Source organism: Haliotis rufescens, unplaced genomic scaffold (genome assembly GCF_023055435.1).
Source record: "Haliotis rufescens isolate VD_foot unplaced genomic scaffold, xgHalRufe1.0.p SCAF_10, whole genome shotgun sequence".
Classification (NCBI taxonomy): Eukaryota; Metazoa; Mollusca; class Gastropoda; order Lepetellida; family Haliotidae; genus Haliotis; species Haliotis rufescens.
The window spans coordinates 27,471,517-27,543,605 of record NW_025963780.1 but is presented as its reverse complement, the minus strand read 5'-3'; the positions used below and the strand labels follow the sequence as shown (position 1 = coordinate 27,543,605).

The window sequence follows — 72,089 nt, the reverse complement described above, 5'->3', positions numbered from 1 at the left end:
AACTATGGAGAATCTAAGGAAGCGTGTTGATGTTAAATTAGTCAGATCTAATGAGGAAGAAAGACTCAGGAAACTTATAGCCAGTCCGGCTTTTAACAGAAGCAAGATATTTGATAACGACTTAGCCGCGTTGCATATGCAGAAGAGTAATATAAAATTCAACAGACCGGTGTACGTCGGTATGAGTATTCTCGACTTGTCAAAACACTTAATGTATGACTTTTATTACAACGAACTTAAGAAGCAATACGGCGATAGATGCGAGGTGTTATATACCGACACAGATTCTTTGTTGATGGAAATACAAACCGAGGATGTGTATAAAGATATGGCAGAAAAAATAGATATGTACGACACGAGCGATTACCCTAAAGATAATCCACTGCACAGCGTAGTAAATAAAAAGGTGTTAGGTAAGATGAAGGATGAATGTGCTGGGACCCCTATAGCGGAGTATGTGGGATTAAGACCTAAGATGTATTCTATAAAGAAGTCCGATAATGGAGAGATAAGAAAAGCCAAGGGCGTTAAGAAGTATGTTGTAAAAAAGCATATCAAACACGAACAGTATAAAGAATCATTATTCAACGGTAGAACGTTCAAACACGAGATGAACTCTTTAAGAAGTTACGATCATAGGATATATGGATTAAGAATGAACAAGACATCATTATCCCCCTTAGATACAAAGAGATGGATTGATAATGATGGTGTAAATACCTATGCTTATGGTTATGGTGGTAATACCGTACCATCGGGAACTATGAACAACTCTTCTCGTACAAATGCCCTACCCGGTCCATTTTGAAGATAATAAAGAATGGGCTCTCCTGCTTTCGTAACCAATCGACTAATGTTATACGTCTTAAGGGACCATATGGGATCGGTTGCGCGACGTAGGCCTCCTTCGAGTTCACCGGCCTGGTATAAATATCTTACCCTTACTCTATCCGGAAGTTTTCGTTCTTTGCCTCTCCTCGGTGCTGAAGATTCGGAAGTCACTGATTTCATTTTAATAGCATCGGATGGTTTCTTCCCTATTAATCTTGTTACTTCATTATTCAGCGCTGATACAACGGCTGATAATCGTGTCACCCATTCGGTTGATCTCAATCGCTCCGATTTCATTTCGATCCCATACTGATAGCCAAACAAACGTTCCGCTAATGTCCTGTTAAATCTTTCGACGATAGCTTGACTGCGGTGGGCCTCTCTTTCACCACGGACGATTTCGACATCGTGCTTTGTTAACAGTTTAGTTACCGATCCCATAAACTCGCGACCGGGATCTACTTGAAATAGCTTAGGCCATTTTAGCGGTCCGCGTTTGTATATGCGACTCAGTGCATTAGCTACCTCTGTTGATTCTTTCGATGTTAATGGCTCAGCCTCTTTGTATCAACTAGCCACATCCACTACCGTTAAAGCGTATTTATACGTTTTGCGTTTTACCTTATCGTGGGGAAGAAACAAGAGGTCAGCCTGATGAGTGAGTGAGTGAGTGAGTGAGTATGGTTTTACGCCGCTTTTAGCAATATTCCAGCAATATCACGGCGGGGGACACCAGAAATGGGCTTCACACATTGTACCCATGTCGGGAATCGAACCCGGGTCTTCAGCGTGACGAGCGAACGCTTTAACCACTAGGCTACCCGACCGCCCTTCAGCCTGATGAACTTCATTGTTGTAAAAATATCAAACTTCTTCCTCGGTATATAACGCGGTGCCGGTAAATATATCTGCCACATCGCTTGTTTCTTTAACCAATCCTTGGCTATTGTACGCTGGGCCTATGGTGTTCAGTTCAGACATAAACAAAGCGTATAATTTTTGGTTTGAGGTCTTTGATAGGCATTTAGAAGTTTGAAGAACATCAAGACATGGCCCTTTTTAGGTATAGCAACTTCTTTTGTTCTTTGTCACGACGTTTCAGAGCTACTTCTTGCTCCTTCATCAGGTTATTGATGACAAAGAATAAAAGAAGTTGCTATCTATAAAAAGTGTCATGTATTCCGATTTTTGGTTTGTCGGAACCAGGCCCTTTTTTCTGGTAAACGTCTAGGGCCTGCATCATTTCTGGCTTTCCTCACACATCAATCTGACAAGCTGTGATACAACTTTAATACCGTTTCCAGCAGTCTTAAACCTAACTCACTCACCTTGTAGTAGTTATGAGTGAGTGAGTGAGTATGATTTTGCGCCGCTTATTCCAGCAATATCACGGCGGCGGACACCAGAAATGGGCTTCACACATTGACCCAATGTCGGGAATCGAACCCGGGTCTTCGGCGTGAAGAGCGAACGCTTTAACCACGGGGCTACCCGACCGCCCCCTTGTAGTAGTTAAATGGCCGCAGCGCAGACCTGTTCACAACACGTCAATCTATATAATTGTACGAAAGGACAGTGCCTTTCTGGCACTCAGTGAGATAGACACATGTAGGCACTTGTACGCATGTCAATTACCATGCTTCTTAAACGCACCGAACGGCAATCAAATTATTAAGTATCGCTGAAAACGCCACCTACGTCAATATATATCCATTGTCGCCAACACTCAATAGCTCTTGATGTGTTCATTGATCCCCAGGAACATCTGCTGTTTGATCTTCATCCCAAAGGCGACCGCATCTGCGTTTCAGTGGCAGAGGAAATCCTACACCGTGTTTTAAAGTTGGAGTGGCCATCTTACTAAAAAATTCAGAACATACATCTTAGTGTCCTTTAAGACATGGACTATTTCTTTCCCATTGCAATATTTCTTTACCCGATCATGAGATGAAATAAAAATCATTTGTCATTCAGGGCACAGGAAAACGTATTTTTTTATCTGGTTATTATTCATCATTCTTTTTGTATTTAGATACATATACTGTATTTATCAGAAAAATAAAATTCAATTTCACTGCGCCACTCATGAAAATATGGTTTTGGTCGATTATTAGATGAAAAAGCGTGTTATTTAACAGGGAAAGACAAATAACTTTTATTATTCTTTTCTATATGGGATAGAGTGGAGACCGAGAATAACAGTTATCTATCTATCTATCTATCTATCTATCTATCTATCTATCTATCTATCTATCTATCTTGGCTGTGGAACGATTCTAAATATCCCCAGTTTGTATGTATATAATAGTAGCATAATTGCAGCCGATCGATTGCAGGGAGCAGGTGTAAATGTCACGTACATACATACATACAGTCATGCACATACTTACCAGTTACTTACTGTGGCGTCTTTCTTGTGATAGGACTAAACCTTATAGCCTGGTGAGTACAATTATGGTTTATTGTTATACGTAACAGTATTTATAACTTAGTATATGTATGTAATAGCCTCACTGCTTCTTTCATACGTAAAGCCCTACTAGCAAACATCCGTATTAATATACATTTCCATTAAGTGATATACTCACCCTGCCCCCCCCCCCCCCCCCCCCCCCCCCCCATCCCTCAAGTCACATGCGGATCTTCGGATATCTTTGGAGGACAACCCTATGGACTGCATTCCGATTGTATGTCATCTTTGCGTCTCTGATGTCCTTCTTCCGGCTAAATTCACAGGGAACGAATAAACATTACAGGACATTTAAATGAACAGATATTTTGTTTGTTTGTTGTGTAACGCCACACTCAGCAATATTCAAGCTATATGACGGCGGTCTGTAAATAATCGAGTCTGTAACATCCGGGGTAGAATAGATTTTCAGCCACCAATGCTTGCCGTAAAAGTCGACTATGCTTGTCGTAAGAGGCGACTAACGTGATCGGGTGGTCAGGCTCGCTGACTTGGTTGATACATGTCATCGTATCCCAATTGAATGGACCCGTGAAGATTCTGGGGTAGAATAGGTCTTCAGCAACCCATGATTGCCGTAAAAGGCGACTATGCCTGTCGTTAAAGGCGACTAACGGGATCGGGTGGTCAGGCTCGCTGACTTGGTTGAAACATGTCATCGTATCCCAATTGCATGGACCCGTGAAGATTCCGGGGTAGAATAGGTCTTCAGCAACCCATGCTTGCCGTAAAAGGCGACTATGCTTGTCGTAAAAGGCGACTTACGGGATCGGGTGGTCAGGCTCGCTGACTTGGTTGATGCATGTCATCGATCCCAATTGCGTGGATCGAGGCTCATGATATTAATCAATCACTGGATTGTCTTGTCCAGACTCGATTATTTACAGACCGCCGTCATATAGCTGGAATATTGCTGAGTGCGGCGTTAAACAACAAACCAACCAACCAACCCAATTGCATGGGTCGATGTTTATGATGTCGATCACTGGATTGTCTGGTCCAGACTAAGTTATTTACAGACCGCCGTCATATAGCTCAGTGCGGCGTTAAACAACAAACAAACAAACAAACAAAAGATGCGATTGGGGACAGACTTTATGCTGGGGGATAATTCATATTGTGGCACCGGCGTGTATGCCACCGATTCGAGAAAACATGTGCCTTTATGTTTTCAGATTGCAGCTGTCATGTCTGTCAAACTGGTATTACTGCTGCTGTGTCTTGGACTGGTTGTGAGTGGCGTCGGCGGGGCCGCAGGTAAGTAATTGTACCGACCGGTGTGGAAAAAAACCCCAAAACAATTAATGCGGCTTCAAATAAATGTCACATTCATACTTAAAACGCGGAGGGTTGTGGATGTTTTGTACATTTGATTTATGTAAACAAAGCAATGAAGACATTTATGTAATATGACGGAAGTTTTCAAATACGTTCGATCAACTTTTTTCGGCAATTCCGTAGCCACATCTAAATAATATATAATTGTATGAACCTACAAGTCATATCAATTATTTATTAAAGCTATTACTTTTCATAATCTCTGAAAAAAAGTATTTCATTTCAACTTACCATATTTTATCAATAGTTTTTAAGTTATTTACAATTTCCCTCAATGTTATGAAGAAACATTCTGGGACACATGCTTTGACAACGGATACTTATCGAGCATGTCAAAGAACAAAATAAAGACGTTTCAAGAAAATATGTTAAATAAATTAAATGATATAAATACAATAATAAATTATATAATAAACTAAATAAATAAATATATTAAATTATGAATTATAAATAAAATCAAAACAAATATAAAATATAAAAGTTGTCAAACTAACTTACTATTTCCATCGTTTCGTGCGATCGTGTTATGTAAGTCAAATGACATCTCGGCTTTTATCGCCTCGATTTTTAGACTCGGACACGATGTTTTGTGCCAAAATATGCATGAAAAATCTTTGTCACAGGTCGTAATCTAGCACAATACGTCTGTTCATAAGCCACGCCCACCACGCCCACCACGCCCACCACATGAATATTGTAGACTTAAGACCACAACATCCGTCGAATAAGTTCCATGTTGTAAATAAAGTCTCGATTCTCTGCTTATAACGTTCAGAATAACACGATCTAATCAAAACCTTTCGTCTGAATCTGACATTTATCATACACGAGGACGGTATCCATCGCCGTGATTTGATTGGCTGCCTTATTTGACCAACCACGATCCTTAAAGCAGATTACTGACAAAAAAAGTCTTTAGAAACCAATTTCTATAATCCAATAAAATCGCGTTATTCATACAAAGCTTCGAAAACGGAGGGAGTTCCCAGTATTTTGTCACGTTACTGAGCGGACATCTTCCCACTGCCGAAAATCACCACAAATTTCACTTCCTTTTATGTTTATCAAATGACATCTCGGCTTTTATCGCCTCGATTTTTAGACTCGGACACGATGTTTTGTGCCAAAATATGCATGAAAAATCTTTGTCACAGGTCGTAATCTAGCACAATACGTCTGTTCATAAGCCACGCCCACCACGCTCACCACGCCCACCACATGAATATTGTAGACTTAAGACCACAACATCCGTCCAATAAGTTCCATGTTGTAAATAAAGTCTCGATTCTCTGCTTATAACGTTCAGAATAACACGATCTAATCAAAACCTTTCGTCTAAATCTGACATTTATCATACACGAGGACGGTATCCATCGCCGTGATTTGATTGGCTGCCTTATTTGACCAACCACGATCCTTAAAGCAGATTACGACCAAAAAAAGTCATTAGAAACCAATTTCTATCCAATAAGATCGTGTTATTTATACAAAGCTTCGAAAACGGAGGTTTTCCCAGTAATCACAGTCATCACCATCATCACAGTCATCATCATCATCATCATCATCATAGTCATCATAATCACCATCCTCCTCCTCCTCCTCCTTCTCCTCATCATAATCAATCTGATCGTCATCATCATCATAGTCATCATAATCACCATCCTCCTCCTCCTTCTCATCATCATCAATCTTATCGTCATCATCATCATCATCGTCGTCGTCATCGTCGTCGTCGTCATGGGACAATGAGGTCAACGATCATTATCTTCATCATTGTTAATAGAAGAATAACCAGTACACGTGGAAAATAAGATGGAAGGATGGAAGGATCGCACATGTCATTGAATGTGACCATCACTAATTTATCGTCTTTGATTTTTTTATCACAGTGAAGTGCGAGAAAAAATGCAAACTTCTTCATAGGTGCGAGATTGTGGAAGACAAGGAGACGTGTGGTAAATATGGGTTTTAATGCATATTTAATATATTTTAATACATATTCAACATTGGTGGTTTGAAACTTAGCGCACCTTTGAATGCTTAATAATGCTTTAATGTCCCTGGACATTTGTTGAATAACGTTAAAGATAAATGATAATACTTGGACGACGGACAGAAGTGACTGAGTGAGTGAGTTGGGTTTAACACCGCTTTGAACAGTGTTTCAGTTATAACACGGCGTGCCAGCTTAATGTGGTGAGGAAAGCCAATAGTGATGCAGCTATTAGATGTCTACCAGTTCGGTGAAACAAACGAACACGGAATGGTACTGTCAAATCCAGAATCGATCCCACGATCATCACATTCTGGAAGCTCTAAGGGACGCAACTCTATATATCGAAATGCAAGTTAATCCAGGAAAGTCACCTTGTTCCAGACCAAAACATTATTGATATTAACCTGGGAATTAACTTTGTAAAACATCACTCCCTAAAACGCTACAAGCACTTTGATTTGGACCCGTGATAATCCGGGGTAGAATAGGTCTTCAGCAACCCATGCTTGCCTTAAAAGGCGACTATGCTTGTCGTAAGAGGCGACTAACGGGATCGGGTGGTCAGGCTCGCTGACTTGGTTGATGCATGTCATCGATCCCAATTGTGTGGATCGATGCTTATGATGTCAATCACTGGATTGTCTGGTCCAGACTCGATTATTTACAGACCGCCGTCATATAGCTGAAATATTGTTAAGTGCGGCGTAAAACAACAAACAAACAAACAAACACTTTAAGTTGGGTGGTGACAAGAAGATGGAGGACCAGATGACCGTGTTCTAGATTTATACATCCTTTGTGTACATCAGGAAAAATAAGGGAAAGTATAACGATGTAAAAAATATACAAATATTTGTATAAGGTGGTCAAAAGCAGAAACTTTTTTTCTGTATAAAAAAGCGAAAAAAATATTTCCATATCCATTGTACGCTTCTGACTACATCATATGTTTATGAATCTCTGTCAAATAGTGATTATACCAGGTGTTCGCGAACAGGCGAGTGTATCCTTCCCAACCGTTGGCACCCACCACAAACACATGCAAAGGCACGTCAACTGTTCACCTGTAAACAACCCGGGAACATGTAGTACTTGTCAAAATAGGAATTGCATCGGACCATTTTTTTCACTGATGAGTAGGGGGCATGGGTGGTCCAGTAGTCTAAGGCGCCGCGATTCGCTGTGCAGAGTTGCGTCCCTTGGGCACGCCAGAAACCTATGATTGTGGGTTTGAATCCCGGTTCGACCCGATTATGTTTCTAGGTTTGTCATCACCATACCCGTGCTCGGGTGTTTCACCGAAGTGGTAAACGTCTGAGACCTGCATCATTTCAGGCTTTCCTCCCACATTAAGCTGACACGCCGGGATATAAGTGGAATACTGTTAAAAGCGGCGTTAAACCCAAATCATTCACTCTCTCTCTCACTCACTCACTCACTCACTCACTCACTCACTCACTCACTCACTCACTGATGAGTAAAATTATATGTCCCCCACATATCTACCTAAAACGTTTCGATTAAATAATCGGTTATTACATGTAATGATGTGCAATATCAGACCTTAACAACCCATAGCTTTTACAATTTGCTCCCCAAATATATGTTTGGTCGGCAATAGATAACTATGTTTCTTCTTTCATGTTTATCAGTGTTCAAACCCGGACCAGTACGTAACGCCATGGGAAATTGTGGAGGCTTTTGTTTATGATCCCTACCTTGCATCAGGATGTTAGCCGTCACACAACACTCATGGTGAATAATAAATAAATATTGTGAAACAACAGTTATTGTAGTATTATTTCCGTCTTTACTAATACTGACATACGAAATGTGTTATTTTTCATGAGACATTTCATGCCTTTGGGGAATTCGGAAAGGTTTCATCACTGCCCGACATGAAATAAATGTATGTTAATTGGAAATGCTATATTTTTTAATCCGTTAAGAAGTATCATTTAATTGAGACAAGTATCAATTCTTGGAAAATTGGAATGAACGTGACAATATTAGTATATTTAGTTCCACCAAATCGAAACAATATTGTTTATTGCACAGAAAATTGATGAAAGTACATTCAGTGTGTTGGTTAATGTGGGAGGGAAGTCGGAGTGAATAATGTCTTAGAGTGAGTCAGTGAGTTTGATTTAACACCGCTTTTAACAATATTCCAGTTATATCGCGGCGTGTCAGCTTAATGTGGGAGGAAAGCCCGAAGTGATGCAGGTCTCAGACGTTTACCACTTCGGTGAAACCCACGAGCACGGGTATGGTGCTGACAAACCTAGAAACATAATCGGGGGGAACCGGGATTCGAACCCACAATCATAGGTTCCTGGCGTGCCCAAGGGACGCAACTCTGCACAGCGAATCGCAGAATGTCTTAGACCTTTGCTACTTCACATGGTATGGTGTTAAGAAACCTAGCTCCACGATCAGGGCGAATTTGAGATTCAAACTCGCAATCATCGGATCCTGGTTTTGCAAAGGTGCGTAACGATGTACTTAAGGTGATTTGGACACCCGTACCTCCCGTACAGTTTGATCATTGCCACATTACCAGAAAATGACCACACAAGATCAATGAATAATTAGCAAATGATATTGAAACACACAGTTGTGGGTTACTATCACAAAAGACAATACAACTGAGTCCAATAGGTGGCAGTAGCTACGTAACATGCCCTTCAATATATGTCAGCTGGCAAGTCAGGTCGTAAAAGGCATCGAATCACCCTCGTGTGGCTTTTAAAAAGGTACACGGTTCGCTCCGATTATGTTTCTAGGTTCGTCAGCACCATACCCGTGCTCGTGGGTTACACCGAAGTGGTAAACGTCTGAGACCTGCATCAATTCGGGCTTTCCTCCCACATTAAGCTGACTCGCCGCGATATAAGTGGAATACTGTTAAAAGCGGCGTTTAACCCCAACTCACTCACTCACTTACTATAAAGGTACAGCCAGCATTCTAGGAACTGTCACATCACGAATCACCTTACGATCACGCTTGCTGTTTGTCAACAACCAAGGGATGTAACCCTCATCAGCTTCCTGTTAAACTTTGTCCTCAACATCACTTGACATTTTACGAGCGCTTCAGTCTTTTGCTGCCACTGATCACTACAAATACACTGACAACAATCACAACTACCTTATATCGTTCTGCATGTATACCAGGAATGCCTACGTGCACATCATCTATCATTTTTAAGAAAGGCGAACGCAAGCCCTTACATTTATTTCTGGCAAATACGAACACTTAGAACTCTAACTAAGAAACTATTAGAACCTGCAAGAACATTTCGTTGTAATATCAAAAAGTCCATTGCATGTATAGAGGCTGTATATATTATGAAGAAGCATGCGCACATTATACCCAGTCGAATAACAGTTCACACACTACACAACAATTGATTGTTTGAAAATAAAACAGATTGCTGACAGATGTCATACAGGCTTCATGCTAAAGCAGCAGTATCACATAGGAGTCTGACGTGAACAGTCACATCTACAGCTCCAATAACACACTGGTGGAACTTACGCTGCTTCATTCACAGGTAAGACAGGTAAGATATGTTTGACTGTTGTCTAACGCCGCACTGCTGTTTTTTGATGACGGTTTGTAAAAAATAGAGGACAAGGCAATCAAGAATCGATCAACACAATTGACATTACTTTAATAATCCAAATATTGTGATATTCCGACTTTTGTTAAATAGTCTGGATGTATTAACAACACAAAACATGACCATAATTACACATATATATATACTTTGTAAATAAGAGCTAAAGGGGTAGGCGACACATCTGTGATATGTACTATAGGCCTGCGGTCTCTTAATAATGCTTGAATAAACATTGATTGATTGAGAGTTTGACTACCTGCTCCATCTGCTGGGGTTTAAGCATATGCTGTTGGGCATGTATGTTCTGCCCGGAATGCTCTTGATGGAGTGCGTATGGTTCAACGCCGCTTTGAAAAGTTCCGTTTAATCACGGCGTGGCGTATTAACGTGGTTTTTCACTCACACTTTCCCTCCCTCACTCACTTACTCACTCACTCCCTCGGTCAATGGCTCAAGCCTCATGGGGAAACAATGGATTAGGGAAATTACACAAGACACAAGAAACTGAACATAGTCGTTCGATGAGCAAGATCCTGAGCTTTAAGGTGTTTCAGTTAAATTGCTGACCTCTATGTAAACATCCATAACGCCATATCCCCCTTTCATGGGATATTAAACTGAAGAAGTAAAAGCGAAATTTAAAAAAAGAATGATTTGTTATTTCTTGTAAAAATTGTACGAAGCAAACAGACCATGCCATGCTATCGTCAGCTGTTCCTCCAACTGTAGACACAGTAGATGTCTCACAAGCGTGTCTCTACCACAGAGGAGGAATCTATACTAGACGATACAAACCATGCATGATTTTCGTAAGCTGTTCCTCCAACTGTAGACACAGTAGATGTCTCACAAGCATGTCTCTACCACAGAGGAGGAATCTATACTAGACGATACAAACCATGCATGATTTTCGTAAGCTGTACCTCCAACTGTAGACACAGTAGATGTCTCACAAGCATGTCTCTACCACAGAGGAGGAATTTATACTAGACGATACAAACCATGCATGCTATCGTAAGCTGTTCCTCCAACTGTAGACACAGTAGATGTCTCACAAGCATGTCTCTACCACAGAGGAGGAATCTATACTAGACGATACAAACCATGCATGCTATCGTAAGCTGTTCCTCCAACTGTAGACACAGTAGATGTCTCACAAGCATGTCTCTACCACAGAGGAGGAATTTATACTAGACGATACAAACCATGCATGCTGTCGTCAGCTGTTTCCTCCAACTGTAGACACAGTTGATCAACATGTCTCATAATCGTGTCTCTACCACAGAGGAGGAGGAATCTATACTAGACGATACACACCATGCATGCTATCGTCAGCTGCTTTCTCCAACTGTAGAAACAGTTGACCAACATGTCTCATAATCGTGTCTCTACCACAGAGGAGAATCTATACAAGACGATACAAACCATGCATGCTGTCGTCAGCTATTTTCTCCAACTGTAGACACAGTTGACTAACATGTCTCACAAGCATGTCTCTACCACAGAGGAGGAATCTATACTAGACGATACAGACCATGCATGCTATCGTCAGCTGCTTTCTCCAACTGTAGACACAGTTGACCAACATGTCTCATAATCGTGTCTCTACCACAGAGGAGGAATCTATACTAGACGATACAAACCATGCATGCTATCGTAAGCTGTTCCTCCAACTGTAGACACAGTAGATGTCTCACAAGCATGTCTCTACCACAGAGTAGGAATTTATACTAGACGATACAAACCATGCATGTTGTCGTCAGCTGTTTCCTCCAACTGTAGACACAGTTGACCAACATGTCTCATAATCGTGTCTCTACCACAGAGGAGGAGGAATTTATACTAGACGATACAAACCATGCATGCTATCATCAGCTGCTTTCTCCAACTGTAGACACAGTTGACCAACATGTCTCATAATCGTGTCTCTACCACAGAGGAGGAGGAATCTATACTAGACGATACACACCATGCATGCTATCGTCAGCTGCTTTCTCCAACTGTAGACACAGTTGACCAACATGTCTCATAATCGTGTCTCTACCACAGAGGAGGAATCTATACTAGACGATACAAACCATGCATGCTGTCGTCAGCTGTTTTCTCCAACTGTAGACACAGTTGACTAACATGTCTCACAAGCATGTCTCTACCACAGAGGAGGAATCTACACTAGACGATACAGACCATGCATGCTATCGCCAGCTGCTTTCTCCAACTGTAGACACAGTTGACCAACATGTCTCATAATCGTGTCTCTACCACAGAGGAGGAATCTATACAAGACGATACAAACCATGCATGCTATCGTAAGCTGTTCCTCCAACTGTAGACACAGTAGATGTCTCACAAGCATGTCTCTACCACAGAGGAGGACTTTATACTAGACGATACAAACCATACATGCTATCGTCAGCTGTTTTCTCCAACTGTAGACACAGTTGACCAACATGTCTCACAAGCATGTCTCTACCACAGGGGAGGAATCTATACACAAGACGATGTAAACCATTTTACCATGACATGAATGCCTGATTCTGACCATTCAAAAGAACATTAAAATCAGGTATCTAATTTTAAAAAATAACAAGACTTGTGTGTGAATACGTCGATATTTCGGTAGCCTACATATCAATGCATATACCAATAGTTGCCGATAACTCTCTTGAACTGTTCTCGTTTAGTATCGGAACAGTATCAGATGGTTCACTGGTACACTGCACATTCACACACTTGGCTTATCAAACATGATAACGTCTATGCCAATAAACAATAGCGACAAAACTGTTTTCATTTTCATAAGATTGCTCTGCTCTCCCGATTGTTGTTTGTTTGTTTGTTGTTTAACGCCGCACTCAGCATTATTCCAGCTATATGACGGCGGTCTGTAAATAATCGAGTCTGGATCAGACAATCCAGTGATTAATATCATGAGCATCTATCCACGCAATTGGGATCGATGACATGCATCAACCAAGTCAGCGAGCCTGACCACCCGATCCCGTTAGTCGCCTTTTACGACAAGCATAGTCACCTTTTACGGCAAGCATGGGTTGCTGAAGACCTATTCTACCCCGGATCTTCACGGGTCACTCTCCCGATTGCACGATTCCGACTGTATCACGGACAGGCGTATGTTAATTGCTATCAAATAGTGATGATACCAGGTGTTCACAAACTTGGTTTGTTTGTTTGTTGTTTTACGCCGCACTCAGCAATATTACAGCAATATGACGGCGGTCTGTAAAATAATCGAGTCTGGACCAGACAATCCAGTGATTGGTATCATGAGCATCGATCCACGCAATTAGGATCGATGACATGCAAGAACCAAATCAGCGAGCCTGTCCACCCGATCCCGTTAGTCGCCTTTTACGACAAGCATAGTCGCCTTTTGTGGCAAGCATGGGTTGCTGAAGACCTATTCTAACCCGGATCTTCACGGGTCGTGTTCACAAAGAGGTGAATGTGTGGCACCCATCATAAACACGTACATGCAAAGGCAAGTCAGTTGTTCACCTGTCAAAACACGTGAACACGCTGTCAAACTCATTTTTGTTATAAATTGCTACATCAAGTTAGAAACGTCCTCCACCTGTCTACCATAAAACATGTTTTAAGCTCTACTAAGACTTTGAACTTTGTAACCCTGATCGAAAAACGTTTGTGCAAAAGTCGAAAAGCCCTTGTTGCGCAGTGGAACTGAATATTTGAGCGTGGTTTAACTTAAAATGAAAACTAATCTAAACTTTGTATGACTTACCTTTTTTGAATGAATTCAGGAACTAAACGTGATAACCTATTATAAAACTATGAAGATCTATGAGGAACTAAACGTGATTACCTGTTATTATGTGAAGGAAAGATGAATCAACCTCAAATGAAAGAAACTAAATGCTAATTCAAACAGTTACTCCTAAGGGAGTCTTAACACTGTCTAACGCCATGTCTAACGCCATCTGTCTAACCATCTAACCATCTAACCAACGAACTCTCTAACGAACTCTGGCCAACTTTCTAACCATCTAACTAACCATCTAACGAATGGTCTAACGAACATTCTAGCGAACTATGACCAAGTCTCTCTCTCTCTCTCTCTCTCTCTAACCATCTAACTAACGAATTCTGACCAAGTAACTAACTGATGCGCGCTACCGCCTTATATTTCTAAAGTAAAATAAGATGTTTGTAATCTACAATTAGACTGTCTCAAATTTCAAAGCACGTACGTTTATCGCCTAAGTGATTTACACCACAAGAATCGAATTTGCCAAAGTTTGTTTGTTTGTTGTTTAAAAACGCACGCGGCAATATTCCAGCTATATGACGACGGTCTGAAAAGAATCGAGTCTGGACCAGACTAGCCAGTGATTGACTTCATGAGGATAGATCTACGCAACTGGGATACGATGACATGCATCAACCAAGTCAGCCTATTACGACAATCATGGGTTTCTAAAGACCTATTCTAACCCGGATCTTCGCGGGTTAAATCTACCAAAGGAGAGTCCATACACCAGACGGATATCTACAAAAGAGGAACATCTGTACAGGTCTCGCATTCACAACAGAGGGGGTATAGACAAGACGCGTACGGCCATCAACAACAGAGGACCAGATACACAAAAGTATATGTTTCTTTTTGTTAGTTACTGCAATAACGTTATAGGATTCATTGTGATAGTCCGCCGTTCTGTTGGAGGATGTACATAACTGCATTTTATTATTATGAAGAGTCAATCTGCATGTACATACATGCAAGCTTGTCCACAATCAGATATAACCAATAGGCTTACACAAAGCAGACTGACAACTGCAAACCATCTTCAATAAGACACAGACACGCGGAAAAGCTTACAAGCAGACATGCGGATAGAAAACGCTACCAGCAGACACACGGACAGACACGGTTACAACAAGCAGAAACACAAAAGACAAATTTACAGCTAGCAAATATACGGACCAATACGCTTACAACAAAGCAAATACACGGACCAACACGCTTACAACAAAGCAAATATACGGACCAACACGCTTATAACAAAGCAAATATACGGACCAACACGCTTACAACAAAGCAACACACAGACCAACACGCTTACAACAAAGTCAACACGGACCAACACGCTTACAACAAAGCAAACACACGGACCAACACGCTTACAACAAAGCAAACACACGACCAACACGCTTACAACAAAGCAAATACACGGACCAACACGCTTACAACAAAGCAACACACAGACCAACACGCTTACAACAAAGTCAACACGGACCAACACGCTTACAACAAAGCAAACACACGGACAGACACGCTTACAACAAAGCAACACACAGACCAACATGCTTACAACAAAGCAAACACACGGACCAACACGCTTACAACAAAGAAAACACACGGACCAACACGCTTACAACAAAGCAAACACACGGACCAACACGCTTACAACAAAGCAAACACACGGACCAACACGCTTACAACAAAGCAAACACACGGCCCAACACGCTTACAACAAAGCAAACACACAGACCAACACACTTAAAACAAAGTCAACACACGGACCAACACGCTTACAACAAAGCAAACACACGGCCCAACACGCTTACAACAAAGCAAATACACGGACCAACACGCTTACAACAAAGCAACACACAGACCAACACGCTTACAACAAAGCAACACACGGACCAACACGCTTACAACAAAGCAAACACGTCAGAATTTGATACCATGTAAGATACGCAGCCCTGGATCATGCATGCACGTCATCACAGGTACCGCCTGTGGATTTAGTTGGATGCGCATCAATAACAGTGATGACTATTGATCACAAAGTAAGATCAAAGCTGCCTAACACACAGGTATGAAATGTAGACACGGTGTGCCCCTGTGGGTCATGGAGGAAGTAGTCACTTCATGTCGGCAATACATCGAGGTGAACAACATCCATATGCAAGGACAATGTTTCAGAAGGACCAGGACGTCACTCTGGCCGAGGAGCTCTTTTCGGTTTAACTCACGGATTGTGATATGCGCACACGTCCATTGATTATCTGAAAACAGGTGGTATACAGTAACACACCTGTAGCGTGTGCAGAGGAGACAAGTGACACTACTTTAACCATCAAGACACTTTCGACATTCCACGGGACAAGGCGACCTTGTGTAAGGTAGGATACAATTGGTGTTTTATTATATAGTTTTCATAATATTTATGATTCTGGGTTTGTTTAATGGCTTAAGTTCCATTTCTTCAGTTCAAGATGTCTAGGGAGCGGTTCGTGTTGCTCGTGCTGTTTGTGGTGGTTGCTGCGACCTTTAATGTAGCTGCCGGTAAGTGTCTGATATATCCCATACGGTGGCCCATAAGGGACATGGAGACTGTTTTACCATATTTTGATATTTCACTTACTTTTATCGTAACCTTTTGCAAATTAACACGATTTGTCTTACAAATATGTGATGAATCATGTTCCTTATGGGCTACCATAATCACGGGAGGAGTATATTGTGAGAAACACGAGACGATTCATGTATGATTGATACGTGGTGTAAGATATGGATATACGTGACCATATTGTTTGAATATCATATGTTCCATATATAAATCCAGCGTGAAGTGTTTGAAGGCAAGGAATTAGAGCAACATGTATTTCAACTTTAAATTGTCAATGTACACGTTGGAGTTTTCAAAATTTGTAAAGCGGAATAGGACAGTTTAAGATGAGAAACAAAACATCACGGTACATTGCGTTGTGAACTACAGTCACGTTACAGGACAGTTACAGGACAGTTACAGGACAATTACAGGGCAGGTGAACGAGGTGACATGCGGTTCAACGTCGCGTTCAATATTATTGCACTCATATAGCGACTCTATGACCAGAATATCGTGAGCAGCAAACTACGAATTGGGATCATAACTTTACTATCATTATGGATGCTGTCGAAGCAATCGCAAAAATGGGCCAAAAGAGAAGAAGAACCCACTGAATGTCTTTCGGAGTGGGTTAAGTCAATGCGCATGATTGCAGAATAAACATACTGAAAAAGAAGAAACAGAATTTGATTAAACCCATTCTATCCCAACAAGCTGAGACCAAAAGTCTTGCTAGATTTTATTAAAAGTTTGTAGTTTTTCCCATAGAAAATGACTCAAAAATCATAACCCCTTATATGTAAGCACCACTACATTAATTGTTTGATCAAAGAACATTTGATGCTAGCCCATGAAAATACCATGCCGCAGTTCAGCATGGACATGGATACCTCATTCAGACACAGTATACTGACTCCGAACCAACCAGTCCTTGACCAGAATTGTTTAACAAGTGAAATGCATAAACAAATAATATATAAGTTAAGATACTCAAGCACACAGACACACAGACACACAGACACACACACACACAGACACACACACACACACACACACACACACACACACACACACACACACACACACACACACACACACACACACACACACACACACACACACATACACACACATACACACACATGGGCATGCACGTCGCTACATGAGTGAAATAATATTTCTGCTAACATTATGCTAGTTACCAAGAACTAGATAGACATAGGCTTTTACATTTTGTCACTATTTGAATAGAGTCTATTACACGTTAATCGGCTTTATACACAGAAAATTATTTTCAATACACTGTATATTAATCGTTACCCACATAACCGACACAGGGGCACTAATATACACAGTATTTGTTTGATCTCAGGTGAGTGTTCTTTGATGTGCCCCAAAGGACAGCTGTGTGTCATACGTCAGAAGCAGGAAATATGTGGTGAGTTTCACTTTGTTGCCCATGTCCTACTATCGCGACGGTCTGCGTGTCAGCGCTCTACCATCAAACTGGACGAGTTCCGGTTCAAATGCCTGCAACAGAATGTCATTTGTATCACGTCGCGCATGTGCTAGTTTGATGTTGACAACATCCAAAGCTGATGTTCCCAAGAACATGACGTTATGTTATAATAGCAGGACATACGAATTTGTTAATTTTGATTGTTGTGTCCGTGTTTGTTTGTTCGTTGTTCGCAGTAGTATTCCAACAAAATGATGTTTACCTGTAAATGCCGTTCGGCCTTGATGACATTCAATCAAGGCCCAAGCGAACCAACCTACTCCGACACCGAGCCACATGGTGTATTCATAGCTTTCGGCCATGGGAACCGTGCCAATTTACACTTGTCAGAGGGGTACACAAAGAACTTGATTAAGACGTCCAGATGTCGGACTTCCATTTTTGTCGGAGCCACGGTGGCTGAGTGTGTTAGATCGCTGTCTTTGTGTGCTGGCGATCAGGTGTTTCACTCTGAGAGTCTGGATTCGAATCCTTATGGGAGTCAACAAAAAACTACTAGAATTTGTACTATACTAAGAAAATGTTATCCCAAATAACATATTGTAAACTTTCGTAAGATTGGGGTGCTAAATGTCATTTTAGGCAATTGGTAATTTGGTCGATGGAACAAAATTAAAAATACAAATAATGGTAAGCACGAGACGATCATTACGTTCCATGAGGCTAGGATGACCTAATTGCTGTGTACAGAGTATGTCCTTTCCACCTCTTAGCAGCTCATAGGGATGGCAGCCTCTGTACCGATCTGATAAGAGGATGATTTCGACTTTCTTGTTGTTAATTTCCCCTTTAGATCGAGCAAGATACCGCCAGCTTATTGTGTTTACAATTCACCATTAATTGGGTATATGTTTTTAAATTTCACGAAAAGGCACATGATGTTTTATATCACTTTTTTACCTCAAAGAACGTAGACCTGGATCTACGTGTGACTTCTGTAGTTTCTGTACAACAAATGTACTCAGATAATATTCTCATTAGTTGAGGAAGGTCTGTTAAGAGCTACCTCATTACCTCGGTCACAACGACAGCTCGTCGTAATACATTTACACCAAGTACAAGACGTCAAAATGGCCAACGATAAACGTGACGGGAGAGATTTTTTTTTCAAAAGTTTTTAATGAACGTGTGGCTATTACAAATGTCCGTCATCACTGATCAATTGGCCGATCACTGAAAGGTGATTGTAAAGATATGTCAAATAGATACGAAGGTACTTTCATGTATTGCTGTTGACTGTCACTGTAGTCGACTATACCGTAGTTTGGATGTGCTTTTCTTCGTTAAGTTCCCTAGGATAGGCTGTATCGAGGATATCTTTGAACGGACATGCAATCAAACTATCCAAACTTTTCCCAATGTAAGCTAAAACGCTAAATTCAAGGTAAAAGGGTCGACATGATGAAAAACAACGCTTCTGTATTTATTTGTCCTAGGGAATTCCCAGGGATTCCGTCAGTGTTTACGGCATTTCAAGAACCCAGTCTCATGAAAAACGTATGAACGTCAAATTGTGTCGTTCATGCACTTATGAACGTCAATTTCGCGGTCATGTGACCGACGTTTCGTCCAATGGAAAAGCCGTATATCGTCTAAACGTAATATTGAAAAAAATAGTGTGTAATAATATACATTTGCATGACTTAAACTATATGCAACGAATTCAAAACTTGTAGTATATGGGTTAACCAAGCCAATCAATTTCGGTTGTGGGTCATGCAACACATAAAACTATGCCCCACTTAATAAAGCGCTTGTTTCTGTCGATTGTGATCAGATAACCTAGCTGTTTTCTTGTTACTGACCGTATGAATTAATATGAAATTTGTCAGTTTGTCGAGCAGTTGACATGGATTGTGGAAAATGGCCCATGTTGTACAAAACATTACGTTCCTTCTCACAGATGCACTTTTGACGTTAGAGCCTACAGACCCCGTGAAAGCCTTCGGGAATGGAGGTGGCGTACCATTCACTGGAAAGTGACGTCATGGCCCCTCTACAGTTACAGAAATTAAAGGATGAAGAAACAGGCTCCAAGAAGATACACGTGCAACTCTGTGTGTGCTCTTTATGTACAACGAAACCCTAAATACACATTAGACGCAACCTGATTATTGTCATTATTCTTATAGATAACTAGCAGGAATCGTGGACACGGTGAGAGTGTGATTTGGGTTCAACGCCGCTTTTAACAGTATTCCAGTTATATCGCGGCGTGTCATCTTAATGTGGGAGGAAAGCCCTAAGTGATGCAGGTTTCAGACGTTTACCACTTCGGTGAAACCAACGAGCACGGGTATGGTGTTGACAAACCTAGAAACCTAATCAGGGGGAACCGGGATTCGAACCCACAATCATAGGTTCCTGGAGTGCCCAAGGGACGCAACTCTGTACAGCGAATCGAGGCGCCCTAGACGACTGGGCCACCCGTGCCCCCTCGTGGACACGGACTTTATATTTCATGGTCACTGTCACTTTTCATAAGTGGGCGAGAGTACACTCGTACCAGACTTTAAGGAACATGTCAGGACGATCGCGGCGGGTGGGAAATTGGTTTAACGCATTGTACATGTAGAGACTCGACCCGTGAACATCCGGGGTAGAATAGGTCTTCAGCAACCCATGCTTGTCGTAAAAGGTGAATATGCTTGTCGTAAAAGGCGACTAACCGGATCGGGTGGTCAGGCTCGCTGACTTGGTTGATGCATGTCATCGATCCCAATTGCGTGGATCGATGCTCATGATGTAAATCACTGGATTGTCTGATCCAGACTCGATTATTTACAGACCGCCGTCAAGTAGCTGGAATATTGCTGAGTGCGGCGTTAAACAACAAACCAACCAACCAACCCAATTGCATGGGTGGATGTTTATGATGTCAATCACTGGATTGCCTGATCCAGACTAAATTATTTACAGACCGCCGTCAAATAGCTGGAATATTGCTGTGTGCGGCGTAAAACAACAAACCAACCAACCAACATGTAGAGACTCGGGCTTCACTGTGACGACTAAACGCTTTAGTGACGCTCCATCGACTGTGTGGACAAGGACGACACTTGACTGTACATTCACCCTTTGTGTTGAAAATGATAAACATGGAGAAGATTGCTTCAAATATATTAGACCAACGCCATAGTATATTCAATCGGGTTTCTGATATAAATTCATCAGATCATGAGCTTTTACACAAGAATGTCAGTTGTGTGTGTAGTTCATCAGTCACCATAGTGTGGACCAAAACCATAGAAACATTTTCGTCGTCTCCAAGTGATGATAAATCAATAAAACATACGACAGTAAGCAGTGTCAGCACAATTAAGTCAATCTTTTTTTTTGAAAAAATGTCATACGAACCCGCCGAAATATTAAAAATATTAATAGATCAATAGCAGTGGTTTTTGTATTTCGTCAACCGGAATAAGTAAAATGTTTTAACTTAAATTATTTAAAATACTATTATTATAACCTGTTGAAAACTTATCTTAAAAACTCCCTGCCCCCACTTTATTTAGTTTTTAAATTTACCTATAGCGTCTTACTTTTGGAGAAATCAAAAGAAGTATTTGAAATTGGAACTATTGGGTGTTTTGCCGACCTACCGACTTTAATGTTACGTAAACCGTGTTTACAGAAGCGGCATTATCAGTACAACAACCTTAATACTTAGCTACGAAAAGTAAAATAACTTTTGACCTCACGATAAGGTTATAAGTGGAAAGTCATTGTGACATGTCTCTTAGATATCTAACCTTTCGATTTCCCCTTTCGTGGGTGTAGAATCAAGGAAATAACTCCCTTTACAGGTAGGCCCTTTGTATACAAGAATGTGACGGTGCATGGTTCGCCGATGACGTCCACTGATATGGATTTTTGCAACACATGTTCCAACTTAAACCAGGGGCAATTGAAAGTACTCTTAGGAGCTAATTGAAATCTCAGTAACGATTTATTCTCTGGTAAAGTCGCTTTGAATGAACCACAGCATTTGTAACATAACATTCTGTGCATTGAAAAGAAAAGCAATCTGAGGGCCATGTGCGTCGCCGACAGCAGCTGTCGCATCTGTGGCAACCATTTGAATGAACAAACAATCTTTCCTGGATATGACCAGACTGTACTGTTGGTGACATTGAAAATGCTAAATAGTTATAGGTTATTCCTGTTGGTTCTGACGATACAATCGTAACAAACAGTTGTCCGGATTAACGAATCACGGTGACAGTAATGTGCTCTTACTGTATAGTAAGTTGAAATTTTAAGTCACGTCGGCAATCTGTCAACCACATTGTGACTTGAACAAATTATGCATTTGTGTTATATTTTAAACCTGTCGACGAAGGACAGTATAATAAGAAGTAATATATCACAGATTTTCTTAAAATTAGGTTCAGGGTATAAAAAAATAATGACATTATTAGACACTCGGGATATAACACTCGGGCAGTAGATCGCCAGCAGAGTTGTCAAAACAGTGACTTCCGTTCTAGGAACCATTGGGACTACATATGCTACCTGCACTCATCCCCTGCATCATTTACACCATCCCTTTACTCGATGGCGATTGTTGACAATACAAGCGACACAAAAACATTGCCATTATCATACGAAATTTCTACTGAAAGTTCATTGTACGATACCAACTATATCATCAGTACCTGTTTATGAATCACTATCAAAAAGTGATGATACCAGGTGTTCGCGAAAAGGTGAGCGTAACCTGCCACTCCAGCGGTACCTATCACAAACACAGGCAAAGGAAAGTCAATTCTTCACCTCAAGTTTAGCCATATATTATAACGAACAACTATTCTAGGGTTTGTTATAGGACCAACCAGAGCATCGTCATGACGATGGGCATTGTATCAATTATATTCAAAAGGTTTGTTGACAAGATTCTGGTAGATGTTTCTGGAGTTGATATTGTATGTTACTCGCCCCTGCCGTATTGAGGGCAGTATTGAGTTCATGAATTGAAAACAATCCCCTTTATCTGCAACAAAACTAATTTACAAATTAGCTTATCGCGTTTTAGTTTCTTCTTGAAATATATAAACCCCAACTGACTTTGCTCAAGCTCCATCTTGATGATGCGGGAAGATCACGGACTCACCTCCCACGGCCATGAACTAAAAACTAAATTGAAACTAAATAAAGGCCCCCACATTGCTTGTATACAGGCAACCAAATTCTCAAAAAAATCCAAATTCACACTACCTAACTACAACTCAGTTAGAACTGACAGAGCTAAACCGAAAACAAGAAGAGCCGCAGGAGGACTAATCATATTTATCAGGGAAGATATAAATTACGAAGAAATAAAAATAGACACGCCAAACCTAGAAGCCAACGGCATTAAAATCACATTAAATAACCGAAACATAAACATCATAAATATTTACCACTGGGCGGAACAAAAAGTCCAACCTGGGGATCTAAACAAACTACTCCAAATAAGCGATAAATCTACTATATTCCTAGGAGACTTTAACGCTCACCATCCTACATGGAGCATAGATGATAAAATAGATAATCATGGCAAATTAATCTCCGAATGGATAGAAACAAACGACCTAGTACTCCTTAATAGCAACCAACCCACGAGGTACGATAAGATAAACCAAAAAATGTCGGCTATCGACCTAACCATATGCACCGCAGATCTAGCCCAAAGTACTCAATAGGAAGTGCACGACGTCCCGCTAGGTAGTGACCACTTCCCCATAAACATAACCATTGGGAAATACAAACGTACCAATCCAAACAGAAAACCAAGAACCAAAATTCCATTACAATAAAGCTAACTGGGACCAATTCCAAGATATCTGCAACGAAGCTTACTTAAACGAAAAAGAATATAATGATCCAGAAACCTATTGTAAAAACCTAACAGACAATATAATAAACGCAGCCAAAACCTCCATCCCCTTCAAAACATCTAAGACAGGCAAACCGACGGTACCATGGTGGAATGAGGAAATAGAACAGACTAGACGAAAACGTAAATCAGCCTTCAATAAAGCAAAACGCGACTACAAATATTTAAACATAGCCCACGAACTAAACCACCAGGTTCAAAAACTAGTCCAAATAGCCAAAAGTAGAGACTGGAAAAAATTCTGCGAAGGTATAAATAACCGTACAGATGCCAGAACGGTCCGGCGCAAAATCCACGCCATTAGAGGCTTAAAACGACAATCATAAAAAAACAACCTAACATTAACAACTCAACCAACCCCGCCCAAAAAGCAAATAATCTCGCCAACCACTTTTCGGCCGTTAGCAGTATCACCAACTTCAGCCAAAAATTCCAAGATAAACTTAAAACAGAAAACAAACCCACAAAAGAACCAAACAATAACAATCTAGAAATAAATCAACCCTACACAATGGAGGAGCTCCTCTACGTAATCCAAAACAGGAAAAAGGGCACAGCCCCAGGATTAGACCTAACTTCTTACCAAATAATTAAAAAACTCCCCCTAAAACTACTCCAGGCACTACTCAAACTATACAATCTCATCTACCTAAACGGACAGGTTCCTACTCCCTGGAAACAGGTCCTAGTCATACCAATCCCTAAACCTAATAAACCAGCTAATCAAGCTAACTCATATAGACCAATATCCCTAACTTCAAACTTATGTAAAGTAATGGAATCAATGGCTAAAAATAGATTACAACATTACTTAACCCAAAATAACATCATAAACCCAGATCAAAGCGTATTCACTCCTGGCCGCTCAACCCTTGATAACCTCGCCCGACTAGAACAATATATTAAGACAGGGCAACTAAATAAACAATATACCACAGGCATCTTCTTAGACTTCTCTAAAGCTTTCGACATGGTATGGCACGATGGGCTAATACAACTTTAAAAAATAGGACTCAAAGGTCAGATAATAAACTACATCCAGGACTTCCTAAACAATCGTAAAATAGCCGTGGGTATAGACCAAACTCTATCGGACCAATGTCCCCTAGAAAATGGCACTCCACAGGGCAGTATCCTCAGCCCCACCCTCTTCAATATAATGATAAACGATCTATTCGAGGGCCTATCCCCAAAAGTAAACACATCAAAATTCGCGGATGATGGAGCCATCTGGATCCGCACTAAAAGCATGAAAATGGCCCACAATGTACTATCTCAATAAAATACAAAAATGGGCTGACAAATGGGGCTTCTCCCTTAACTCAGAAGAAACAACAGGAATAGTATTCAAACATAAAAATATGAAACCCGCCTCCCCAATCCTCCAGCTAAACAATCAAACAATCAAATTTCAAAAACAAACCAAATTCTTAGGACTTATTTTCGATGAACATCTCACCTGGGATGCTCACATCCAAAACCTAACAACTAAATGCAGTAAAGACCTAAACACCCTAAGATGCCTAACTGGCTCTAACTGGGGAGCCTCCAAAGATACCCTTCTCTCTCTCTACATATCACCAATTAGACTAGACTAGACTACGGCTGCGCCATATACAACACCCTAAACAACTCTCTTTCTAAAAAACTTGACTCAATACAATATCAGGCTCTCAAACTAATTACACGCACCCAACATGGCACCTCCTACACCTCACTTCAGGCCTTAACAGGAGAAATGCCACTAAGTCTACGCAGGGAACAGCTAAGCTTAAATTTCTGGGCCGCGTCCCAATCAAACCCTCTCATCCAAAACTTAATAAACCAAAACATCAGCCCCAAAAACCAAGCTCTAGCTCGTAGACACCCCTTACTTACCCCAATATCCCAAAGAATAACAAACTACCTAAATGAACACCAAATTAAAAATCTTAAACAAAACTGCAAACAATCAAATATCTTCACCCCTAAACTTAAAATACCCAAAATAGACACAACACTAGCTAGCCAAATAAATAAACAAACCGACCCAAACATAGCTAAAACTACCACACTAGCATACATACACGAAAATTGGCCAAATTGGTGTCACATTTACACGGACGGATCCTCAGATCCGACCTTCAAACACACAGGTTTCGGAGTCCATACCACACAACCAACTAAAACCACACAATCCTTCCAACTCCCAAACAACCAATCAATATTCACGGCAGAACTAATGGGCATGGCCTCAGCCCTCCATAATCAAGAATCCAAAAACCACCCAAAAAATCCTAATACTTACCGACTCCCTAAGTGGACTGCAAGCCCTCCAAAACAAAAATACCAAAAACCGACCTAAATTAATAAATCAAATACTTAAAAGCGTCAACGACCTAACTAAGGCAGGCAAACAAATAACCTTCTTGTGAATACCCGCCCACGTAGGAATATACGGTAATGAAAACGCCGATAAAGCAGCTAAACTATCCCTCAAAATCCCAGAAATAAGCTTAAACTTACCCATCTCAAAATCCGAAATTAAAAGTGTAAACAAGCAAAAAATCACAAAAATGGCATAACCTATATCTAAACTCAAATAGCCAAATCAAAAACGTGCTCAGCAAACCACTAACCAACCAAAAATTCTCCACCCATCAAAAAAAATCGACAGAGTAATCACTTAACTCCAAACAGGACACACCAACCTAAATAACCACCTAAATTCTTTTTAAAAAAACACTACAGGTAACTGCCCACACTGCAAACAACTAGAAACCCCAGAACACGCACTCATCCACTGCACACACTACCTAACACATCGAACCGCATTACAAACCACCCTCAATCTAAACAAGGCTCTCTCTCTAGAAGCAATTATACTAAACCCACAAAATAAACTAGAAAACTTCAAGGCCTTAGGCGTATTCTTAATCAAAACGGAACTAATAAAACACAATAACCTACCAAATCAAAATCACATAAACAAACAAACATCCACCATACCCAGCTCCCTTAGTTCTCCTCCCCAACCCAATCGGCATCTATTCCAAATCTCAAAATTCTCAAATTCTTTATAAGCAACCCCTAAAGCCCCCTCTTGGGTTGCACACACCACTTTCGCCCCTTTCGGAAACACATTAAATGGCCTGGCCGGGCCCGTGTGCGAAATATGCATCAGTCGGAAAGCGCACGTTAAATCTCCAAAGTAAGTAAGTAAGTAAGTTCCAGCACAAACCAGACACACGGCATTTGTCTTAGCGTCGTTTAAGAACAAGATTTGCATAGTCTACTTATGCTAGGAATTATTCGAAATCTCCCAGGTTTGAATCATATTTATTAAACTTCGCTTATAACGAGCTCAAAAGGAACACCTTTTTTATTCGTCACAACCGTAGTTCGTTATAAGTATGTATGCAGCATATATACAGCAAATGGCCGGGGCCAAAAAGCGGTTTGTTTTATCCGTCAGTTCGTTATAAGCGTGTTCGTACTGAACCAAAAAGAATTCTCAATAAGAGGTCTTAATAGTACCTTTATATAAACTCCGAATCTTAAACAAATGCAGGGTAGTTGTGTCTCTTTTGCTACTTTTAAGAATTGACCTTCACTTTGTGTGAGTTCATTGGAGTATGAACCTTCATAGAGTGAGGTCCAAACTGTATGAACGTCGGAACATACACAGAAATACAATGAAAGTTAATTCTTATATTTTTTATCACAGTTTTTACCTCACATGATGTATACCTAGATCTATACACAATTATATTTAGTACGTGTGGCTTCATGTTTACACTAACAGCCATACAACAACCGGCTGTATCGCGGAATAAAATAGTCCCTCAAGAGGAGATGTGACATGAGCGTATGTATGCACAACTTGCTCTTCTGAAACATCTGGCACAACACATGTATTCGAACAATATCATCAATTAGATGAGAAAGGTCTGTTACGAACTACCCCAGGAAGTCCGTCATAATGACAGCGCGTCGTAATACATTTACATCAAGTACAAGACGTCAAAATGGCCGACACGATAAACGTGACGGGAGAGATTGTTTTGGAACCTGTGGCGGTTACATGTTTTTGTCATCATTGATCAACTGGCCGATCACTGAAAGGTGATTAAAGATGTGTCAAACAGACACTAAGGTCAGTTCGTCGATTGCTGTAAACTATGATCGCTGTCAGCCTAGACACGGATCGAGTCGACACTACGATACTTTGGATGTGCATTTCTTCGTTTTGTTCACTAGGATGGGTCGTAGCGGGTATATTCGTGAACGATCATGCAGTCAAACACTCTTACGTTTCTCAATGTATAGTAAAACGCTTAGTTCGAGATCAAAGGGTCTAAATGATCAGAAAGAACGCTTCTGCATGTATTCGTGCTAGGGAATTCCCAGGGATTTCGCCAGAAATGTGTAAGTAGTTCGTCAGTGATTGTCATTTCAAGAACGCATTCTTGTGAAAAACGTACGAACGTCAAATTGTGTCGGTCATACACTTATGAACGTCAATTTCACGGTCATGTGGCCGACGTCTCGTCCAACGTAAAAGCCGTGAATCGTGTAAACGTCAAATTAAAAAGTATATACAAATTACAATTATTGATTGTTGTGGGCTGTCATACGTTGATGTATGTAACATGTGTCACACAAACACTCCCACTTGAGGCTTGTTGATGCTGACGACAGTACGTGCAGCGTGAACCAGCCACTGAAGACGGAATGGTCAGTCAGATTCATACTAAATGTATTCTAAACTGCAAATGTTAATGTATTAAAAACTACATAATTATATAATTCGATAATTCATTAAGCATATCCCTCTTCACCAGACTGCCAAGATGACAAGGATTGTGATGTATCTGATGTTGGTTGTAACAATGGTAGCGCCAGACGTTGAAGGTACGTTTTATTTTTACCTAACTGTACTCTTACACAGAATTAGGGGATATTCGAAAATATAGAAATACAAAGATATGTTTATCGATGGATACGAACAAGGAAGGACAGAACATGCTGGCGGTGAATTTCAAGAGCGCAGACAACCAAGAGAGACGAAGGGGTCAAATGTAAAAATATCAACGTTTGAGATGACGTGATATGGATCAAACGTTCGTTTATGCGGCGAGGGATGTCAAATCAATCTCTCAATGACAATTTGGGGGAGTCTTGTCCTTCTTCCTTCAGCGCCTCGCTCATTTCGGCTGACGTAGCAGTTGTCCTTTGACGTCGTTGTACACGTCTCCCGATCATGTCCCGGACGTGCTCTGCGGGGGAAGGGTCAGGACTCATGGCTGGGAATTGCTTTCTAGTGGTATTCTGCTGCTTGAGGTTGTCAGTTACGATACGTGCAGGGTGGGAACGAGTTATCGTGTTAAAAGGCAAACGGCACAACATTTGGCGGCGCCAGTTCCGGTAGTACTGTCCAGTGAACCTTCCATGGACAACGTGCGGTGGCGTTCTGGCAGTCATAGTTATCCATTCCAATATCATTACAGACACACACCCAAATATGTCACGTTGCCTTACATTGACGTTCACATGATGTTCGTTATGACATCTACACGTCCACGACTACCTAGAAAGTCCAGAGAGAACAAGTGGTCACCGAGCATCCAGATTAGCTAGTAACTTGAACTGCGGTTACCTGGCACAAGTGAACACCGAGTTAATAGGGTGTTTGGGCCCGATTTCGTAAAGCCTGATTTCTGATTAATATATCATGGACTTGTTAACCGAGAGCGATCTTTACATTTTGTGTTTGCAGAAATCTGTTCCAATGTCTGCAAATCACAGACATTGAACATATAGGGCACCACTCGCTGAGTTCGGAATTGGTTCCAATTGTTTCTTAATTTATGCTTCTTCTGGCGACCATATGATGTAAAATTTGCATATTACATCATATCTTCTTTGGACCTGTAGCAGCCTCCGCGATGTTGTGGATATAGTGTCTGACCGGAAAGGGGAAGGTCGATGGTTTCGATCCAATGGCCGCGTCATTTCAAAAGGCGTGAAACGTAATTGTTACCCTGCCAAGTGCTGAGCATTAAGGGGATATAACTAGGACTGGTCGGCTCGGAGTCGGTACACTGTGTCTGAGTGGATTTATCCATGTTAAACTGCTTCAATACATCTCACTATAAAACCGACATGAGCCAGGACCAGTACAAGCACACACACACACACACACACACACACACACACACACACACACACACACACACATACACACACATGTACATGCACGTCGCTACATGAGTGAAATAATATTGAACGCATGTAAATCCATTTCAACTCACCTCCTTAGATCTTCTGCGTCACAATTGGTTGAGAACCTATCATTTTTTCTGATTTGAGATTTGCCTTTGTAGTTTAATTGTAGCTGTTGTAATAGTGGTATTAACAAAACCATCACTGATATTAATGAGCAGGAATTATATTTTTCAGTCGTAGTAAAATGAGAATGAATGAACTTAGATTCACATCAACGGGGATAAATAAAAACATTGTTAAATTTCCTTTTGTAACCCGATTGGGTGAAGTATGTAATAACTGCAACATGAACCATAAATCGGCTTGGGTCGAGCTACGGATAACCCGACATGATGGATCAAAGGACTTCGAGATACCGAAGTGTCGCTGCAGTTGATTAATACATCTAGTACAAGGAAATGAGTCCCTGGTCGTCATATCATATAGATTTATCACGTGGACCCCCGCTGTGAAGACACAGCAGGGGACGACGTATAAACTGACGCCATATGTTGTACGGGTTCTCCTCGTTTTATTTGGTATGATTGCCTAACTGTGAGCCAAGTCATTCATGACAGGTGACACTTTCTTTTTCAATCACGACTTTATCGCCATGTTTTACACCCTTGTGAACCACACTGTCACGTGACACACTTATATTGGATACAATATTTTATTTTATTTCTAAATTACCTGTATTTTTATGTAAATATGATACACAAATAATGCCATCGGTTCAGTAGATCATGACATAGATACATGACTAGAGCAAGGTCAAAACAGTGCAGCTACTTGAAATGTGACTGAATGTGCTTGAAAACCGCAGCTGCAGTCAGTTATGATTGAGTCTTTTTAGAGCTGGTACAACACAAGTGACATCCCGCAAATGGGAAATCAAACATGGAACTTCTTCGTGACGAGGGAACGCTTTAACTGTTGGGCATACTCAAACCGTTTGTGACGTTCTGCGGGGCAAAATGAAGCAAGTATTAAAGACGTGAATGTGATTTTTCGCCGCGTGTAACCCTATTCTAGCAAATTCACGACGATGGATACCAAAAATTGGACCTCACACATTGTACCAAAGTGGGATATGAACCCGGGACTTCGGCGTGACGGGCGAACACTTTAACCACCAGACCACCTCAAGGAACGAAAATTATAGTAACTAAAACAAACTTCCTCGAGTCTATATGAAGCAGATATTGTTTATTATGGTTTATGTTTATATTGTTTATTTTTGTGGAAGTAAAGCTGTCATATACACGTCACTTCGATGTTAAGCTTCTCGACAGAGTACACGTAGTTTGTGTTTTATTTATTTCCAGGCATTTGTTCCATACATTGCCCAGCTGGACAGATCTGTACGCCCACAGAAACTGGTGACGTGTGCTGTAAGTTTAACCTTATACATTCACTCGTTTTTAAAAAAGTTTATTTTGATCGCCGGCAGTGATTCATTAGTACGCGAATCATAGCGAATATATTTGTAAATCTTTATCTTCACAGAGTGCTTTACTTCACATAATTGATATTTTCAAAATGTAAATATTAATCTTGCTTGGTCGTAGAAGACATCACCAATAATATGACCCTTTTATAAAACAAGGAAACATACAGGCATGCATTTAGTACACGGATGAGTGAGTGAACTATGTAAGTCTAAAAGCCCAAGGTGACACATAGACTTGATGTTTACGGATCCTGCTTTGTCTAAGGGACATAACTCGGCATAGTAAATTTCGATGCTTGATACCACTGAACCATCCATGACTCATTACAATTACACAAGGCCTGGAGACAACAGACGGTATCACCAGCACGATATTATAATTAATTGATAAGGAAAGGATAGTTTCATGTTCACGTATGTAAATGGTATAAAATGCTCTTTGAGACTTTAGCATTTAAATATACCATAAATACCTTTTTAAAAAGTGGTGTTGTATATACACGCACCTGCACCAAAGTAATATGCCGTCCAGGTGTATGATGGAATGTAAAAACAAGGTGTTTGTCGAAAACTGGAGTGCGAATTTAACCATGCTGGAAGCATTCGTAAAATATTTTACATAATCAGATAGCTACATGGTCTTTTTCCTTTTGCTGTCTACTTTACAAGCACATTTTACGAATGCTTCCAGAAAAGCCAATGGGCCACTCCTGTTTTCAACTGACAGATTGTATTTTAGATATCAGGTTTTGGACAAATGTGTTTCCATAATTAAAATGGTGCGTGTTAGTTGCAATTTGGTGGTGGTGGGCGGGCACTGTTACAACCGCTTTAAGCAGGTAATAATGGTCTCTGACTAACAGACAACAAATCATACGTCACTACACGTGTTGACGATGTTATTACGACGTAGCAGTAGTGATGAATACCGTGTTTATCAATTGCATTTGTTTACATTGAATTATTTTCGTAATTTTCTTTGTTTGCAGCACAAATGGGAGATGACGACACCGGTTTTGGTTTTGGAAACCCAGGGGGATTTCCGGGCGGGAAATAACAGTGTCGAGTGGTTTCTTCTGTGCAGGCAGAACGGTCATGACCCTGATGGCTTGATTTCTTTCAAAAGTGTTCAAATAAAACGAATTTCGGAAAACTTCTTGTAATGTCATCTGTGATCGCCATACGAGTTCGAACCACATACATATATATGCACGTGCGTTATTGAGTGAGTGAATATGGTTTTATGCCGCTTTTAGTAATATTCCAGCAATATCACGGCGGGGGACACCAGAAATGGGCTTCACACATTGTACCCATGTCGGAAATCGAACCCGGGTCTTCGGCGTGACGAGCGAACGCTTTTACCACTTTAACCACTAGGCTACACGACCGTTATGGACACGTTCATCGACATTAACGTTAACAACACAGATACACGTGTTAATACAATGTTTTCGATGCTATATTACATGTAGATTTGACCGCGCTAAAATGAATTTGAAACCGCGAAACGAACCGATGTGCTTTTGCGTCCTTCAAATCAGTTGTTTCGATTAGAGGTGGTTATATGTGATTTGAAACCGATGATTGAATCAGAATCGAGTAGTTTCCAATATTTTTAGATATGTCAGTTGGAGCAATAACTGATATTTCTGTGAAACGAAATAGGTTGCTATGCTCTACTCAGTTAGAAATGAGGTAAGCGTGATTGAGTGAATGAATGAGTTGAGTTCAATGCTGTTTTTTAGCGTTTCAGTTTTGTACGCTGAACCGCTATGGTGAAACCCTCGAGCACGGGTGCGGTCCTGACAAACTAAGGATAAAACCAAAGAGAAACTGATATTCGGACGGATCCTGACTCTCCTAAGAGACGCAACTCCGCAGAGAGACGAGTAGCGCCAAGTGCTAATGTCGTCAAATATTCTAAGTTAACACACCAAAATGAAATAGTGCACACTGGAATATCGCGTAAGATGATGACCCAGTCGTCTGAGGCGCCGCAATTCTCTGTGCAGAGTTGAGTCCCTTGGGCACGCCAGAAACTTATGATTGTGGGTTCGAATCCCGGTTCACCCCGATTATGTTTCTAGGTTTGTCAGCACCATACCCGTGCTCGTGGGTTTCATCGAAGTTGTAAACGTCTGAGACCTGCATTACTTCGGGCTTTCCTCCCACATTAAGCTGATCATGACACGCCGTGATATAACTGGAATACTGTTAAAAGCGACGTTAAACCCAACTCACTCACTCACACATCACATTTCAACAACCCGGGTATTTCAACTTCCGGGCAAAAGAAATGAAACACCTGCAAACTGATTTGATGAAAAAATTACCAACATTATTAAAACGTTAAGCTCCAAAACACAACTATGATACCTGTATCAAATACATCCCTATGGAATGACTGTCTTGTTTGTGTCATCAGCAACCACCATCAAACATGGGTGCGTGCGTTTTTTTGCTCGGCAGTTTAGCTTAAATAAACGGCATAAACTGTTTGATCATTAAATTCTCCTAAGTCTAGACTTCATTCCAAGTGGTTTAGTTGTTGGTGTCATTAGGAATCTATAGGGTTAATTAATAAAGTCGTGTAAACTCCCAATATTTCTAAATGACGAAGTGTCAAAACAATGCCGGCGCCAGTGGGTTTCACTTATGGCGTAAATGTCTAAGACATAGATCTAGACCACTTCGGCTTTCCTCCCAAATCAAGCAGACCCGCTGTGATTTAACTGAAACAATGTTCAAAGCGGCGTCAGTTCATATTTAGATCTGTTGTTTCATAAAGGTACCACGATATAATGACAGGGCAGTGTTGCAGGACGGATGACTTCAACTTTCCCATTGTCAACTTTCCCTTTTTATCGACCAATATTTTAGAAACACCCTTGGTGTCTACGTTTCACAACTTTTGAGGGACAATCCAGCATGCTCTTTCCAAGGAGATTTTTAAGAGCGACATACGACTGTTGCTCAGGCGTTCCATCAGGATTATAACATTTAAGGCATCAGTAATGCTTTCAAATATACTGTTGGAGGGGACACAAATTAACATTATATCTGTAATTGCATATCCCAAAGAGTTTGCATTATTGATGGCGAAAATGTATATCATATATAACCTTATCCACATTCATTTTAATGTAGTTGACGTTCTCTGCCAAGTTCTTAGGATCAAGGTTTTCACGAACCATTATATTGTAACATTTTCTACGAAGTCTGTCATTATACATCGAATGAATCTGTAACCAAAAAAAGAAAAAAAAGAATCTGTAACCATTATGTATTCAATCTGATATACTGACATATCTGCAGTGATATAGGCTCGCAGTTTGCACAGACCATCACGTTTGTGGTAAATTGTTTTAAACCAAGAACGCTTTTAGTGGCGTACGTTTGGACCAATTCAATTGTCCAAGACTCAAAGAAACGCCATAACTCTGATCCATATTCATAAGGAACGATTTGTTTCTTCGAAAGAAAATTCTTACTGAACCTAACTACTTCAGTCTTAAGTAAGGATAAGATATATGGATGAATAACTTCTTTGATAGGCATTTAGAAGTCGGAGTACTAAGTAAGGATAAGATATGTGGATGAACAACTTCTTTGAGAGGCATTTAGAAGTTGGAGTACTAAGTAAGGATAAGATATGAGGATGGACAACTTCTTTGAGAGGCATTTAGAAGTTGGAGTACTAGGTAAGGATAAGATATATGGATGAACACCTTTTATTACAATTAGAAGCGGAGGTTCTAACACCGTCATCAACCAGCGGCGTTAGAACATACACCGAAACGTCGCTCCCAATTGTAATGAAGAAGTCGTTCATCCCTATATTTTATCCTAAATTAGTACTCCAACTTCTAAATGCCTCTCAAAGAAGTTACTTCAGTCTTCTAGAGTTAACATTGTGCTTCCAAGCATGACATTCTCTAATGTCAAATCCACTCTAATTTATGGTACAATGTACTTGTAGAACAGTAACATAAATACCTTGATAGTTTTGAGTGTAATTGCAAGCTGACATGACAGTCATGTTGGATTTGGGAAGGTCATTGTATTGTGGTGGTGTTTAGTGAGTGTTTGACATTATGTGAAGAAACATTTCGAAGTAAATCTACTGCCGGTTAAATGTTCCCATCAACTCGGCCATGCCAATTCTCCTTTGTTTTCGTCATTTTAAAAAGACAGACAATCTCTGCAGTCCCCCGGCGACACACATTTTAAATTTTCACAAAAAGGTGAGCTAATGTAGGCCCAGGTCAATAGGCAATCCCAACAGTTCGATTAAATAGAAGTGATTTAACCGTTTTCATTATTCCAAAGTTGTCACTGCAAAAAGAAGAGTATATTGTACGATTTTGGCTATATCATGAGCACGTGTTTATGAATCACTCTCAAATAGTGATCATACAAGATGATCTCGAAAAGGTGCGCGAATCCTGCCTCACCAGTAACACCCGTCACAAACACTTACAAAGGCAGGTCAATTGTTTACCTGAAAATAAAACACGGGAATATGTGGCACAAGTCAAATTTAGGCATTGCATCGGACATATTTTTTTATCACCAAAGCGTCAAATTTGGAAATGGCTTCTACCATAAACATTTTAAAAGCTTAGTATGCCTTGAATGTTGTAACCCTGATCTAACTACTTTTGATACCAAGAGTCAAAGTCAAAGTCAAAGATGTTTATTGTATCAAAGGCCATCGGCCCATATACAAGTTCAGATAAATACAGTGGGTGAGAATTTACAGATTGGGAGATACAACAAAAATTATATAAATATAACATTCATTTAACAATCGGTGATAATCATGAGGACTTTCTAGGGTGAGGTAATTAAAATTATGAATTTCCACTCAACATGTTATTTCGTAGTTCCATCCCATGTTTTACAAATAAAGACAGTTTAAACATTACATCGGCATCATTCGATGACAAAATAGAAACAAAAGCTATTCTACTCGTCTTAGATAAGAAACATTCTGGTATATATTTAGTACGTAATTCTGCATAATAAGGACATTCAAAGGTAAAATGTATTTCGTCTTCTATTGCAGAGTTACAGAATGGACAAATTCTTTGTATTCTTTCAAGTGATATATTCCGTCCATAGTTAATCATATGTTTTGACAAGCCAAGTCTGTATTTAATATATTCATATACCAAGAGTCGTATCACGCTCTTTGTAACCTTCCAAGAAATAGCAGGTTGCATCTAACCTTAAAAGTTGTGAAATGTAGACACCAATAGCTGGAGCTGTTGGAATATTGTCGAAGGTAAGTTGATTATTGGAAAGTTGAAGTCTAGTGGATAGAATGTTGTCATTCTTAATAGTTAGGCAAAGATCTAAATATGAAACACATAAGGCGATTTTACTGGTCATTCAAAGAGGAATAAAGAAGTTTCAATCTAAAGTGTATAATAGGTCCACCAGTGCGGTTTAGTCGGCTAGACCTTTGATCTTCGTACTCATTGTTCGCAAATGCCTCACGTCAATTCAAGGCATGCCTTATGAAATTTATTACTATATCGTTGTGAAGGATAATTAAGAGCAATGCATAGTAATTGATTATATTGAACATATTTTAATGTCGCACATATACTATACCCTGCTTATTATTAGCACATATGTTACATGTAACACCACTTGACAAGGTAGGTCTTAAGTAAGCATAAAGTATTAACAGCGATATGAACTAGTGTATTATCAATTTTAGTGGTGTTAATTATATACGTATTAATCATGTTTTGACAACGATGTGAATATGTTTAATCATGTTCACGGGGAGAATTTGTTTATTGAATTTCTTGATGTGGCGTCAATATGTTCCTGTTCATTATAGCGTCATTATGGCGTCATGATTTCACACCTGAGTTGGTTCAAGTATAAACACCTTTAGATTAAAAACGTAAAAGTAAGTATTGTTTGGTCCAGTGTTACGAAGGTGGGAATATGTTAATATCTCATATTCTTAAGGTGGGTATTCTAAACGGACTGTAAAATACCGTCGTAGTAACTCGTTATTCTTGACCCCGTTTATCCGAACACCCAACATTATGGACAATACCAACAGGGACGTACATATACTACTCAAAATAAGTTACGGAACACGCAATTCTTTCATAGAATTATGTGCTATGATAGGTTAACTGTAGTACAATAAAAGAGTCGGGTGTTCTTTAACTTCTTTAGTGTAGTATATGTAATAAAACGGACATACTCACAAACTCGTGCTTGGTTAATCAGGAATGTTTTCATTCCGGACGAATTCACAGGGAATCTGATGACGGGGCTTCACTGAAAACGGAACCCAATGGTCCATAATACAACATTAAAGACAATAAAGTATAGGGACTGAGACAAGAAAATAGTTTCAAACAAAAAGCTTCCTGAGGTATTCTCACTTGCATGTCTGCCAGAAAGTCACGAGTAGGGGGATACATATGCATATGTTACGTTGAATGTGTAAGGCATGTGTAAGACATGTTCTCTCAAATGAGAAAGCGTTTTCTGTATTTCATATGCATGTAATGGGAAAATATGGTGTGATCCATGAGAAAACAATGTTTCGTCACCAACCACAAATAAATAATGGAATCATATTTCAGCATCCTTCAAGAACTATTCATTTCACTTTTAAATCTTGCTGTATCATCGGATATCTCACAAATCATACAGATTGAGGTATCCAGTTGACAGTTGATAACATCTGACAGAACATGTTGATGCAAATACAAACTGCCTGGCAAGAGAAATTAAACACTTGGAAATTGGATTTGACCAAACAATTACAAGCGTTATTAAAACGTTTCTTGGCTGATGATGTTTCTAAGTCAGCACCATATCCGTGCTCGTGGGTTTCAACGAAGTGGTAAACGTCTGAGACCTGCATCACTTCGGGCTATCCTCCTACATTAAGCTAACACGCCGCGATATAACTGGAATACTGTTAAAAGCGTCGTTAAACTCACTCACTCACTTGTTTGTTTTTTTAGCCACTATGACTAGGGGTTTTCTTTTTTTTGTATGATATAACAAGATATAAAGAGTGAATGAATATGGTTTTACGCCGTTCTTAGCAATATTCTAGCAATATAACGGCAGGGCACACGAGGTTCACACATTGTACCCATGTAAGGAATTGAACCCGGGTAACAGGATAAAAAAGTATACTCAAAATATAACTGATTTTATCATCTTTTTTCAGATCACCATGTTCCGACAACTGTTGTTGATGCTTTTCCTTCTGGGCGTTGAACATGCTGAGGGTAGGGATATTTACTTTTCAAGGAAGCAAGATTGATCAGTGTGTTACTCGAACCATCGTATTTTGACGACATAATTCTCTGATATGAATGTTCTTCTGTTTTATGTCAGCAATATTTCAGCTATGTCACAACCCCAGAGAGTTATAGGTGTTGACAAACCGGTGGTGGATGTTATGAACATGTTCCAAACCGGGTACGATAACACGTGATGTGCACGTCTGACCACTTAACCCTATTTGTTGATCTATTTATTCATGACAAAGTGAGTGAGTGAGTGAGTTTAATTAAAGTCACGTCGGCAATATTTCAGCCATAATGTGACTTGAACAAGTTATACAATAGTTATAAAAACTGTCGACGAGGGACAGTATAATAACTAGCAATATATCACAGATTGACTAAAAACCAGTTGTAGAACACTAAAAATTTCTGATTATTAAGGTACGACACAATATAAAAATGGGGCTATAGATCGCCAGCAACAAGGTTAAGATCACCATACTGGGGACCAAGGGGACTTACAGTACCTCTTCTACCTGCATGGTTCCCCAGCAGGATTTACACTTCCCCGAGTTACTGGTGATTATTGCGAGTTTAGCCAGATATTAAAAGTTAACAAATATTCTGCAGTCAAAAATAGAGGTAGATATAAATATACTTTGAAAGAGGTGGTCTTACATACCCTCTCAGGGGGCATGAAAAAGAATAGTGTGTTGGTGATGTAGCCCGTTTCCTAAATGGGTCGGTGATATAAATCGTTCAGCCAAGAAAGAAAAAGAAAGACAAATTGTTACTGATTTTTCTTCGAACAAAATCGTTATATAACAGCTTAGGACAAAATGAATGCGCACCGCCCCCACCCCCCTTTTTATTTCGAACAAAAATCTTTATTTCTGTATAAATTACCACCAAAGACAATAAATAGAGCTTAATTGTGCATCCCCCTTTTTAAAAAGCGGTATCCGCCCATGCAATGGTTAACTTCCCTTCACTTTTTGTGTACATGTGGATAATGCTATACCCACTCTAAAGATGTCTATGAACCTCATCCTCATCCTCATCCTATTGTGTATGTTCACAGGAAAGCCTTGTAAAACCAAATGTCCCACGGGCAGCACGTGTCTCGATCTGGGGTTTATCGAAGTATGCGGTAAGTGTCGTATTGCCCTTGTGTAGATGCGGGGCCATGTCGGGCGCCTGTGTTACTGGACGCATGTGTGTGTGTGTGTGTGTGTGTGTGTGCGTGCGTGCGTGCGTGCGTGCGTGCGTGCGTGCGTGCGTGTGTGTGTGTGAGGGAGAGAGAGGTTTGTTTGTTTGTTGTTTAACGCCGCACTCAGCGATATACCAGCTATATGACGGCGGTCTGTTAATAATCGAGTCTGGATCAGACAATCAAGTCGATCTATGCATTTGGGATACCATGACATGCATTAACCAAGTCAGAGAGCCTGACCACCCGATCCCGTTAGTCGCCTCCCACGACAAGCATAATCGCCTTTTACGTCAATCATGGGTTGCTGAGAGACAAATTACAGGCCCAAAACACAACTATGATATCTGTGTCAAATACATCACCATCGAATAACCATTTCTTGTTTGTTTAATCTTTTACCACCATCAAATATGGTCTACACTTTCTTTTACCTGGTTCATGTTGCTCCTGAACAATTATTGGTGGTTTATTTAGGAACACAATTGATTGATTATTTATTGACAAGCTTCATGGAGAATGAAATAAACTCAGGGCCTCAGCTATTCGCTGGGAGTTTTGTCTCTTTGGCGTGCCAAATCATATGATTGTGTGATCGAATCTCATATTCTCCCTGGTTATGATTCTAGGTTTGTGAGCACCATACCTGTGCTCGTGGGTTTCACCAAATTGATAAACACCTGAGAACGATTTTATATTGTAAAAGAGAGCAAGACAGGATGAATAAGTGCACAACCCTTCATTCAACCGTGATGCTATCATGCTGGGTATCGATGTATAATTTATCTTCTAAATATATTTTCACGCAGTTAATTACACCATGGACAAGCATCCATGTATTAATGTACAAGTCTAATCCACATGTCGCTTTGTAATATGGTGATTTGTTTGATCATAGTATATCATAGAAGATGGTCTCTAGTATTCATTCTGGTATTGGAGCACGGGTGGTTAAGTCGTCAAACCTATGATCGCGGTTCACATGGTTATGTTTCTTGGATTCTCAGCACCATATCCGTGATCGCTGGTTTCACTTTGGACTTTCCTCCCACGCTATGAAAATGAAATACTGTTCAAAGCGGCGTCACTATCTCACGCACTCACTCACTCACTCACTCACTCACTCACTCACTCACTCACTCACTCACTCACTCACTCACTCACTCACTCACTCACTCACTCACTCACTCACTCACTCACTCACCCACCCACCCACTCACTCACTCACTCACTCACTCACTCACCTGTTACATGAAAGATAGAGCTAATATTTTCCGTTACTCCGTTACAGCGGCCAGTCTGTCCGGAAATGAAGGGGGTCCCCCACCTCCACGAACCACCCCACAACCGGAATGACCCCTGCGTTGTCTGGTGGGCTGAAATAAATCTTCAATAAACGAAGATAACGCCATCTTTGTTGTTCCTTCATTATGTATTTTCAACACTATGTTTAAAACGTCGATACTCAGTGAGCCACGCCCTTTATTTTTAGGGGTTCCACTTTTCTAAATTTAAACATAAACAGGTCCTAGTGCCCAGAATACAGTTAGATTGATGATTCGAACTATGCTTACATTTTAAACCGATTACCCGAGCAGTTATGTTCGTTATAACGCTACTTTACGGAGACGCAGCTCACGTATGAAATTCTACGTGTTTTTTCCATTCAATGACGGAACGGATACGAATACCTTTGCCAAGCAAGAAGCTTTAAATAAGTTGAAATTCGTCTAGTTCATCTCTGATGTGGAAGGCTATCTCTCATCCTGGCAGAAAAGGTCTGGTCCATATCCAGGGCAATCTTACGGCTCAACGATACATCAACGAAATTCTCCTACCACACGTCCTTCCAATTGCAGCCAACGGCAACGGGGTATTCCATCAGGACAACCTCGACCACCTACAGCACAGGTCACAACAGCATGTCTACAACAACGATGATGTTCTCCCCTGGCCCCCAGATCCTCGGACTTGAACCCGATAGAGCACCTGTGGGATGAATTAGATAGACGGCTACGCCGACGTCACCCACAACCCCAGACGTCACAGCAGTTGTCTTTTGCGTTGCGGGCCGTGTTGGGTACCTTTCCCCAGGATGTGATTCACATACTCGTCTCCTCCATTGGCAGGAGATGTCAGGCCGCTATCGATTCCATACGCGTATTGATGGTAACTGACCTTCACCTGGTCTTTTCCTATGTACCAATAATTGAGATGACTACAATCACCAAGTGTTCTCTCCACAACATTGTGGCTCAATACCTTCCTCGTATATATGTATTTTCCTACCTCACACAAATCTGGCTTTGCGTTTCTTTTTTGAAGACTATATGCACAACCTTACATCAAGGGCAGATTGAACTACAGCACAAACCGTCCATGTTGTTTCTAAATTATTATATTCCACATATACGTTCCAAAAAAGATCGAAAAATCATCCATTAAATTAGGAAATGTTATCTAAGCAGATTTTCATGAAACGTTAAAGTAACGTGTGTATTTTCAGAACCCATAAGGACACTTTTATTTAATATGTATTCTTGTTGCGGTAAGGAAAATGTGAAAAGGCATTGAACGTATCCAGTTATTAATTTGCAACAGCTGACGGATCATATTGATGTCAAGCCACATTGAGCATGTAACTGAGGTAAAAACACAATGGTACTCCATGTCGCCATGCCTTCAATAACTGTTGATGATGCTGTTCCTTGTGGGTGCTGCAGAGGCTGCCACATAGGGGCACAAATCATGCTACTTATTTTGATCCGTGTGTGGAGACATTACTCACTGTGACGTCAAATGTACTGCTGAAAAAGATCTCGCTTTCGAAGATTCATGATTGTGTGAGAAGTAGTATCGCTTGAACATTTCAAAATTTCGATACCAGAAATGGGCAGCATCGATTACGCATTGTACCGTGTACCCATGCCATGTGGGGAATCGAACCCAGGCCATCGACGTGACGAGCGAACGCTACAACGATTATGCTATCCCCCTTTAAAGCCAATTATGCTGGGATAATCTGCGCATAATGCATTGAAAGATAGCATCCATGCCAATATCACTGCGATGTGCTGCTGTTGATTAAGGATTCAAATTAGGTTTTAATTGTTCGGATGATTCTTATGGTCCTAATTGTTTTGTACGGATGACGCCGAGCTCATCATCTTTTCAGCTGATCGTAAACTGACACAAACATCAAGTTCGATTTGAAGTATGAAGTCTGTACGTTATGGAAAATAATGTACATACATATGCATATTTATAAATATGTATGGTCGTAACTTTGTTATATGTAACGCAAAACAACATTTTTTGGGGGAAGCGAATGTGTTTTAATAATCTGGAACACAAAATATTGTATATCTACATATCTTCATATCAGATGACCCGTGAAGATCCGGGGTGGAATTGTTTTTCAGCAAGCCTTGCTTGCCGTATAAGGGGACTATGCTTGTCGTAAAATGGCGACTAACGGTATCGGGTGTCAGGCTTGCTGACTTGGTTGATGCATGTCATCGTATCAAAACTGCGTAGATCGCTGCTCATGATGTCAATCACTGGATTGTCTGGTCCAGACTCGATTATTTACAGACCGCCGTCATAAAGCTGGAATATTGCTGAGTGAGGCGTTAAACAACAAACAAACAAACGACATTTACATTAGATGCATAGGGACACCAAAATTATATTACACATCGGATTATCATTTTACCGTCCGTGATAACGTTCTAACAGGTTTACTGTTAGGCCGGTAATCGTCCAACATGAGTGTTTCATCTGATAGCTACTTACGACTTTACATTAAACATATCTTTCGACGAGGAGAATTTGCGTTGGTGTTGGAGTGATTCGTGACAATACAAAGTCATTGATTATATGGAACACGTGGGCTGTAGTACACATGCATACAGAAATAACGGGGTCATACCGGAAGGAATCTTTGTTGAGGTAAGTCTGCATTAATCTGGTTGTCATTGTACAGAATATAAACGTCAAAAGAAACAAAGGTAAGTGGCAGATTATTAAATGAAAGGATGCAGAAAATATTATCAGAACTGTTATTGTACACTGTCCAATAATGTTACATTTGTACATTTATAACATTTAATGACGTAGTTACATTTTACAAACTCAAGCTTTCTTGTTTTCTTGATATATGCATGTATTCTGCATGTACATGTTTTTTTATCATGGCATGGGGGGAAGCTACATTACCAATTATGTTTCTATACTACAGTAAACTACGCTTATAACGAACTCAAAGGGACTACTAATTTTGGTTCGTTATAACCGTAATTCGTTATAAGCATATATATACAGCATAACTACAGCATATAGTCGGGGCTAAAACGTTAGTTCGTTATATCCGTTAGTTCGTTATAAGCGTGTTCGTTATAACCGTAGTTAACTGTAATTAACTATAGTGTGTGTAGAAACGTGTCTCTGGGTGATTAAAAATGAACATTACGTTTCGGGCAGCATGGATATTTCTGCAAAGTAAGAATTCCTACAAATGCTAAAGTAATGTAAGGTTTTTGTTTTCCGGTGCCACAGGGAGCATATTGCTATATACAATATAATTCTCACAAAGTATATACATTTTGAGAAATAAGAAACCTTTTTTTCTTAGTTGTGACGAATAAAACAATTATTTCCGTGTTACGAAGTAGGGTGTATTTTAAACTCTGACGTTGTGATTTCAGTTGGCCATGACCCGGAAGTTGCTGTTGGTTCTGCTACTTTGTGTGACTGTGGCAACATGTGCTACAAGTGAGTTCGGGCTTTGGGAGGATCGATCTTGATGTGATCATAATGTAAACTCCAGCTGGGCAATCCTGCTCCGTGGTCTTGTAGATTGAGCGTCTGCCCGGAGAGCGTTAAGAGATGGTACTTGTTGTAACCCTGCCTGGCGTTCGCTCGTAAGGGAATATGTATGTATGTATGTATGTATGTAGGTAGGTAGGTATGTAGGTATGTATGTAGGTATGTAGGTAGGTAGGCAGGCAGGCAGGCAGGCAGACAGGCAGGTAGGTAGGCAGGCAGGTAGGCAGACAGGCAGGCAGGTACGTACGTACGTATGTACGTTTATGTATGCACAACACTACAGGGAGAAAGTCAATGACATGCATGACATCGGTTTGCACAGCCGATCATCTCAAATGACTGAAGAGTGTATACAGTTTGTCTTCACACATGTATTGCGCGTTGTCAACCTCGGTGTCCTGGTTGTGAGGGTGCCGTCGGGCCCCACATTTATAACTGGTCTTGTCCAGACGCGATTATTTACATAGCGCCGTCATACAACTGGAATATTGTGCGTTTAACAACAAAGAAATCAATATATAGGCAAAACAAGCTCCGCCAATACGCATCGTAAATTTGTCTATTGCATATGATTATGTTCAAACGAGAAAGCAGAAATACCAGGAGAGTCAGTTTGTACATTCTCGATTCAGGCTTGGTTGTCGTGATGTAAATGCCTACAGAAATGAAATGTCTGACCCGTACTTGTCTTGTGATGTCTGACATGTCTGACCCGTACTTGTCTTGTGATGTCTGACATGTCTGACCCGTACTTGTCTTGTGATGTCTGACATGTCTGACCCGTACTTGTCTTGTGATGTCTGACATGTCTGACCCGTACTTGTCTTGTGATGTCTGACATGTCTGACCCGTACTTGTCTTGTGATGTCTGACATGTCTGACCCGTACTTGTCTTGTGATGTCTGACATGTCTGACCCGTACTTGTCTTGTGATGTCTGACATTTCTGACCCGTACTTGTCTTGTGATGTCAGACATGTCTGACCCGTACTTGTCCTGTGATGTCTGACATGTCTGACCCGTACTTGTCTTGTGATGTCTGACATGTCTGACCCGTACTTGTCTTGTGATGTCTGACATATCTGATGTCTGACATGTCTGACCCGTACTTGTCCTATGATGTCCGACCCGTACTTGTCCTGTGATGTCTGACATGTCTGACCCGTACTTGAAAGAGACATTTATGATAATGCAACTTGTTCTTATGGGAAAAAAACCATGAACATGTATGACACTATTTCCTTTCCGGTCCCTTTTAAAAAGGTGAAACAAATGATTCATTTTTATACTCTGGGGGAGTTGATCTTAACACTATTCTGAATGAAAATTCTAGTAATTTAGATATCTTGACATCAGTACATTCATACATACTTCATTCCAAGGGGTTTAACCTAACGTGAGGCTATAAATCCTGCATATTCTAATCTTCTACCACTCATAACACTAAGCTGTTGTTCTTGACCACATGGTTTTTTTAAAGTATTTAGTTTGTCTTCATGTAGTATTTTGTATAATGCCTTCGTGGATATAATTTGTACTGGCGAGGTATAAACATAAGCCTTCTTTTTTTCTTTTTTTTATAATATTTTTTATTCAATTCAGTATATGACATTACAGAGTTGTACATGGAGTGGCACGTCTTGTGGCATACTTGTTAGGTATAGGTTACCTATACAGCAGACAACAGGTCAGCAAGTTTAAGTTCGCTACAGGTGTCCCTCAAAGTTTACACATGGTGAAAACGGGCAAATATTTAACATAAGCCCTCTTGGCCTGTTTGTCCATCCAGAGTCACTGAATACAAAATATGTTAAATCAGAAATACATGTACCTGGTTGGTAGCCGGGAGCATTCTAAAGAACAACGTCGACGTAATACACAGTCACACCAAGCTGATATGATTATTAAAACTGAAAGCCCAAAAAGGACTTTACCAGAGGTATTTTTGTCACCACAGAAAAAGGAAAAACAAGTATGTCAGTATTTTCTGTACAAAAAGACACGAAACCAAAATAATAGGCAAACGGATACTGGTGATGAAGCCGGGTCGAACAGAGGTTTTCAGTGGGCGAGAGCGTGCTGGCCAAGGTAACACGTTGTGTGTTAATTAATGTACACTAGTGTTGTGTAGGGTATGACGCTATCGTACTTGAATAGGGTACCCTGTGTCTCTCGCTACATGGAAAGCGGCATCGCCTTTTCTCTAATGCTCATTGCAACCTGGTCACAGTTTGCCGGTTCAACTTTGGGCACAACGAATGGTGCCAGTGTCAGAAAGCGATTACGGGGATGCAGTGTTCGCAGATACCGGTCCCATTGAGTGTCGTGACTCGGGGTCGGAGGGGGGGGGGGGGGGGGGGGGGGGGCTGTGACATGATGTCTGGGGCGCTGTGCCACGAGGTCTGGGGTGCTGTGACACACTGCCTACCACTGCCACTGTCTGACCCGTGCTTGTACTGTGATGTCTGACCCGTGCTTGTACTGTGATGTCTGACCCGTGCTTGTACTGTGATGTCTGACCCGTGCTTGTACTGTGATGTCTGACCCGTGCTTGTACTGTGATGTCTGACCCGTGCTTGTACTGTGATGTCTGACCCGTGCTTGTACTGTGATGTCTGACCCGTGCTTGTACTGTGATGTCTGACCCGTACTTGTCCTGTGATGTCTGACGTGTCTGACCCGTACTCGTCTTGTAAGATGTCTGACATGATGTCTGGGGCGCTGTGCCACGAGGTCTGGGGTGCTGTGACACACTGCCTACCACTGCCACTGTCTGACCCGTGCTTGTACTGTGATGTCTGACCCGTGCTTGTACTGTGATGTCTGACCCGTGCTTGTACTGTGATGTCTGACATGTCTGACCCGTACTTGTCCTGTGATGTCTGACATGTCTGACCCGTGCTTGTCCTATGATGTCTGACCCGTACTATTTCTGTTATGTCTGACCGTACTTGTCCTGTGATGTCTGACCTGTCTGACTGTACCGTTGCATCAGGTTTGGTACGGCCACACGGGAACAGCCGAAGGTCCTCGCCACTTGAGAGTGGGTTTCTGCCATCCGTATCATACAATGGTTCGCTATCGCCGTTCTGTTGTCATTCTTGGCATTCCGGTTGTGTTTTGGCATCAGTGTATATGCTTTGTCATACCACTGTACGACATTCATACCCCTGGTGGAGGCGTTATTAAGTCGACAGCCTCCGTGGTCTATTGGTTTAATGTCCGCCCGGAGAGCATAAGGTCCGGGGTTCGATCCCGGCCGCGTCATACCAAAAGACGTTAAAAGATGGTACTTGTTGTTACTATCACACCTGGCGCTCGGCATTAAGGGGATAAAACAAGTACGAGTCGGCTCGGAGTCAGTATACTGTGTCTGAGTGGGGTATGTATGTTACACAGACACAAACGCACACACTCACACACGCACGCCGCTATATAAGTGCAATCATCTTGAACGCGATGTTAAACCCTATTTCACCTCACAACCGTTCTTCAATAACTCCTTTGGTCACATTTTTAGCTCTTCCAAAATTTAACAAGCATCATACTCGGACAACGGTTTAGTTTTGCTCGGTTGTGGCTTAGCGAATAGTTGCATTCGATGGTGTCTGTAAATGTTTTCAAATTTCAGTTTGATGTAGTTTGTTTGGCCGTCAGTAGATATATACCAGAATATACAGTGTCCATATCAGGTGTTGAGTGGTACAATGTCACACAAGAAAGTTAAGACATTACTACCAAATGTCAGCTTTAATCACCAGTCGTACATGCTGATATTATAACAATAACTGTATTTTTCAGATCAGTGTAGCAAAGTGTGTAAAGACGGCCAGAAATGTTACCGAATAGGCTCCACTGAGTTTTGTGGTAAGTTGTATATTATTCCTGATATTGAACTTAATAGAGTGTGTTCTGAGCCGATGGTATAACCCAGTATATCGCGGCGTGTCAGCTTAATGTGGGAGGGAAGCTGGAAATGATGCAGGTCTGAGACGTTTACCACTTCGGTGAAACCCACGAGCACGGGTATGGTGCTGACAAACCTAGAAACATAATCGGGGTGAACCGGGATTTGAACCCACAATCATAGGTTTCTGGCGTGCAAAACAGACGCAATTCTGCACAGCGAATCGCGGCGCCTTAGACGACTGGGCCACCCAAGCCCCCTGTAGATCTAGGAGGGTTGATTGATAATTTCTGAGCCTCACATAGAAGGAATTGTACAATTATGAAATCTTTCGCTGTGGACATGACATGTCAAGAAGGTATATCCACAAAAGCGTGAGTCTATTGTGCAATTTGTTTCGCTGTAACACTGCCGTACATTTTTAAATAGGCAGGGATCTGTGACCTTTGGAAACTGGACAACCTTGAGGAACGTGCAGTGATCAAGGACTTGCAGGGGGAGGGTGCACTTTCTTATGTCACTGTACAAGGTGTGCAGCAGAATTTAAGCGTGACAGCGAGAACCTTGAAAACGACCTCGTCCTTGAAGGTCTGCCACAAAATCAACACCAGAAATATGGTGATGAACGTCTGGCGAATGACTTCATATTGCTCTGTTTGAAACTCATCCAGAAAGATTCTTGCAAACGATTTGTGACTTTGAATGAAACCTGGGTTAACCACTTCCAGCCAGAGTCCAAACAAACAATCAAAACAAAGCATCTGTCAACACCACCACCACAGAAGGTAAAGACTGTCCCAACAGCTGGAAAGGTTATTATGGTCTCTGTGTTATGGGATGTCGAAAGTATAACAGACAATAAACAGAGCACTTTTGAGGCAATTACAGGATGATATTTACACTAAGAGACTGAGAATTAGTATGCCCTTCCATCACGACAATGCGCCAGCATACACAAAAGTCAAGGCCATGGATACAATCAAAGTGTGGCTCTAACTTCTTCAGATCCTCCTGATCTGGCTCTGTCAGTCTTCCATCTGGTGCCAAACATGACGAAAGCTCTCTTGGAGAGCAGTCTTGGAGAACATTCTGAACAGCCAAAAGAAGGACTTCCACGTAACGGAGATATAATCCCTCCAACATCGTTGGCAAAAGTGTATCAATGAGGAAGTGGAATATGATGGAAAATACATCATTTAAATGTTTTCATGGATCAGGTCAAGCCTTTCCATGAGAAGCTCATAACTTATCGGTCAACCCTCTTAGATACGTGGGGTACGGGTGGCCAAATCGTCTGAGGCGCCGCGATTGGCTGTGCAGAGTTACGTCCCTTGTGCACACCAGACACCTATGAATGTGGGTTCGAATCCCGGTTCGCCCCGATTATGTTTCGTGGTATGTCAACACCAAACCCGTGCTCGTGGGTTTCACCGAATCATAAACGCCCGAGACCTGCATCACTTCGGGCTTTCCTCCCACATTAAGCTGACAAGCCGTGATATAACTGGAATACTGTTAAAAGCGGCGTAAACCCAACTCACTAACTCACTCTTAAATACGGACATCCTGCTAGTGGTAAACCCAGCCTTTTGGGGATGACTGACGATGTTGTTTTGGATGTAAAGCCGACTGATAGAAGAACACATATGTCTATCAGCAAGGCTTTTATTCAGTGACGGTTACAAGATTTAGTGTTAACCCATGCTAAACATGTCCAGAGGTGTTAGGAGACTGAAACACCAAACTGTGAAATAGAGCAACCGTATGACCAGTAGTTCAATCAACACGCTCCAGCTAAAGGTGTATTTCCCCGGTGAGGTCCGAAATGAAACTGAGTATTTGACGAATATTTCCCATTTTTTCAGGTCCTGACCTTTCCAATATCAGTTCCGTCTTTGGCAACCCTGGAGGATGGCCGCCGCCGCCGCCGCCGCCACCGCCACCGCCACCGCCACCGCCGCCGCCACCGCCGCCATCAACGCCACCGCCTGGGAGGTAAACTTCAAGAAGGCCTGTTGTACAGTTCAGAGTACATCTCTTGAATAAATGCTGGAATAAATATATATTTTCCTTGTTTTCTTTTCAAGTGCAGTTTTATAAGGTACACACGCTACACTGCCGGGGAACAGAAAGAAAATTGGATTTGGCCAAAAATTACAAACGTTATCAAAACGTTGCTAGGCACAGTGGGTGAGGTGAGGTGAAATGGGGTTTAACGTCGCGTCCAAGATTATTGCACTTTTATAGCGACGTGCATGTACGTGTGTGTGTTTGTGTGGCTGCTTGTACTAGTCCGGACTGATACCGATTTATAGTGCTAGCTCACTGAGATACCATGCCGCAGTTTAACATGAATACCCCACTCAGACACACTCCGAGCCGACCAGTCCTTGTTTTTGCCCCTTAATGCCGAGCGCCAGACAGGGTAACAACAAGTACCATCTTTTAACGTCTTTTGGTATGACGCGGCCGGGGATCGAACCCCGGACCTTCCGCTCTCCGGGCGGACGCTCTACCGCTAGACCACGGAGGCGGTCTGACACAAAGGGCGAAACACGGCAAACCTGAGGTCCAACACACCGGCAGTTTATATTCCACGTGTTTCTGGAGTATGCCGAGAACCGTTTTACCTTGAACATATCTAAACTATGCTTATACCGAACAAGCTTATTGAGAACTGACGGATATAACGAACACAAATTATAGTTCGTTATAACCGTAGTTTACTGAAATTATATAATGTATTATTCGGCTATTCTAATGCGACTTTGGAGAAAAACTCATTGAGCTACAGTTATTAGTTATAGCAAACTATCACATCAGAGAGAAATAATGAATACTGTATTGATAAAAATTAACTTTGCCATCCCAAATCGATAGACAGTTTGGATCTCACCCCAGAGCATTATATCATTAAATAAACTGATCAACCATATTCCATTCACACCCTCTTCTTGGCTTTCGCCCGGTTAGAGTGAGTGAGTGATGTTGGTTTTACGCAGCTTTTATCAATATTCCAGCAATATCACGGCGGGGTACACCAGAAATGGGCTTCACACATTGTACCCATGTCGGGAATCGATCCCGGGTCTTTAACCACAAGGCTACCCGACCGCCCCTCGCCCGGTTAGAACTGATCTTATAAGCGACTAATGGGATCGGGTGGTCAGACTAGGTTGATGCATGTCATTGTATCCCAATAGCGTTGCGGGGGTACGGGTGGCCCAGTCGTCTTAGGCGCCACGATTCACTGTGCAGAGTTGCGTCCCTTGGGCACGCCAGAAACCTATGATTGTGGGTTCGAATCCCGGTTCGCCCCAATTATGTTTCTAGGTTTGTCAGCACCATACCCGTGCTCGTGGGTTTCACCGAAGTGGTAAACGTCTAAGACCTGCATCACTTCGGGCTTTCCTCCCACATTAAGCTGACACGCCGTGATATAACTGGAATAATGTTAAAAGCGGTGTTAAACCCAACTCACTCACTCACACCCCAATAGCGTCGCAGCCTATATACATCTTTTCTCAGCTCGTGAAATTAAGAGCTTTGAAGGTTGCTTTACAGAATTATTTCTATTTAATCTTATACATAACATTATTTCGGGTACTATCCACATGTCGACCATTTACACTCTGCAATGTCAAGATGTTTGTCGAATACTTTCATGGAGCATGGTACGCTATATTATCGCGGTAGTTATTATTAATAATGAATCGTAATGACGATTAAATATGTCATACGCAAAATGTTTCTTGTTCTCTGTTCAACTTTTATGACTCATCTATTAGGGCTAATGGATGCAGATTTTCTTTATCGTTTGGTAAACAAAGTACCTGTCACTAGCGACTCAAGGGTGGGCAACTCTATATTATCGCGGTATGGCTATTTTGAGGTGTGACACGTCGTGTGGATTATGTGGTTTATATCACTTCCTGTCTTGGATTATGCATAATCAGTATGCATACGAACTAGAATGGGTCCAGGGACTTCGTCCAAACAAATGGGTTGTTTTCTAACCAATTTCGAAAAGAAGTAGAGGTAATTCCACTTCAAAAACATTCCAGCAACTATCATAAAAAAGTTAAGGTGTATACATACGAGTAGCCGTGACATACCACAACGAGTCCTGTATTTGATAATGCGATGAAATATCGTGCTTAGTTTTGCACAAGTAAACAGTCGACAAGGGTTGTGGATTACGAGATTTACCGATAACACGATAATATAGAGCCCCCGATAATATAGAATCATATTATTGATATAATTTACTAATTTGATGTCATTCTAACCACACTTGGAACACCTTCTTTGAGAGGCATTTAGAAGTTGGAGTACTAAGTAAGGATAAGATATATGGATGAACAACTTCTTTATTACAATTAGGAGCGACGTTTCGGTGTAGTAGGTTCTATCACGGTGTTAGAACCTACAGCGAAACCACGATAATATAGAGACTATGCTTGTCGTAAAAGGCGACTAACGCGATCGGGTGGTCAGGTTCGCTGACTCGGTTGATGCATGTCATCGTATCCCAATTGTGTGGATCGATGCTTGTATTGTCAATTACTGGATTGTCTGGTCCAGACTCTGTTATTTTACAGACCGCTGTCAGAAAGCTGGAATATTGCTGAATGCGGCGTTAAACAACAAAGAAACAAACAGTTTAAGTTGGAACAGTTTATTTTAAACTTATAATGAGGATAGTATTATACATATGATGACTTCAAGCAGTTTATGTATAGACTGGGGGCACGGGTGGCCCAGTCGTCTAAGGCGCCGCGATTCGCTGTGCAGAGTTGCGTCCCTTGGGCATGCCAGAAACCTATGATTGTGGGTTCGAATCCCGGTTCGCCCCAATTATGTTTCTAGGTTTGTCAGTACCATACCCGTGCTCGTGGGTTTCACCGAAGTGGTAAACGTCTGAGACCTGCATCACTTTGGGCTTTCCTCCCACATTAAGCTGACACGCCATGATATAACTGGAATACTGTTAAAAGCGGCGTTAAACCCAACTCACTCACTATGTATAGACTGTATCGACCACTTCAACACCAAGATATGTGAGCAATAATCTTCGTTATGAAAGGGTATAGAAAACATTAATCACGTCCATAAAGCGTGTTTGTGTTTCTATATAATATTTCTTTCTTGCATGTTCTGTTCGGTGCCATAGGCTTTCTTCCTTGACGACAACGGAATCACATCCATAAAGCGTGTTTGTGTTTCTATACAATATTTGTTTCTTGCATGTTCTGTTCGGTATCGTAGGCTTGCTTCCTTGAGGACACAAGGAATCACATCCATAAAGCGTGTTTGTGCTTCTATACAATATTTGTTTCTTGCATGTTCTGTTCGGTGCCATAGGCTTGCTTCCTTGACCACACAAGGAATCACATCCATAAAGCGTGTTTGTGCTTCTATACAATATTTGTTTCTTGCATGTTCTGTTCGGCACAATAGGCTTGCTTCCTTGACGACACAAGGAATCACATCCAAAAAGCGTGTTAGTGCTTCTATACAATATTTGTTTCTTGTGTGTTCTGTTCGGTACCATAGGCCTGCTTCCTTGACGATACAAGGAATCACATCCATAAAGCGTGTTTGTGTTTCTATACAATATTTGTTTCTTGCATGTTCTGTTCGGTACCATACTAGGCTTGCTTCCGTGACTACACAAGGAATATGTGTAAAGATTAATGAAAACATCATCTGTACCGTGATTTATTTATTATACTTTCAAAGTGTCTTTGCTGCAGTAACACTCATGAGGGCGGCATATATACAGCGAGAGAGAGTGAGTGAGTTTGGTTGTACGCCGCTTTTAGCAATATTCCAGCAGTATCACGGCGGGGGACACCAGAAATGGGCTTCACACATTGTACCCATGTCGGGATTCGAACCCGGGTCTTCTGCGTGACGAGCGAACGCTTTAACCACTAGGCTACCCGACCGCCCCCGTACAGCGAGAACAAATAGCGATTGACCATTAACCACCAGCACTTACACCTACCAGTGTACATATATTTGGATTCTAGCCTGATTTAAATACAGAGAACCGCCACGCGTTGACGACGTTATAGATCCTCAAACGTCCCAATAAGGGCCATGAATACACAAACGTGACCAACCACGAGATCAGGTACCTAATGGGTGAAAATCGCATCTTCGGAACACAAATATGCAATTCACAAGCTTCAATTCATATTTCTTACAGAGATACATGACATCACACATATCGATTATCACTTAAGTAAGTGGAAGTCGAAACTGTTTCCTAGCACCCATAAGGTCCCTTTTGGGTCGCGAATTAGTTTTCACAGAAATCCGTGGATGTACGCGGATTATTTGAGAATTATTCGCGAATTATTCGCAAATTATTCGCAACTTTTCTCTGTGGATTATTCGCAATTTTACGGTAGCATACGGTAACAAACCTTTGCGCTGTAGTGTAAGCTCGTGCGTGATATATCCAGTGTATCATATCTCTGTTACTCTATTTCGACATTTATCATTATATAATGGAAATATTATAGACCTGATGAGATCAGCGTATAGATTATGAACTCTTTTTGAATTAGTACAATCTGGTCTCGAGCCAATCACCTGCAAAAGGTATTGGAGAGTGAACGAGGGAGTGAATGGTGCTTAACGCCGCAGTCAACAACAAACCACCCATTCCCCGAGGCCCTGGAAGTATTCGAGTGAGTGAGTGAGTATGGTTTCACGCCGCTTTTAGCAATATTCCAGCACGGCGGGGTACACTAGAAATGGGCTTTTACACATTGTGCCCATGTGGGGAATTGAACCCTTAAGCGTGACGAGGGAACGCTTTAACCACTAGGCTACCCCACCGCCCCTGGAAGTATTCGAGCCTAGAGGACAACGTTTCTGGTGCCTGGTTTTGCCGAACGTGCCTTTGAGTACGTTTTTGTACGTTCATTTTGGTAATGCATCGTTCCAGTTATTTCCCATATATGGTTGGCTATAAGCAATCAGTAGAAAAAAATCCAGTTGATGATTTTGCATTTTTTATTATAAAATTCTTAAACATTTTTATTATAATTAAATTCGGTTACTGCTGACATTCAGGAAATTAAACACAGAAAACCTATATGTTACTACTACAGCACAGCCAGCCATGTTTCATAGCTTCTCTTTCTTAGCTTCAATATGCCTCTTTCTAGCTCTTCTAAATGCCCCCTTCTAGCTCTTCTATATGCCTCCTTCTAGCTCTCGTAAATGCCTCCTAGCACTTCTATATGCCTCTTCCTAGCTCTTCTATATATCTATTTCTAGCTCTTCTAAATGCCTCCTTCTAGCTCATGTGTATGCCTCCTTCTAGCTCTTCTATATGCCTCCTTCTAGCTCTTGTAAATGCCTCCAAGCTCTTCTATATGCCTCTCTCTAGCTCTTCTAAATGCCTCCTTCTAGCTCTACTAAATGCCCCCTTCTAGCTCTTCTGTATGCCTCCTTCTAGCTCTTGTAAATGCCTCTCAAAGAAGTTATTATAAGGCAGCTAGAACTCCATACTCCCCAGGTACCAGACAATTAAATTCGAGCGCACAGTGGTCCTTTTGCCAGGTGAAATGGCGCATTATTGGTTATTCTTAAATTTTGATCAATGATTTCCTCCTCCTCCTACTACTACTACTATTACTACTACTATTACTACTACTATTACTACTACTACTACTACTACTACTACTGGGGCGGTCGGGTAGCCTAGTGGTTCAAGCGTTCACGACGAAGACCCGGGTTCGATTCCCGACATGGGTACAATGTGTGAAGCTCATTTTCGGTGGCCCCCGTCGTGATATTGCTGGAATTGTGTTCAAAGCGGCGTAATACCATATTCACTCACTCACTACTCCATCTGCTGCTCCTGCTACTACTACTACTTTTTCTACTACTACAACTACTACTACTACAACTACTGTAACTACCACTGTTACTTGTTCTACTGCTACTACTGCTGCTGCTACTGCTACTGCTGCTACTACTGCTACAACTACTAGCACTACAACTGCTACTACTGTGATCGTGAACTTTTGATCTCTATATTGTAATAATATTAATTTATTGTAATTAATCAATATTTATTTTGGAAACACCATCTTGTAATTGTAGAACGCATCTCTCAATTAATCCTGTAATCAAACTCTTCATACAATGAAACTCTTTGCTATATTATTTTTTTTAAACAACTCTCTAATAATCCTCTCTAAATATTACCTATCTCGAAATTTATGTTTCAAGATTGTCACAACTATTGATAGTATATGTACCCCTCAATTTCAAAATTTTCTGTATCGATTTTATTCCATCATTCCTAAATGAAGACAATGGGAGTCTCTAAGGCTTCTTTTTATTATATTTTAGAACTATAATATAACAACTGTTTTTATCTCTAAAATATGTTCACTTCAGAAACTAGATGTTAGTCTAAATAATGCCGTATGTTCTCATTTATATGAGTCAATCGTCTTTCGTGTGTGTCAAATTCTTGAGCACGTGTGTATAGGAAACAAATCCAGCGACATTTCGTTATTTATCCTTTAGTATGAAAAATTAAGGCTATTTATAGAACAATTGAATAACACACGCGAAATTTCAAAACGCGCGCAAAAGAGGCCAAAGCGAGAACAAAGGACACTCGCGTTGTCACTACGTTCTATAAATAGCTCAAATCACACTAAGCGATAAAAGCCCACCTGGCAGCCTGGGCTTGTTCGCCTCAGATTTATCCCGGAAGTCGATGTGTTGTGATGACTCACGTGTGTTGCACACGCGGAACAGACAACAACAAGACTAAGAATTGATCAGTATGTTCACAGAAGGCACTTTAACAACAGACGTAACACAGCTAACAGACAAAGATTACCAACATGTAGCCAAACTGAACGCGCTGATCCGACAAGGCGATCTGTGCGCGGTGAAGCGGTATGTTGAGGCAAAACACATGTACCCGCCGGCTTACTATCGCCAGTTTTGTTATTCTTCCGTGAAGCGCCAGGACTATTTCCCCGTCGGGGTCGCAGCTCAGTGTGGAGATGCAGAAATGGTGAATTGTTTGATCTATTTGGGGTTCAGCTTAGACGAAACGAACTATGAGACAGAATTATGCAATTTCGTCTTCCCGATCCATATAGCGTGTTTGGAGGGACATGTCGGTGTTGTCAAATGCCTTGTTGAACAGTATGCCGTGGATGGTGTTGATTGGAAGGCAACTGGAATTTCTCCAATAGCATACGCTGTTAATAAGGGGAGATTGGACATCATTAAGTATTTCATTAACCATGGGATGTCTGTTGATATTACTATTGGCAAACAAGAATCGTCTCTGTTGTCTATGGTGGTTGACAAAAAACAGCGTGACATTGTTCAGTACTTGGTGACTCAAAATGTGGATGTTAATTCGTGTGACAAAAACGGTACCACCCCGCTACACATTGCTGCAAGTCACGGATGTCTTGAAATAGCGCGAGATCTCATAGACGCTGGAGCAGACGTGAACTCGACAGACGAGAGAGAACAGACACCTTTTTTCGTGGCAGTGTATCACCGAAACACTGACATGACCAAACTTCTGCAATCTCGTGGAGCTGATCCCGAAAGCCCTGATATAAGGGAATGGACGCCATTACACCAGGCCGTGAGACACGGTTTCTACGACGTCGTTCGCTTGCTCATTGTCGACCTCAACGTGGACATGTTGCCGATGAATAGTGTCTACCACACCGCGTTTATTCTGGCTCTCTACGCAAAGAATGTAAACATAACGGACCTGTTCATCAACGCAGGGTACGACCCGACGTTTGAGCTGGAGATGTATGACGAAGACGACGCCGACAGTGGCGATGGCTACGACTACGACCGCTTGTACGATCTGCCACTAAGAGCTCCGGAGGCAGCGTGGCAACTCAAGATGGAGCAGCTAAAGGCCTTCGTTTGTACGCCGCGGAGTTTGAAGGAACTAGCTTGCTTTGAGGTACGGGACTGCTTGGGACAGCGCGTCCAGACTGGTGTAGACCTACTTCCATTGCCTCTGAAACTTAAGAACTTTGTCAAACTCCGACATGTGCCTTGTTATCACTGCAAGACTGGTAAAAGAAAGAAATGGTAGTGTGAGGGGTGTATCTTTTGAATATTGTCCACAACGCATCCAATAAATGTCAAATGTCCATTCTCAAGCCCCGTTTCTGTCTCTATTGATATTTGAGTTGGTATATCAGGGACTCCCTCGATTGAGGAGGATGGGGTAGCCTAGTGGTTACAGCGATCGCCGGCGACACCGTGAAGATCCGGGCTAGAATAGGTCTCCAGCAACCCATGTTTGCCATAAAAGGCGATTAACGGGATCGGATGGTCAGCTCACTGGCTTGGTTGATACATGTCATCGTATCCCATTGGCGTAGTTCGATGCTCATGATGTCAATCGTTGGACTGTCTGGTCCAGACCCTATTATATACAGACCGCCGTCATATAGCTGGAATATTGCAGAATGCAGCGTTAAACAATAAACAAACAAAAATTTAGAGTTTCGATTCGATGTGAAGCAGAGACATGATGTCTCCCTTCCTCGATATTCCTGAAATATTGCAGAAAGAAACGAAACCTTGTTTTATTCTCCCTGTGGCGCTTCCAGGGAAGATTGGTTCCACAGTTCCAACTGATTGACCACGAACCGACCAATGGGGATTCAGTGGTCATAACCGGTCTCGTGGTTAGTTGTGTGTCAAATCAAACTCATGTTTATATACAGTACGTCATTTTGTTTATTAAACATATCAGTGCACATATTTCTAATATTTGCACAATATGCACGTCACTTTTCAGTGACTATTGGCATCTGATTGACTGATTGTGAACCCTGACCTTTACTGGACTACTTTAGCTAATTCATTTGTTCACATTTCCCTTCAACCGCCTCCGTGGTCTAGTGGTAGAGCGTTCGCCCGGAGAGCGGAAGGTCCGGGGTTCGATCCCCGGCCGCGTCATACCAAAAGACGTTAAAAGATAATACTTGTTGTTACCCTGTCTGGCGCTCGGCATTAAGGGGCTAAAACAAGGACTGGTCGGCTCGGAGTATACTGTGTCTGAGTGGGGTATTCATGTTAAACTGCGGCCTGGAATCTCAGTGGGCTAGCACTGTAAATCGGCATCAGTCCGGACTAGTACAAGCAGGCACACAAACACACACACGTACATGCACGTCGCTATATAAGTGCAATAATCTTGGACGCGACGTTAAACCTAATTTCACCTCACCTCACATTTCCGTTCTCGTAACGATATGACTGAACTATTGCCGATGTGAAGTTAAATATTAACTCACCCACTCACTCATATTTCCATCACAAGAGCATCGTTTTGGTTTACGCTTGAAGCAAACTGAAGTGATTTTAATTTGAAGTTGTATTATCAAATGCTGAAGTATTTCAGCATTAAACCTTCAATTTGTTTATTCTTGGCACACTGAGAGGCCTCAGGCCCCTAGTTCAACATAAGTACAAGGTATGCGTATTCTTCTAGCATAATGTTTGTACAATGCAATATTTTGTAATATAAGATAGCTACGCGATAAATCGCAAAGAACAATGAAGAACGAAGGTTGTTTTTTTTAACGATAAAACATTGTTCTACCGTGACGTCATTTGTGAAGATTCGAACATGCCCTAACGTATATTAGACGGCGTTATTTTTTAGGGGGAGTGTCTTGTGAGTTCCCCAATAGATGTAGCTTGGCAACGCAGATAAACGCGATGGCCGAACGGCCGCGTCCAAAGGCTTGAGAGATACGGCAGTCGGTATTGGCAGAAAATGTACAGGTAATCGACGTGTGGATTGTGAGAATATGTGGGAAATACCCTCCTGTGCATACAGTGGACTTGTCCGACCCTGTTGAGGTCGGATTCTATTGAGGGAGTCATCATTATTAAAATACGGGTAATTATTTTAAAGCTTGTACATTTCACCTTCACCAGATAATCGACATTAAAATTGTGACATATCTGGGAAATACCAAATTTACCCCCTGATCTTAAAATGGAATCGTTCGACAATGCCGAGGTCGTATTGTATTCAGGGAGTCATCATTTAAATACAGGTAAATAATTTTAAAGCTTGTACATTTTATTAACAGCCTTATAGAGGTTGTACATAATGTTGATATATCATATAAGAAATACACGAATCGTTGTCGTTGTTTATCGTACAATAAAACAATGCAAGTGGAATTAACCACATGGTACTGCACCCCTCGTGGTTTATTCTCCATGCAGTGGAGATTAGTACGATTAACAACGACTTCGAGTCGTTTATATCTTAAATAATTTAACATATGGGGTTAGAATGAGGTGAGGTGAAATAGGGGTTAAACGACACTTTTATAGCCACGTGCATGTGTGTGTGTCTGTGTGTGCTTGTGGCTGCGTGTACTAGTCCGGACTGATGCCGATTTTATACTGCTGGCCCACTAAGATACCATGCCGCCGTTTAACACGAATACCCCACTCAGACGCAGTATACTGACTCCGAGTCGACAAGACCTTGTTTTAGCCCCTTAATGCCGAACGCCAGTCAGAGCAACAACAAGTACCATCTTTTAACGTCTTCGGGTATGACGCGGCCAGGGATTGAACCCCGGACCTTCCGCTCTCCACTAGACCAAGGAGGCGGTGAGGTTAACATGAAGGTACTTAACAAATTGATATTTGGATAAACATTTTGACATTTCCAACACACTGATCCATCCATGCATATCCAAGGCCTAAACTGAAAAGGGTGATTTTTGTTATAAGTGTAGCCCAAATACTTTTATTGTGACTGGTATTTTGATCGAGAGAGATAAGCATGTTGAAGGCTTTTTGCTGGGTATTGCGTGGATGGAAGAGCCGTTGGCTTAAAGCAATAATTTAACCATCGCTTGGTCGAAACCATGTATAATAGGTATCTGCCGCATTCCCCAAGTACAATGCCATTTGGGGCAGAGGATCGAACCCCAATTACGCGTTATATTTGCAATCATATTTTCCATAACCCATTATTTCTCTGTTCCAGTATTGAAGGTATTTGTATCCTCTTCATTAAAAAGGTAGATATGTCTGGTTCTGCAAAACTAGTCTTTGAAATATAGCAGAAAAGCCATATCTCATATGCAGCTTCCCCCCTTTGATATGTCTGGTTCTGCAAAACTAGTCTTTGAAATATAGCAGAAAAGCCATATCTCATATGCAGCTTCCCCCCTTTGATATGTCTGGTTCTGCAAAACTAGTCTTTGAAATATAGCAGAAAAGCCATATCTCATATGCAGCTTCCCCCCTTTGATATGTCTGGTTCTGCAAAACTAGTCTTTGAAATATAGCAGAAAAGCCATATCTCATATGCAGCTTCCCCCCTTTGATATGTCTGGTTCTGCAAAACTAGTCTTTGAAATATAGCAGAAAAGCCATATCTCATATGCAGCTTCCCCCCTTTGATATGTCTGGTTCTGCAAAACTAGTCTTTGAAATATAGCAGAAAAGCCATATCTCATATGCAGCTTCCCCCCTTTGATATGTCTGGTTCTGCAAAACTAGTCTTTGAAATATAGCAGAAAAGCCATATTTCATATGCAGCTTCCCCCCTTCGCCATGGAGAGCGTTTTTCCGGTGAGGTGAAGGTTGGGGGTCCCATCACCGGCAGCGGAATACCAAGATATTGTTTCTTATGCCACGTACTTTCCTAAGTATAGATAAAGAAGTAATGGCGTAACCAGGTCACAGACTGACCATATGGGATCGAACATAAGTCTTTGTGTATGTTTTGTTTGTTTGTTTGCTTGCTTGCTTTTTAACGCCGCACTCAGCAATATTCCAGCTGTATGACGGCGGTCTGTAAATAATCGAGTCTAGACCAGACAATCCAGTGTTTGACATCATTAGCATCGATCCACGCAATTGGGATACGATGACATGCATCAACCAAGTCAGCGAGCCTGACCACCCGATCCCGTTAGTCGCCTCTTACGGCAAGCATGGGTTGCTGAAGACCTATCCTACCCCGGATCTGGTAGGCGTCGACCAAGAGTGTGATGCCATGGCTACAATCCACGAATGTGACTTTGAACGCCTTCAGCACCCACCTTATTCCCTTCGTCTGGCTCCGTCAGAACCCCTTTCGACTTCAACGATGGCGTTCAAGCAACTGTGTATAACCTTTTGGAATGCGAAAAGAACTACGAAACTCGGATAATATCAGCAAAGGTGTATCAATGTGGAATTGAATAATGTTAAAAAATAAACCATTTTAATCTATGTATGTCAAGTCTTTCTATGTGAGGCTCAATCAACTTATTTTTGTGCACACATGTTTATTTACAGACAAAAATATTTTGCACAAATTTGTACATTAATATCACACGCATACATAAATGTCACATTTATATCAACATTGCACAAATCAGGCATATCATTCAATTTGCCATGGCTACCATCCGTGAGTGTGGAGTGAGTGAGTGAGTGAGTATGTTTTTACGCCGCTTTTAGCAATATTCCAGCAATATCACGGCGGGGGACACCAGAAATGGGCCTCACACATTGTACCCATGTCGGGAATCGAACCCGGGTCTTCGGCGTGACGAGCGAACGCTTTAACCACTAGGCTACCCGACCGCCCCCCGTTAGTGTGGAAACTGGGATAAAACCCCTCGTTGGCAAATGTGGTAGGGGATTGTGATAAAACAACTGTTTTACATCATTTTAATTACTTTCATTATGGCTCCGAACACACCAATCATCGCCCGTATTTCCCCTTCACAACTAAACCACATCATATCCATCTTATTTTCTGTAAAAACAACGAAAAGTACAATTTATAATTGCGGAAACTATACTACCCACAAGCTATTAAGAAGGACTACCTATTCGTCCATATTACTGTAGCTTCCGTATAGTGGATTGTTTTGTAAAACATTTATAGATTCGGTATTTTTTTAACAAAAGAACCGACGCCCCTCCTCCCGTTTCTATAGCATTAAGGGTCGCATCTTAAATTATAACGCCATTAGCGACATGGATCCGTGCATCCATCAATAATTCAGCCAAAGATAAATACACGCGTTTAACATCTTTGATTTGTATTTGTCTTGACGAGGAATCTTTCATAGATGTCTTGTTTTCCAATTGTATTGACTATGCCAGTGTGGCAAGGTCGGGTGAAGGGTTGTATGTGTCTATTAGTCTTGTCCATTAGCACCGAGGGTGTTGTTATTTTTATGGTACTCGTATTTGAATGTTTTGAAAAAAACCTATTCTATCATCCACACAATCATTGATTTTTCTCTGAGCAGCTCTCAAACATACAAGCATTCATCTCCCACAAGGAGGTCGTGCAACGACGAGAACCTAAGGGCTTGCACTCAACTTTACAGTACTTATGGGAAATATTTAAAGTGTTTATTTTTTATCGATGCTTTCACTGTGAAAATCAAAATCGACCGCTCGAAGATTCAAGTCGTGTTCTGTCTTGGTCAGTATCACGGAATTGCACATCTACGTGGATCTGTAAGTGCCTTGGGTGGAGATTCCGGGGTAGAATTTATCCACTTAATGCATTTGGTGCAGTCAGACTTTGTAACGCGGTTGATTGTTTGTCATCGTACCCGGATGGACGATCACTGCTCACAATATCAATCACTGGTTTGTCTGGCCAAGACTCAATTCGTCACAGGCCGCCGTCATATAACTGGAAAATTGTTGAGCGCGGCTTCAAACAAGTGACAGAATGTTTTCGGTCACCACTTCGATCAAAACCTACTATGACTTTCTTTAAAAGGTGGAGTCGGATATCGGACAGTCATATATTTTTTAGGATTTTCAGCTTATCCAGCTAACAATTATTCTATTTTAGTGTCAAAAATCTTTTTCCGGAATAAATTATTTTTTTGTCAAAAATTTCCATGGCTCCCCCAAATGTTCAAATTGTAAGATGTCATCAGTACAATCTGTGAGAGAGGATGTTAGAGATCAAAAGAACATATAAGTTATTTGTTTAGACCTGATTACAATGCATCTGACTACAGGCACGGGTGTGGGTTGACATTGACTGAATTGAATGTAAACAACACAAGTTAAGGGCAACACGAAATATTGGAACGACAAAAAAAACGAACTAGTAAAGTGTTCGATCGCATCAAATATCGAATGAGTGAGTGAATATTGCTTATCAGTATCCTCAATATTGCAGCTATTCGCGACCAATTATCGAAAGAATTATCACGTTAAATAACAAAAACTTTTCATGCCTAACCTAAAAACCGTAAAGATCCCTCAGCCCAAACTGAACGCATGTGTCTAATGAGGGCTATACCACATTATGTTGTACGTAAGTGCGTGCTTGTGTGAAGCAAATATTCTGTCGCATGCAAAAACGCAGTAAATAGTACTCAAAAGAAGTTAAGGATCTCCCGATTCTTTCATATTACTATTGTTAATATGTTAATATGTCATGTCCTTAAGTTCTTTTGAGTAATTTATTTAACGGTCGGTCCTTAAACATGTAACAAATGTTATATTTGGGCTAACACTATCTTAGTACAGTGCAGATTCCAGTACTTTTTTTTGGGGGGGGGGGGGGGGGGGGGGGGGGGGGGGGGGGGGGGGGGGGGGGGGGGGTCAAGGCCATGTTGTAGACAACTGAAACATCAGTGTGGTCACTTCAATCTCAGTTCCAACATTCACCCATGTAGCTGGGTTGGCGATACCTCCGGTTTGCATCGGCATATGGAGGTTCACTTCCGGGCAGCTTGAACCATACCACCAGGCGGCGCCACCGCGGACACATTCATCAGGGTCAGGACGATCAAGAGTTGAAAAATCGAAGCCATTGACATCATTGCCACTGCCATATGCAAATCCATCATCTGCAGGATAACCATGGCGAACGTAGACGTTATAGTTGAACTTGTAGCCTTGACCTTCACTGTCAAGGCTGAAGTCCGAGTACAAGGCGTGTCCCCCAAAACCATTATGCGATGTGATGTACATATCTAGCATGTAGGTATTCTGCTGGGTTAGCTGGTGGATGTGCTCCAGGCCCAGCCAATATGAACACTCCACGTCTCCTATAAAGTGTTTCAATTCCGCCCACGTGACGTTGAAGTCGACGTCAGGACAAGCGCCTCCCATCCGTTTCTCGATGAAAGTGAAGCCGCCCCAGTCCAGGTAGCAGGACACTGTGAAGGGGGATGGGGAGGTCAGGGGTTGGATGACAAGAGGAGTGATGTGACCGGCAACTCGCTCTCCCATCAAGTAGGCCTCGGAACAATCTGAAACAGGACATGACATGGTCACGTATGTTTAACGCATAATCTGGAAAGGGAACATTCACGTTATCATGTTAAGTGAACCGTTTAACGATTTTCTATTTTGTCATTGGATATTCAATTAAATAAACAACAGCTAGAAAACCCTTTCCACATTCATACATCCCAGATGAATTCTGCGGTAAAATTAACAAACTTTTGCGGTAAAATTACAAAACTATCTGCTGTTAAATTGCACAATTCTGCGATAAAAACAATACCAGTTTGCCCTTCAACATTTATACAAGCTTACTTTTTTCTTTAATCTCATGCCTTCAGACATTTCAAGAAATAAAATCATGCAAATAAATATGCATACCAGTGTCACTGATTTTTATTTATGGTTCGATTGAAGCATAGTTATGTTTTGTTTGTTTGTTGTTTAACGCCGCACTCAGCAATATTCCAACTATATGACGGCGGTCTGTAAATAATCGAGTCTGGACCAGACAATCCAGTGATTGACATCATAAACATCGATCCACGCAATTGGGATCGATGACATGCATCAACCAAATTGCATGTTGAATATTTGGGCATCATTCAACTGCTCAATTCGATAACTATAGCTCGAAAATAATGCGAATTAATACCAATAAAAAGGCAATTTCAATTATTTGTCTGCAATTCTGAATTGCATTTTCTGATTTTTTTTCGCGATCGCGGAATCGCAGAATTCGCCTGGAACTGTTCATAATTCATAAAAGCAGAGTGCATAGTACGATTCTGATTATATCATGATCCTGTGTTTAATATGATAATAATTATCAAATAGTGGTGATACCCAGGTGTTCTCGCAGAGGTGAGCTTGCCTTTGCATGTGTTTGTGACGGGTGCTGCAGGTAGGGCAGGATAGGCTCACAGTTTCGAGTACACCTGGTATCATAACTATTTAAAAGTGATTCAAAAACACATGCTCATGATATAGTCGCAAAAGCACGATGAACACTGACAGGCATTTCTTATTTTACGCTATAATCTGCCATCATAGTAAGTGAGTGAGTGTGGTGTAACGCCGCTTTGAACAGTACTCCAGTTATATCACTGCACATCAGCGGATGGACGCCACTCTGCACAGTAAATGCACACGGAACCTTAGACGACTAAGCCACCCGTGCCACCATTTGCCATTTTGAGGGCCTAAAGGTAAACCGTGGTCAATAGTATGAGCACCGATCCCCGCAATCAATTAATATTTAGCTCAATCGAAGGTGACTCTTGTTCTTAGGACCGTCTGAGTGGTGTTGTGAATAGAGCCTCTGCCTGGAGAGCGGAATGTCGGTGGTTCGGTCCCCGAATGCGTCAACCAAAAGACGTTAAAAAATGGTACTTGTTACTTTGTCTTGCGCTCGGCACTAAGGGTATGAAACAAGGACTGGTCGGCTCGGAGTCAGGATACTGTGGCTGAGAGGGGTATCCATGTTAGACTCGTCATGGTATCTGAGTGGGCTAGCACTATAAATCCAGAATATGGACTCAAGTCACCTTGTGGTTCTGAGGCCATCTCTGACGTGGAATATGTCCGGTAGACAATGGGAAATGCACAGTAAAGTATTCAGTAAAACTGTTGTAAAACGTATCGAGATAATTCTGTAACCTACCGTAATATCGCCTCTCACAAAGTTGTCCCGTAAACCCAAACACACAGATACAGGTAGCATTGCTCACAACGTACGTTCCGCCATTCTGACATGGGTTCGCTTCTGAAACCTGCCAAAGAATCAAGAAAATCATGGTAAAATAAATCACCAAAACCTGTTTAGCTACAAACTCGCAACGAGCACGGCTTTTTAGAAAAAAAAGCGATGAGGTGTGCATTAAAAATAAAAGTAAATAAATGTGCAACATGACAAACATTAGAGAAACAATTTGTATTTGTAAGCCAAAGATTAGTGAATTGTTTTTTGATGAAAACAGCTAGTTATTCAAGTTACATGTTTGTATGCGTTAAAATAAATAGTATGATTAAAAAGGGGTGTTGAGCCCTTGCAAACATCAGCATGCCCCATCAGGATCCGCGTATATTCCAGAACTCTATGTTTAACTGGACCGCCTCCGTGGTCCAATGGTATAGCGTCCGCCCGTAGAGCGGAAGGTCCGGGGTTTCGATCCCCAACCAAACGTTAAAAGATGGTACTTGTTGTTACCCTGTCTGGCGCTCGGCATTAAGGGGCTAAAACAAGGATTGATCGGCTCGGAGTCAGTATACTGTGTCTGAGTGGGGTATTCATATTAAACTGCGGCATGGTATCTCAGTAGGCTAGCACTATAAATCGGCATCAGTCCGGACTAGTACAAGCAGCCGCACGCACACATACACGTGCATGCACGTCGCTATATAAATGCAATAATCTTGGACGCAACGTTAAACCCCATTTCACCTCACCACCTATGTTTAACTGTGATAACATTGTGTGAGCCGCGCCTGTGGGATGCACGTGTGATGTGCTTCCCGCCTCTCGCACCGGTAACCCACTCTTGATTCACTCTTTAATGAGTCGGATTATGATATATATTTCCCTAGGCAGGGATACAAAAATTGAATTCATATAGGACCAACTCGAACATATCCATCAATCACCTGAACATTACTTGCCCATGTTAATGGGCTAATAATAAGCAAACATAAAAGTCCATAAAAGTATAATTGGTAACGAAAAGTTACAATGTCAAAACACACATACGTTCAATGCGTAGAATAACATAAATCCCTAATATTCCCGTCCATAAACGCATTAACTATCAGTCTTGGTGTTGGTAAATATGACATTTTGTATTCCACATACGTTCTTCCATGTCTAAATTAGTCAGCAATGAAGTTTGGTGCGGACTTCGCGGGTTCCAATCCTGATAGCGACAAACATATTTCATGAAACTGTTCTATCAAAGTAAATGACAAGGAAAACCCAGACCGTCATTGTTGAATAACAGTAACTAATTACCAGTTCAGTTAGTACATCCATGGTCAAAGACAAAAGCGCAAGTTTTAAGTATAATCAAATAAGCTTCATAACTTTACTTCACATCATTCAATATGGCTGTATAATCTGAAAAAATGTAAATAAGTTTCTTGACTTCATTTTTTACCTTTTCCCTATAGGAACATCCGGGTTCGGCCTGAAGGTTACCACATGACTGACCGGAAGCTGCTCCCAATAATTCGCATTGTAACCTGGGATGACCATTAACCAGACACATGTTTGCTCCACGGCACCATGTGTGTGTTGCGCATTCTTTCAAACAGTCGATCCGCGATGCTGCAGTCGTCGTAACATTTACGTCAGTCACAAACTTGTAGTCCCTGCTGCAGCTGGCCAAGGATCGAAAAAACACATGGTCCGACAAAACCGAATGGAAAATAGCTAATACCAAAATTCCGACCCTCTCTCCTGTCATGTTGACGAGCAAATGAGGTTCGCGAAGACCAATCGACGATATTAATAACTTCCAAGAACTAAATGATGAATCAATACTGATGACTCTTGGTTGTAACAATGCTTCGGTTAGAAAGAGTCCATGAATTCAGGGACATTACGATGTAAGTATCATGAGTGTGTCTGCCCTGTTTTAAGTTATCGTCAACATCGAATAGCGATAGTATCGGACACACATCCACAGTGACAAATCACTTGAAGAACTCGTCTTGCTGCAACAATGGTCGCTATGACGGGTGAATAGTTGATGCTATGTTGTGTGCTGTAAACATTAAAAGCAGACAATACGTATGTTGATCGAGTGAGTGAGTGAGTGAGTGAGTATGGTTTTACGCCGCTTTTAGCAATATTCCAGCAATATCACGGCGGGGGACACCAGAAATGGGCTTCACACATTGTACCCATGTCGGGAATCGAACCCGGGTCTTCGGCGTGACGAGCGAACGCTTTAACCACTAGGCTACCCGACCGCCCCTATGTTGATCGAGCGTACCTTTAGCGTCTGAATTAGTTTCTTGACGATTCAAGCATTTTCAAGCGAGACTGATCAGTATTCAATAAATCTTCTTTTTTAAAACATACACTCTCCAACAAAAGAATGAGTGAGTGAGTTATTGCTTTAAGTCACATCGGCAATATTTCAGCCATATCGTGACGGGTCCAACAAAAGAAACGCACCGGTAGATTGTGGTATACTTATGGTACCTTATAAAGTCGATATATTTATTTCAATAGCATAGATACAAATAAGAGATTTTGGAGCTCGATAGTCACATGTTGTCGTTATACAAAGGCATTGAAAACTGTTCATTGTCATGTCACACAAGGCCACAAGGTTGCGCTGAACTCAGTGTCCCGTGTGACCGCCCCGGGCAGCAATCATGCCTCTGCATCTCCTCGGCACTGACTGAGTGTACGAATTATGCGCCATTCTGCTTGTAACGCGTTGGCCATTTGTTGGAGTTTCTGCGGCGTGTTCTGACGTTGACGTACACGAGTTGATTACAGAAGCGTTCGATTGGGTTGAGATCTGGAGATCTGGACGGCCAGGGCAAGACGTTGATGTTAGAATTATGAAGGTAGTGTACCGTGACCCGAACTGTGTGCGGTGGAGCGTTGTCCTGTTGAAACAGCTCCCTCTGACGGTCAAGAAGGTGAGGTTGAAGAATTTGATTCATCTAGCGAGTTGCTGTCAAATTTCCCTTACCAAGTCAGATATCGTGGTGTAGGATATCACACACACACACACACGCACGCACGCACGCACGCACGCACGCACGCACGCACGCACGCACACACACACACACACACACCATGACTCTACCGCCACCGAAATTGTCGAATTCACGTACACAATGCGGGGCAAATCGCTCATTTCGACAACGATAAACACGTTGTCTACCATATCGCCGGTGAAGAAGAAATCGTGATTCATCGCTAAACCGCACTCGTCTCCAGTTTCTCAAATGCCAAAGCTGTAAGGTATGGCACCAACGCACAAGCGTCTCTGTCGATGGATCTGTTATAACGGGTCTTCTGGGTCGGACTTCAGCCTCGCGGAGATGGTTCCTGACAGCCTTGTCGGACATCCTCCTCAAACCAGGGATGTGTCCTGCAGTCTCGGTAGCTCCGTGTCCTGTAGTCTCCGTAGCTGTGGCGGGTTTTTTTTTGAAGAGTGTAATATTTTTGAGAAATTTAAGAAATAACATTGCGTAATTCTTAACTTAAATATTTAACTTATATCTAATACAGTAGTGCCTATTATCTGAATTTTAAAGTGCATGTGACCTTTAACACTGGGAATGTTATCTTTCAAGCGATGGATATAACAATTATGGTATTTGAGATCCCTTGTCTTGATCCTGGACATCGATGTGGATTAAAGACATGTGAATATCTTTGTGTGAGTCAAGAAAATATTAATCATAGGATGTAAGAATGTTTATGTTAGATGCTAGTATTAATCAAATTCACATTAGATGATCAAAGTAATAAAGATTTAAAAATAAAAAAATATAATGTAATATAAACAAATGCTGTTATTACAATGCACAACAACTTTTCATAACGATTGCTTCAGAACAATACTTTCTGATATATAATGCATGCACTAGTTGATGGTACACCTTGCTCTGCTACACATGAAAGATAAATGAAAACGGTTTTAGGAAATTAATTTATAAAAAAGAACTGTAGCGCGGTGTCTCTGTATTATTATATATTAAAGGGGTACATGTCCAGATAGTTATAACATGGATCCGTTTGGACGATAAGCATGGTAGTAGCAGTAGTAGTAGTTGTGGTAGTAGTAGTAGTAGAAGTAGTAGTTGTAGTAGCAGTAGTAGTAGTA

At 41.3% G+C, this 72,089-nt stretch overlaps 3 protein-coding genes and 4 long non-coding RNA genes across 7 annotated transcripts; 5 read left to right on the top strand and 2 right to left on the bottom strand.

The window, feature by feature from the left end:
* Positions 1–13,955: 13,955 nt before the first annotated feature.
* LOC125377802 lies at positions 13,956–19,896 on the bottom strand. Its single transcript, XR_007219824.1, has 3 exons — positions 19,886–19,896; positions 14,725–14,729; positions 13,956–14,105 (listed from the first exon to the last, which is right to left on the bottom strand). It is a non-coding gene; the product is annotated as an uncharacterized LOC125377802 (long non-coding RNA).
* LOC124144375 lies at positions 16,020–20,260 on the top strand. Its single transcript, XR_006862404.2, has 4 exons — positions 16,020–16,432; positions 16,520–16,595; positions 18,014–18,079; positions 20,064–20,260. It is a non-coding gene; the product is annotated as an uncharacterized LOC124144375 (long non-coding RNA).
* An 8,431-nt stretch (positions 20,261–28,691) lies between these two features.
* LOC124144377 lies at positions 28,692–32,890 on the top strand. The gene is made up of 4 exons (XR_006862406.2): positions 28,692–28,754; positions 28,862–28,931; positions 31,613–31,678; positions 32,727–32,890. It is a non-coding gene; the product is annotated as an uncharacterized LOC124144377 (long non-coding RNA).
* Positions 32,891–37,376: 4,486 nt separating this feature from the next.
* On the top strand, positions 37,377–41,639 carry LOC124144379. The gene is made up of 4 exons (XR_006862408.2): positions 37,377–37,406; positions 38,960–39,020; positions 40,102–40,170; positions 41,522–41,639. It is a non-coding gene; the product is annotated as an uncharacterized LOC124144379 (long non-coding RNA).
* Positions 41,640–43,955: 2,316 nt separating this feature from the next.
* On the top strand, positions 43,956–51,009 carry LOC124144374 (chitin-binding lectin 1-like). Its single transcript, XM_046513741.2, has 4 exons — positions 43,956–44,181; positions 44,937–45,003; positions 48,858–48,923; positions 50,829–51,009. Exons 1-4 carry the CDS (start codon positions 44,110–44,112, stop codon positions 50,960–50,962), a joined length of 339 nt encoding a protein of 112 aa, XP_046369697.2. The 5' UTR covers positions 43,956–44,109; the 3' UTR covers positions 50,963–51,009.
* A 6,684-nt stretch (positions 51,010–57,693) lies between these two features.
* LOC124144400 (poly [ADP-ribose] polymerase tankyrase-1-like) lies at positions 57,694–59,153 on the top strand. Its single transcript, XM_046513760.2, has one exon. It carries the CDS (start codon positions 57,788–57,790, stop codon positions 59,084–59,086), a length of 1,299 nt encoding a protein of 432 aa, XP_046369716.1. The 5' UTR covers positions 57,694–57,787; the 3' UTR covers positions 59,087–59,153.
* Positions 59,154–65,616: 6,463 nt separating this feature from the next.
* On the bottom strand, positions 65,617–71,448 carry LOC124144399 (angiopoietin-related protein 1-like). Its single transcript, XM_048385702.1, has 3 exons — positions 71,239–71,448; positions 67,907–68,015; positions 65,617–66,269 (listed from the first exon to the last, which is right to left on the bottom strand). The coding sequence occupies exons 1-3, from the start codon at positions 71,446–71,448 to the stop codon at positions 65,617–65,619; spliced, it is 972 nt and encodes a 323-aa protein (XP_048241659.1).
* Between the last annotated feature and the right edge of the window lie 641 nt (positions 71,449–72,089).

Excerpts from the sequence above, each read along its gene's own strand:
- LOC124144374 (XM_046513741.2), top strand. The coding sequence starts at position 44,110 with ATGGAACACGTGGGCTGTAGTACACATGCATACAGAAATAACGGGGTC. Across the intron at positions 44,182-44,936 it reads CGGAAGGAATCTTTGTTGAG|TTGGCCATGACCCGGAAGTT; the intron begins GTAAGTCTGCAT and ends TTGTGATTTCAG. Across the intron at positions 48,924-50,828 it reads AGGCTCCACTGAGTTTTGTG|GTCCTGACCTTTCCAATATC; the intron begins GTAAGTTGTATA and ends CCATTTTTTCAG.
- LOC124144399 (XM_048385702.1), bottom strand. The coding sequence starts at position 71,448 with ATGTTATTTCTTAAATTTCTCAAAAATATTACACTCTTCAAAAAAAAA. Across the intron at positions 68,016-71,238 it reads ATCCATCGACAGAGACGCTT|GTTTCAGAAGCGAACCCATG; the intron begins GTGCGTTGGTGC and ends ATTCTTTGGCAG. Across the intron at positions 66,270-67,906 it reads TTGTGAGAGGCGATATTACG|ATTGTTCCGAGGCCTACTTG; the intron begins GTAGGTTACAGA and ends GTCCTGTTTCAG.
- LOC124144400 (XM_046513760.2), top strand. The coding sequence starts at position 57,788 with ATGTTCACAGAAGGCACTTTAACAACAGACGTAACACAGCTAACAGAC.